This window comes from Sesamum indicum, linkage group LG11 (genome assembly GCF_026168435.1).
Source record: "Sesamum indicum cultivar Baizhima isolate 11 linkage group LG11, ASM2616843v1, whole genome shotgun sequence".
Lineage (NCBI taxonomy): Eukaryota > Viridiplantae > Streptophyta > Magnoliopsida > Lamiales > Pedaliaceae > Sesamum > Sesamum indicum.
In genome coordinates this window covers 6,249,657-6,302,037 of record NC_142667.1, presented here as the reverse complement: position 1 = coordinate 6,302,037, position 52,381 = coordinate 6,249,657, and the positions used below count along the sequence as shown (strand labels likewise).

Sequence of the window (52,381 nt, the reverse complement as noted above, 5' to 3'; positions counted from 1 at the left end):
GCAAATTTCTTTATTTTTGTTTTAACAATACAAATTGAAATAATTTTCGGTATGCTAATGAATAGGAGAATCTAATGGCTCGATGCTATCAAAATGCGTACGAGCCAAAGTGGGAAGAGCTGTGCGAGCTCGCTCTTCGATGAGGATGAGAATCTCGACATTCCGGTACTCGACGAGGAGGAAGAAGATGACGATGATGTTCTTCTCCCGGAGATTCCAAGTATGGCAGCCCCCCCTCAACATGACGAGCCTGCTACCGTCATTTTTATCCAATTTGCATTGATCCGTCGTCGCGCTCGGACGACGAAAATGGCACGGACTTAAACGTCCCAAAGGTGCTAAAAGACGATAGTGCAAGCTCGTCCAATGCGGCGCCTCCGAAGGAACCCCCTAGTAAAGGAAAATGATTGTAAAGTTTTTTTTAATTTGAAGATTGTTTTTTATGTAAGCCATTGATGCTTAATCCATGAAAGCTTTGCACGTAATAGTCTTCATATTTGCTATTGTCCTCTCCCATTCACAAGCAATATAAATATATTCTCAAACATTGTTGAATTAACTGTTGAATTAATAATATAACAATGCAAAGTTATGTTATAATCTCTATTTCTTACTCACTGTCTAATAATAAAATTTGTTTGTCTTTTACATGAATCTTCTAATTATGAAAAATATATTTAGTCCCATTCACGTCTTTTTTCTATTAATATAAAAAATATATTTATTATAATAATATACATCTTCAACTTAATCCCGTTCACATTTTTTTTAGATTTATAAAAAATATATTTTATTATAATAATATACATCTTCTACTTTTACATGCATTCTATTTTTTATATATTTTGTTTATTTGCTTTAAAACATGGAATATTCAAAACTCAGACAAATATTGTGATATTCTTTCTTGAGACGTAATTACGTTTGGCTTTATTATTAAATTTTCTTTTCACGCTCATATTTCCATGTTGGTCTCTTTTTCTTTTTGGATCATCAAGGATGATGATGTCATGAAAATTCATGTTCCTTTTTCTAAATTAAAAAGAAAATTAGCATAATATATACAAGTATTTACCTTAATATGGTGAAATGTGTTTTGCTAATTTACTTAATATTTTTTTTTTAGTGATTGATTATTATTACATTATAAATTTCAATAATCAACAATCAATATACGCAATTATTAATATCAAATATGGATAACTAACCAACAACTATAATTTTTTTTATTACTAATTAATAGAACTAAATAAATTATAATATAACTCATCTTGACACTGAACAATACTTTCAATTCTCTAAAGTTTGTCATATTGTAATTATATCCCTTTCAATTTTTTTCGTTTCACAGTTAATCACTCCTATGATTTAAATATCTAATAAAATATTGTTACAATTGTTGATTTATTTTTTGTTCAATTGATTCTTTTGTTTTTCATCTTCATTTTCGGATTTATTTGCACCAATGAAAGTGGTCTATTCTTTCATGACTATTAAATTATTTTAATTTATTTTATAATTATTTAGTTCATTATTCATGATAATTAATTTATTCTTTATTTTTCTGTTCAAATTGATGAAATAATAGTCAGAATTTAAAATAATATAAATAGAATTAAAATAATATAAAAAAGAGACAAATATTCAATCAATTAGGTCAACCCTCATAACTAATTTCTGTCACATCAAAAGTACATATACCTATTTTCAATATTCTCACACCTATATACCTACATTTCGAAACAACTAAACCAAACATATTCTCAGTTTTCGCACAAAAACCAATAAAGCATTTTCACCCATTTCCAAGAGTTGGAAACTGAAAATGAAAATGAAAACACAACCAAACGGGCCCTAACTTTCCACAAAAACTGATCATCTGACTGCATTCCTACCACTACAAACTATCTACAAAAACTAATCTACAAAAACTGATCACCAAAAGCATTCCTACCACTACAAGTCTGAAACATACTACTTATACACGCAATTATCCCAGGTTTATTGTGCAAGAAGAATGAAATAGAAGCTGAAATTTTGAAACTAAATTTCAGGCATGAAATACTTTGGAGACTGACACTTATTTTGTTGATTGTTTGCATAATATACATTTGGGTGAGTCTTGGATTGTGTTCGAAGAAGCAAGAAAACTGTAGGGTGTAGAAGATGAAGAAGATGGTTGCTAACAAGATTGATTAATGTTGTGGTATTAGTCTTAGTTCATATTGTACTATTTTTAGTTTGCAAGTGTTTCAATGTATTGTATTTAGTCTTAGCTTTCAAGTACTTGTATTACAAATCCATATGTAATCACTTGGTTATGTGTAATAAAATGTTCACTGAACACAAGTTTACTTTGAACTCATAATTTCTGCCAAAAAAAAAATAAAAAGTGAAGACTGAACTCAAAATTTTTGCAAACAAAAAAAGGAACGATGCCATTAACCCAAGTATTCAAATTCTTACATTGCAATTTGTTTAAGTGGGTGACATTTCACTTACACTACCAATAAACACTAACTTTCCACAAAAATTGATCATCTAACTGCATTCCTACCACTACAAACTATCTACAAAAACTGATCACCAAAAGCATTCCTACCACTACAAGTCTGAAACAGACTACTTATACACGTGATCCTCAGAACCTTGGGAAAGTCATTTAGAGATGTCAACCCACTTTCTGCCATGCTCTTTCACTATTGTCTTGAAAATAGGAACTGTTGGATTGCTTGAAAAACAGGACATAAAACTTGTACCAGTCATTGGAGGAGGTGCCTTGATGTTGAGTCTTGGTTGCAATGTCACTTGAGGCTGGAATGACATGTTTGTGTTGGCCATCTGCAATTGTTCATACATCGTAGGCCCTTTTACACGTGGTGGAGTGGGTGTAGGGCCATGTTCAGTCAGTATGTGTGGGGTAACGTCATGCTCATTGTCTCATGTTCTTCCACAATTTGAGGTAAAATTGGTGGTTGATCATTTACTCCACTATCTATAGCAGGCATAGTCACCTAATTCAATAGCATTAAACACATTGTCAACCAATTTGTACAATAGCATTAAACACTGTCAACCCATAAAAAGTGGCATACTTACCCTGTTTGGATCTTGATAGATACAATATTTCTTCTTTCTTGTAGTGCTTGTGAATGATGTACCTCCCTGACTCTAAAAATTAATATACAAAAGAATACATTAGTTTAAATATTAACAACAGATTATGTATAGAAATATAGTATGTATATTGAGGTACCTTTCTTGTTTGATCTGAAAACATTGTATCCATTATTATCTCATCAAGTCATGATTCTTGCATGTCCTTATATAATGCACATAAAGGTGTATTCACTCTCCCTGTGAATACACTTTGAAAAGCTTGTATGAGTCCTTTCTGTTTGTCTGACATAAAGGTGTATTCATTGTCCCTGTGAATACAAACATACTGTTTTAGCACTGTTAAGAATCATTCTCATGTGTCTGTAGACTCCCTCTGGACCACAGCATATGCAATGGGGTACAAGTTATTATTAGGGTCCACTCCCACAGCAGTAAGCAAGATTTCCTTATGGGGTCCCTTCAAATGACAACCATCAATACATATAATAGGCCTACAACCTCCCAAAAACCCCTACTTCAAAGCACTGAAACAAACATAGAATTTTTTCAAATCTGTTTTGCCCATTTTCATCATTAATCCCCAAGATCACAGTTGAACCAAGGTTTGTTCTCCTCACTTCCTCTGCATAATCCCACAATTTAGTGAATTGATACTCAAGGCTTCTTCCAGTTTCTTTAAAGCTTCTCTCTTGGCTCTGTATACTTGATCTCTAGACACATAATATCTAAACTCATTCATGATGTCTACCCTCTACCCCTTTACACATCTTTTTGGGTTAGACTTGAAATCCTGAAGATATCTTTCACTTAGCTAACTAGTTTTCACATTTCTGACTTTGAATACTTGTGGGCATGTGTGTTCATCCTTGTACAGATTTATCTGAAAAGTTTGTTCATTCTTCAGCTTAGTTGCATGTATCTTCCTTTCACAACCCTCCCCAGAACACACTGCATAGACCTTAAGGAAATCATTCTTAGTGAATTTGGCACTTCTCTTATTTTTTATTGCATGTGATTGCACTGCTTTCTTGAACTCTTTCTTAGAAATAAAAATCACTCCCAACTCGAGTGAAGGATCATACACTTGACCTGGGTTGAATGCAACATAATTAGGCCCATTCTCCTCATCATCTGACTATCTATGTTCATCCAGATCATTCTTACTAGGCACCATATCAACTGACTCACATTCAGAGTTTGATTCCTCACCATCATTCGACCCACTGGCAATACCTACATCATATTCATTTATCTAAAACTCTGCATCTTATTCAGATATACCCACACCCCCTGTCTCAGTCTAATTGTTAATTGCAGCATCCTCCAAACCCTCTTTTTCATGATTGATTGCATTTCCTTCCCCCACTTCTCCCAAAAACACTATGTCATCATCCTCCACTACTTTAGTCTTCCCCTTCCCCTTTCCCTTCCCTACTTTAATCTATTTTCCCTCCAAGATCCAATCTCGTTGGCAAGCTGCCGTGGCTTTTTTTCCACGTCAGCAATGCCATGTGATGTGGGTCCTTTTTTTTTTTTTTTTACACATTAGCCATGTTGCCGGCCATGTCAGCCTTCCCCCAATTTCAGTCAATCACGTGCCCCCCACGTGAACAATCAGGCTAAATTAGGATTTTTTTTGTCCTAAAATTGCCATAATTTTTAAATTATTGTTCTACTCTTCTATTTTGGAAAAGACATGGACCACAAATGCCATCGCCCCTAAGAAAGTGGACGAAAATTGTATTTTTTCCTATTTTCTTATTAAATTGTTATAATTTAAAGTATATTTTTTTAAGCATACATGTATTTCACAAGTAATGAAAAAGTCAGAGTGATTCTCATGAAGAAGTGAAAAGTAATCAACCTATTTAATATGAGTGAATATATGGACCCATCAAATACTCGTAGTTGTTGCTTATATTTTGTTGGAAGAGAAAAATACCCATTGAGTCTTACTTATTCGACACCCAAAATAATTGGATTTGATAGGAGTCTTATCCATTATGTCTTACGCATATTAAAATGAACAAAATAATTATACATATTTTTTTATAATTATATCATAAAAGTATATTACTTAATTAATTTATCAAAAATATTTTATAAATTTTCAATTGATAAAATAAATTAAAAGCTATTTGAATTCTTAACAAGTGTAAAATTGAATATCGTTGAAATGCATATAATAATTTTGACTTTGTTTAAATAATGGATCATTATTAATCTATTAAACAATCAGTGTAACTTTGAGATAGAAACAAAAATTAAAGAACTTATGGGAAAAAATATAAAAATCATATCTTAACTTTAAAAACTTTCATTTCATGAGTTTTTTATAATTTAAATTTGAATAAATTTTATTAGTTCCATATATTAGTGGAGCTTGACTTTATCACTTACGTTCAAATTAATTTTATCAAACACTTAATTCAAAGTTGTCACTATGAAAATAAAAATAAAAAAATTCTAACAATTTTCTCAAAATATCAATACATAAAAAAGTATAATAAACTTTGTACAAGATTTAAGAATTTTATATAACCAGTAAATCTAGTAGATATTTGTAAAAACTTTTAGACTAAAATGCATAAAACCTTATGTATTTTACAAGTCCACTAAAATCCCCCTCTATTTTAAAAATAGGCAAAAAGAACCCTCGTTATTTTCTAAATATATATTAATTTTTATTTTAATACCGTTGGATCTATATTGATTATAACAGAGGCTTTATATCTAATCTATTAAATTTACCCATTAGATTTTAAATTTATAAAAAAAATAAGAGTTCAGATTTTACTGATAAAAAATATATATTATAAAAGATATTATTTTAAACAAACAAAATTAACACCCCCAGCCCCACCCTGCCGCCTCCCCCCGGACCCCACCCCCGTCCCCCACCGACGTCGTCCAAATTTGACGATATCACCCAAATCAACAAAGAGGGCGACGACATCTGGGCAATAGCGCTCATGGTCTAGGCAATGGCATCGCAGTCGCCTTTCTGTAAGTGGACACCGTCGCCCGCATTTTTTTTTATTTTTTTAATTATATTAATTAAATTTATTTTAGTTAATTAAGAATAATTTCAGATAATTATAATATTTATTGTACTTAAATATATACTTTAATTAATTAAAAATAGTTTTAGATTTAGCAATTGTAGTTTCTTAATTTAAATTTAAATATAATTTAATTTAATATTTAATATTAATTAAATTAAATATAATTCAATTTAATATTTCAATTTAAATTATAAAAAATTATAAAAATTATATAATTATTTTTATATTTTTAAGTAAATATATTTAGAAATAGTTTATTTTTTAGATAGATGAGAATACAAAAAGTCACTCAAAATAAGTAAAAAAAATGTACATGTGAAATATATAAATACTATAAGTACATTTTAATAAAAAAAACACATGCAAAAATAATGTAAAAAACAGTTAAAAAAACATCTCACGCACAAAGAGCGCATGTAATGCACCTTTCATTAATTATTAAAGAAAAAGATATTTTTTTGCTAAGTTTTACAAAATACAGAGAGAGAATTTAGCCTATTTCAATAACACAGAGGGGTTTTTAGCTTTTTATATAACACACAAGGGGGTAAAATGCATTTTAGCCAAAATTTTATAAATTCAATGATTTCAAGTTAATAGTTATTAATGAATTCTTAGAGTACTAAATTTTACCCATACCCGTAGGTAGGGTCTAAATCTAAACCCAAACCTATTAAGTATCTTAAATATGGGTCCAAGTTTGGGTCTAATATAAAAAAAACTAATGGGTTTAAAATGAGTATTGACTAGTATAATGGTCGGTATGGAAAACGTCCACTAACGGGGTCTAATACTTATATTGAACGCTGATAATATAAAACAAACTTGTAGTTATGCATAATAAATAATTTTATCATGTCTAATCACATGAATCAAACAGAGCCTAAATATATATAAAACAGGGTTAATTACATTTTATCATCCGAACTATAACTATTTTTACACTTTGATATTTAACTTTTATTAGTGTCAACTTACCATCTGAATTTTACAAAATTTTGCAGTTTGTCATTTATAACTGATTTTCAACCAATTTTTTTGTCAAAAAACATCAAATGCAGTTACATGTGATACTTACAAGTTGTGATGTAACATTTTTCACATATTGTATTTTTTTCGGTAAAAAAATCAACAATAAAACGATCGTACATGGCAAAGTGCAAATTTTATAAAATTAAGATGGTAATAAAAATTTCAATAGCAAAGTGTAAAAACGAACATATTTTGAATGACAAAATATAATTTACTCGAAAAAACAAAAGATTTTTCTATAAAACGATCGTATATGGCAAAGTACAAATTTCGCAGATGAATAAAAATTTCAATAATAAAATGTAAAAATATATATAATTCAAATGACATAATATAATTTACCCAAAATAATTTAGCAGCTAGACCTCCTAAACTTTTAACAAAAGGACAATCCACGCCCTCACGTCGGAGAGATAATGATCTGCTTTCTAAAAAGTAAAGAGAATCACATTTTCCTTTATTTTGTTTTAGGGAATTTTTGTTGATTAGTATTTTCACGTAAAGAAAAATGCTGGACCAATATTCACTTTCCATCAGAAACATGTCATGTAAGATACTCATGGTAGCTTGGCTCGAACCTAAGATGACTACTTAATCATCGGAGAGTTTTTTAACGCCTCGTAAACTAAAGAACTTCATTTAACAGGTTATCACAGCTCCGAAGCGAAACTCTTGGACACAAGTATCACAAAGATAGCATCTCTCCAACAATTACTCTGGGTTTTACCAACTTCAGAGGCCACAGCAAATTTAACTTGTAAACGAACATAAACAAACCAAAAAAGGTGATCAGCCTCCATTGAACAAATTTCTGAAACAACTATCACTTCATTAACCAAGGGAACATTACTAGTAGATGTACAAGTCGGGAACACACAAAAAGTTCCATGGCGTAGCTCTATTTCCGTCCTACTAAGGTTTCTCCTTCAAGCAAAATACGATAGTCATGAACCAAATAAGACACAGATTAGGTTTTCTTCCCATCATATGTCATGCCCATCACACTCTTCAGAGCAAGTCCAAAATTAATCTTAGAACAAATTGCTTAAACAGCTTTTGCCTCAGCAAAACCTGAAACAAAAGTCAAAATCACACAGATTACATTCAAGTAATCATAGATCAACAATTATCTTGTTGCATAATTCTCTGCAAGTTCCAGGAGTAGAAGACACAGCAAACTCAGAAAATAGAAATTACCAAACAGTGATCGGATCATGATGCTTGTCACAGAGTTTTCTGCAAACAGAAAGGATGCACATACTAGAATGTGGGGAAAGATAGATTATAGTGTGCATGCTATGAACTTAAGGCTTGCACAAAAAAAGAATGATGTCAGAGTGGCACAAGGCGAACTTGGCAAGTCCATCTCTGGATCTAACAGGGTCTCACAGGAGTGGAGATTGCAGGCAAACAGCACTAATTCTCATTCTGTGAATGAAACCCAAGGCTGGAAAGAAAAGTAACATCACCATCTCTCCCCAAAACGAGAAAACAGTTAGAGGTACAAAATGGTTGTTCTGCCATCATTACTCTAGTTGGCTGTTATGTTCTGCAGACAAAAGGAGAACCCATGACAGTAAGCCATATGGTTGACACTTCAAAATCTGAGGATGCATGACAAAAGACAAGAAAGGGCAGTAACACAGGAAAACTTAGCATCAAGTACATCCATATCTGGAACTAATGGGGTTTCCGATATGGTGCCTATCCTGGAACAGAAACCACTAATGTGGCACCACCTCTTTGATTAACACATTCTGCAACTAATAGGATAACCATGACTTACCCCAGCCAATATTCCTGAGCAAAAAAAGTCTGCAATCAAAAGCCAAACTCAAGAAGAGCATAACTAGATAAGTGTAACTCCTCAAAAACCATAAAGCAGAAGGTACCAAAATGGTTGGCCGCATCACCATTCCTTGCATAGTTTTCTGTGGACAAAAGTAAGGATATGATGACTGATAAGAAAGATGGCAGTGCATATCAGGGAATTCACATGCACATTAAAAGACGAGCAGAGAGTAGAGTGACACTGGCAAACTTAGTGTAGGCTGCTTCCATATGTGCAACTAATAGGTCAGATCACGAGTGCCTCTTTCATTACTCTGGCGCCACCTCGCGATTAGAACATTCTGCAACCAAGAGCTAAAACCACATGAGTACAATATGGTGACCCTGACGCCACCAAAACTGAGAACTAAAAGGTAGCTATCTTAAGCTGCCATCATCATATGGTGCATAATTATCTGCATAACAGGAACTAATGGCGGTTACACTGAGAATAGGGACCCAACTGAAAAAGAAAAGATGAAAACAAAGGTATGATACAAGGGAAACCTAGCTCATAAGGTACATTCATCTCTGGAACTAATAGCGCCGCATGGTAAGGTGCCTACAATCAAGCTCTAGTACCACGTGCTGCAATCCAAAGCCAAAATCCATAAAAGCATAATATGATAATCATGACACCGCTGGATTAGAAAATAAAAGGTACCAAATGGTAGGACATCAGCATCCACGATTGTTGAAGCCACAATTACTGCAAATAGGAAAACGAAGTGCACAGCAGGGATTCAAGGACACATAAGCAAGATCACAGTGCAAACTAAGAATCAAAGATGCTTGAAGTAAGATGTTCACAAAGAAAAACACAAAGGCAGACTTAGCATCAGGTGAACAGTGAACCAATGTCTGGGCCTAACCGCATAGCCTAACAGAGTGCATCTCTTGAACCAAACTATAGTCCTTGATCAAGCCATGCCTTCTGCAGATAGGAAGACAAAGTGCACAGCAGGTATCCAGGATGCAGGAGCAAGATAGCTGTGCAGACTAAGAATCTAAAATGCTTGAGGAAAGATGTTGGCAAACAAAAACCCAAAGACAGACTTAGCAACAGGTGAATTGAACTTAATGTTTTATTTCAAATTCTATTCAATTGTCTGTTTCATTAATATTTACACACTTACAGGTACAAAATCTTTCGTCAAATAAGATAGCTGACGTTATCTTTGTATACATAACATATATATGTTAAATAGAATAGAAGACGTGATAAGATTTAAAATACAAAATTGAATCTGCATCAAACTTATTTTTTTTGTTTTTTCACGACTATTTTGCAATTTCCCTTTTGGTGCTCATCGTATAACTACGACAATTCTTTTGAAACAGGAATAACTTCAATTACAAGCAAATCTGTGATGAGGTTATGGTTATCTATGAACTTGGCCAGACGTAATCGGACAGATGGGGCTAAATTTATTCCCTTGATATCATCTAATTTGTCTTGTGGATAACAATGTATAGTTCTCGGACCTCCTCTTCCTCCAACTTCACAACAAAGGAAAAAGTCGGTCACCTGTGTACTGTAAGAACACATGGCTGGCACGCTTTATTTATGGTTTCATGCTAAAAAATTGGACAATTGTAAGAATGCTCTTCAGAATTTGAATTGGCATTTATCCTAGTACATGAGAAGAGTTTGGTGCTTGTCTTTGAGAATCACTTTCAGCTCTCTTAGAACTCTGGGATTCACTGACTTGGGTTGCTTTAAACTCCAAACCCATTTGAAATGCTGCATTTCTCATATATCTTAAGAAGATTCTTGGTGCTTGTCTTCAACAATCCATGACGTTTTCTACAAACTCTTGCTGCCCAAAAGAATCTCGTAGGCATCAATTATGATTTTATTTCAAGGTAGAATACTTGTACTTTTCAGAAGTAGTTTTTATTTATCTCAGTCATAATTGTCCCTGAGAAATCAGTTCTCCAGATTCCAGAAGAAGTGTTAAAACACCCTATATCATATCAAGGTACATTTCTTAAAATCAAATAGTTAACATAAAGGTAGTCCTTGTTGTCAGAAGCTACTACCTCAGGTGGAGAAATCAAGATTCACCTCAAGTTTTTCTGGGATAACCGTTTATCCAAACAATCCTAAAAAAAGAGATGTCTCTGCCATTCACTACCTAAGCAATTGTTGAAGGCTATCTCCACACAGAAGATAGCAAGTGTATTATTTGTCAGCCTTTGATGCATCAAATAGTTAAGAGCATAACATAATTTCCACCCAAGCTACCCAACTTTTATCCATTCTAATCCTTCTGAGAGAGCCGTTACAAAGAACTGGATTGACTAAATCATGCCAAATAAGTGAGGAGAAAGATCATCTTTATCCTTCTAAGAGGGTTGTTGAACAGAACTGGGCTAACAAAATCATGCCAGAAAAGTGAGGGGAGAAAGAAACTATTTTCGTAATTGGTCTCTCATCTCCACACATAAAATCAATCATATGGAAATCCTTGCATAGACCAAAGCAAGATCATACATATCAGTCAAGAAGCTATGTCAGGCACATCTGGTTTAATAGAATGGTCCATGCTTTAGTTCGGTAGTGGCAAACCTTCCAACTTTCCCAGAGGTGTCTTACAGAACACACACGCTATGGTTCCACATGCTCCCTTTAGACCCAAACTAAACAAGAATTCTCTTAAAAATTTCAAGACTGCTATGTTATAAAATTTAGCAAGACCCCTGAAAGTCCAAAATCTCCACATTGCAGATTTCAGCTTCACCGGTTCAACCAGCACGACTTCACCCAAAAAATTCTTTTCACTACACAAATACAGATCAAGAATGGTCATCGTGCCTGTAAACTATCTTCAATATATCTCATCTGATGACTTATTAGATTAAACCTTGCGCTTATTCAATTTGACCTTTTGAGCACCACCTGTCATTCTTTGAAATATCATATGCATGAAAAAAAAATTGAACATCCTAAAGCATATTGAATTAGTAATAGTTAGTTCTGAATAAATAACAACAAATAACCAACAACCAAAAAACTAAATAAAAAAAGATCAATTGACTGACAGTAGGTAACTTGAGAAATAAAGAAGTCAATGGTATATTCAACAACATATCCCTCAGAAATGCCTATTCTCTACCTGGCACAACCACATGGTCCCTCCACCTCCCGCAACATGCTTGCAGAAGGGAGCACCAAATATGCACAGTTTCAGATTACTAAATATTTCATCCATGGGATATGTTCTATATTGAACAAAAAATAACGGCAAAAGTCTTAAATAACAGTAACAATATTAAAAACAATAAATTAGAAATAAAAGCTGCGAAGAAAAACAAAGGGTTGCCATACATATTCTCGCCTGCGCCCGAGGGAACACAAATGACCAGAATATATATATATATATAGAGAGAGAGAGAGAGTACCTTTCCATGGCAGTGACTGAAGAATGGGGTGAAGAGTGAAAAACGCTTGCAATGGCCGCATTTAGGGTTCTTTTTTTTGTTTTTTTGATAGCATAGATGCTTCAGATATATCAAGTGGTTCAAACCATGGCAATGTAAATTCACTCTGAAAGATATGGTTATAAAAGCTCAATATGAAGTCGAAATCTTTAACATACGGCTACAGATAGCATGGCCAATGACCACATATATATAATTATATTTCTAAAATCAAGTTCACTCGTAAATTCATGGGTGAAGGCTGCTGCTCCATTCAGCAATTCCTTCTGGGAACCAAAGAGCAATTTCCTTTCTTGCGCTCTCGACCGCTTCACTGCCATGAATGACATTCCTGCCAATATTAATGGCATAATCACGACGGATGGTTCCAGGAGCAGACTCAGCGGGGTTGGTGGCTCCAATGATTTTTCTTCCAGTAGTTACAACATTCTTGCCCTCCCAAACCATTGCAACAACAGGACCAGAGATAATGTACTCAACAAGCCCGTTGAAGAAGCGCTTTGCAGACAAATCAGCATAGTGCTTCTCAGCAAAAGGACAGTCGCTTCAAACCTTTCAAAGTGAAACCTTAACCTGCAAAAATTCTCGCCCACCAGGCCTCTCTGGACGCCATCAGGCTTGATCATAATGAAAGTCTGCTCCATTTTCACTGAGGCGGCCAAGTGCAAAATAGAGTAAGGGTGGATGGCCGCATTTAGGGTTTAGGGCTTTTGTTTCTGAAATGTTGGGGGCCTAGTGGTTAAAATTTTGGGTAAATTGCATAGCACCCCTGTTTTTGTGAAAAAGCGTGAATTTGTTTTATTCTTTTTATATGTAAAAAATTCTTTATGTTTTTTAAAATATAGCAAAAAACGCTTTTCTTCCTTACAAACAAATAGAGAGTGGCCGACATTCGCTGAGTAGATTTCATTTTTTATCTTTTTAAGAATTACTTTAAATATGTATATATATATGTTCATTTATTCCTTTTTTATATTTAAATATATTTTAATTTAATTAAATTAAATTATTATTAATTTAAATATAGTTCAATAAATTTTAATTGTTTGTAAAATATACTAAATAAATATCAAAATACTAAAAAATATATAATTATTTTAAGTTATATTATATACTCTAAATAATATCTAAATCATTTAAAATTAAAAAAAATAAATTATTTTAATTTAATTTTATAAAGTAGGTTCTTTCTTTTCTTCTTCATCGACAGCCACAACATGCCAATAATGGGGCGACGTTGCCCTGGATCTTACCGCCACCCCTTCCATAAGGATAGAACGACTAGGTCGCCCCATCAGAAGGGGGCGACAATGAGGTTGCCGCCTTCTTATGAGGCTGACTGAATGAGGCGACCTTGTCGTCGCCTTTTGTGTGCGGGGTGACTTCTCTATCATCCACTTTGTGCGCAGGCGGACGGCAATAGCGATATTTATATATAATATACTGTATATATAATTATATATATAAATATATTTTAAATTACTTAAGATTTTAATCGTTCACTTTTAATAATTGAAGATTAATGGCTGCTTTGAAAAACATATAACGGACAATTTACAATAAAATTTAACGTAGTTAAATTTACATAATGGAAGGGGATAATATGCAATATTTTAATTTTTTGCCTATTTTTTAACATGTGGGAGTTTTTAACTAAATCTGAAAACACAAGAGTGTTTTATGCAATTTATCCTAAAATTTTAGGTAAATTATCTACGGCAAAATATCATTTTTTGTCCTGTTAGATAAGGCCATTATCACTTTTAGTCCCACGCTTTTCATGGTCGACAGTTATGATCCCTTGGTTTTCAAATTTTAAAACTATTGGTCCTATAATCAACTCTCTTTGTAATTTTTAGTGAAACTACACCTTATGCTTAGAAATAGGCCCAACATGCTTTCGAAATAAATTAAGACCCCATAAATTCATATCTTGCTTTGACCGCTTTGTTTCTAGGTATTCGAAGTCCTTGGTTTTATGGACTTCTTCCAACAACACTACCACAACAGATGGTTCACAGGAATTTGGCTCCTTCAGCAACAAACAGTACAGCCCTATTACGTTTCCTACCTTAGGGCGTAAAAATATATTTTAATTATAAAAAATATTACAATTTACTAAGTTGTTGATTAAATTTATTTTTGTATAAAGATTAAATATATAAATAAAAGTACCATAATTTATTATTATTGAAAATAAAATATATGATATTGATTAATAATTATAATATATGGTCAATTTTGAGTATAAAATTGATAAAGTATTGAATATGAAATTAAATATACAAAAATTTTATAAATAAAAATATATAAAAAAATAAAAAGAAAATAAAAAAGCTCACGAGTTGATGAATAGAGAGAAAAGAGCTGGAGCTCAAAATCGAGCCGGCTCGCGAGCTCGTCTGCCAGCCCTAATTGAGCATATTTGGATTCATGTATATTTAATTGGATTAAATGTTCACATAATTTTTTATTGGGTATTTTATTTAATTGAATTAAATAATAAACCTAATAGATTATTATTGACCTTGATTTAATTTGTTGGACAAACTAAAATAAGTTTGATCCAAATATTAGATGTGTGGAAGTTTAAAAGGTTATATCTTTTAAACACACAATATAACACAATCTCCACATCAAGCATCTCTTTTGTTTTTTCTCACAAAGAAAAATCCGAAAATGTTTCTCTCTATGGGTTCTTTATGTTCTCCTTGAATTAGATTCAAGTTGAAAACAAGGATAATCCAGATACATTAATTAATAGTATGTTTCAGAATCAGTTTCTTCACTGGATTTAATCTTTTTTAACAAAAGGATTAGATCCATCTTCCCATAATATGGTGTGGACTAGTTTTAAAATGATTTTATATTTGAACCTTCTAAGTGAACGGATCCGGAGAAAAATTTAGAGTCAATAGGAGTAACCAAACAAGAAAAGGAAGTATATTTCCGTGGTTATTTTTTCTGTTCGTTTTCATTCATCGTTTCCCACCTATTTAATGCATACTTAATTTTATGTATCTCTGAATTTTATTTACACCGAACATCCAAAGATGACACCTTTTTTATTTGGTTTTTATTCCGTTTAATGTTTTAATTATTATTTTTTCACACAATGCCTTCTCAGTCTGATCCAGTCCCTTTCAGTTAATATATTTTTAACTTCAATTATACGAAAACATTCGAAATGCCAAAATGGGTTTGCGTGTTGGTAATATAATTTTTCACATCATGTAACATGAAAAATTGATCCATAATCAGCATGTTAATTTACTTTGTAGGATATTGAGGAAAAGAAATCAATATGAAATACATAATTAATTTTGGAATAATAGCAACCCTTATTTGCAGGAATATTTTTCCAATTTAATCTCAATTTTATTCTGGACAGATCAAATTGTAGCAAGCCACCCAAATTTGTAGTGAAGGGTGGATTAGGTTGGCCTGAGCCATTTATCCATACCAATCCAACCACGTAAACAGGGCTTTAAATTTATTTAATTCCCATTTAATTTGTTTTTAGGTCAAAATTTAATAAACACTCCTTCCATTTGGATAAGTGGACTATTATTTTTATGTAGATTATGAATTATAATTTTATTTAAATTGCTCAGGTAGACTATGAATTATAATTTTATTTATAATTTTTTAATTTTCTTTTATGGATAAGCGGACTATTATTTTTATAATTTTTAAAAAATTTTCATTTACCTTGTCTTATTTATTTATAATTTTTTATTTTTTTAAAAATAAAATAAGGGTATCGTTGACAATTTCAGGGCTCTATCCAATGATTATATAATTTCATCCAATATTAGAGCATATTGGCAGTGTTTCAAATACGAGGGGACACTCGTTATTGACCAAATTGCATCTTATCCCCCTATATTTTCAAAAGTTAGCTAAAAATCCCCTGTATTATAGAAATAGGCAAAAAAATCTCTTTATTTTCTAAAACCCCGTGCAAAATCCCCAGTATGTCAAAAACTAATGGAAGGTGAAGTGCACTCGTAAGTGGTGCGGGTGGACATAATTTTTTTGTGAATTTTGATATTTGTTTTTGGCTATAAATTAATAAAATACCCCTATATTGTGTTTAAAATTACCATAATCAAATACACTTCGTATAAGTTTATTTTTAATTATAGTTTTTGGTATTTTCTTCCCTCCTAAAAAGCAATCAATTTTGTTTTTTAAATATATTTATTTAAACTTCAAAATACAAAAATATATGTTTTATAAATTTATAGTTTAAATATAAAATTAAATTAAGATGACAATACAAAAAATAGTATACTAAGTTTATTTTTTAAAATGTGAATATTATATCAATGTAATTAACAATATATTTTATTAACTAATTTAAATTAATAATTAATTTAAATATATTTAATAAATTATTTACCATCAATAATTTAAATTTGAATTACTCGTCTATGAAATTTAAATTTAAATATATTTTTATTTTTCATAAATATATTTTTAATTTATTAAAAGAAAATTTGGGCCACTATCGCTGTCACCTAAAGTCCCCTGAATGATCGTGATGCGACAGTCGCCCGGGTGACTTGGTTGGCCGCTACATCGCGATCGCCCAGATCACCTATGGGTGATCACAACGTTATGATCGTCGACCTCCACGTTGCAGTCGCCAAGGTTGGGGGCGACGCCACCATCACCCCCCTTTGTGTTGGGTGGCGTGAGGTAGGGATGGGGTAGGCGGCGAGTGGAGGGGACCTGGTAGCGGGCGTGGGGTTAATTTTAATATTTTTTATTTTTAAGAAATAATATTTTATATTTTATATTTTATAATTATAGATATATTATATATACAAATTTTAAATCATGACCCTTAATAATTTAAATCTAACGGTTGAGATGTATTTATTAAATTCGATGATTGTTATACAATGAAAAAAATTCAATGGTCATGAAAATAAGCAATAAAATATAATTATTAAGGGCATAGCGGTCTTTTGACAAAAAAATTAACGTCATTAGCTTCAATTAACAGTGAAGGGCAAATATGCTATATTTAAAACAACAAAGGAGTTTTTTGCCTATTTCTAAAATACAGGAAGGCTTTAGCAGACTTTTGAAAATACAGGGAGGTAATATTCAATTTGGCCCTCGTAATTATATCAAACTTTAGGAGCTTCTTGTAATTTACCCTATCATGCATTTGGTCTTAATTTTATCACATTTGGTATAGAGTGTCACACATTTGGTTCTGGGCCTTGCACATTTGATGTTGGGTTGTTAAATTTGGTCCTCTATAAAAATTTTTCGACCAAAATGTGTTGCCGGAAAGATGTGGTAATGATTCTCACCTCACGTGGCATATAGAAATGACGTGGCAATGACATCTTTCTGGAGGAAATATAAGTGTAATTTTAAATTTTTTTTGAGAAAAATTATAATTTTATATTTTTAGAGGGGATTTACGTATAATTAACCATTTTTTTTTTACTATATGGACAAAATGGTTGTGTTCAATTAAACTTCATTTACAAGTATATTTTCTCAAAAATTCTCTAATGTAATAATGGTGCAAAAATTAGTTGCAGGGTGCAATTTATTACAATTACACTACAATATAATACAATTCTCTCTTTTTTCTTTTTCTCCTCCTCTTTTTTAATGAGGAATGAGGGGTAATTATACTAATAAAATCCTACACTAATTAAGGTAGGCAGTAGTAAAGTACTACTTTATCCTACACATGCCCCTATTACATGGCTATAATTGGCAAAGGCTATTTCAAAAATTTTTAGATTTGAATCGATTTGGTAAGTCAACCTTTCCTTTTTTCTTTAATTTCTTTCTATTTAGCACCTTCACAAATCATTGTCGAAGTGGTGGAATTAATCATGGAATAAATGAATTAATTTAATTGAATTAATTCTGAATCATTCCATGTGTAAATAATGCAATTATTTACATCTCCTGGAATTAATTCATAATTAATTCCTTTTCATCCTTAGTGATTTGTGTGACTTTTTAGGTTCATCCTCAACTAGATTTGGGCTAGTGTCTAACACATATAGTTAATTAAATCCAATTTAATTAATTATTTTTGATCAAGAAAGCTCGCTATCATGGGTGGCTGTCTAGCAACGGTCCATGGCACTAGAGACTAGGTGAATATATGTGTGAATGTATACGCTCCTGAATTTAAGTATGGTCCTTCCGTCTATCGTCTCCTGGCCTTAATCTAGGGCATGAAATTTGGTGTCGGTTCTCATTCTAGACTAGGCATATAGATTTTAATACTTGAGACCGCATTTTACTTAATTGCTCGACATAGAAACCTCTTTTCTATTCGACCAACTATTAGGGCCATAGGTTTATAAGGCGTGAACGTGTCTTCAAGTGCGTAGGAGATACCGCTGTCACATATAGATATGGGACAGATCTTCTTCTTGAAACCCACTGTACTAGCTACATATTCTGACTGTACTAGGCAAGGCTTATAATGATCATGTCTGTGACACAATCACCTCTCGCTAGATCCAAGGTACAATCATCGTATGCACGTGACTACCATTGTTCCTCAAGTTTGAGGACTAATTCTATACTATCAGAGTCGGAGATTCAAGTCATACCGATCAAACCTTCAAAGCTTCCAAATGATGATCCCGACTAGTCAGTTCAATCGATTTGAGGCCTAGTCAATTTACCCACTAAGATCGCATAGACGTCCAACATTTGTTGTTGATGAAATATGGTACTCATCAAATGAATGTGATGCTTCGTACAAGTCTCTATAGGACACTTGACGTCCAATCTCGAGGTCCTTGAATTCAAACATTTTAGAATGAACCCCTAAACAGTTGATTTCATAACCGCCATCCAATGCGTGGTCCAACTGCATGGACTGTCTAAATGGTCAACGGGCTCTGTTGCAATGTTAGCATAATTAAACATAGTAAATGAGCACAACAAAGATATTGTTAGAAAAGGTGACCAGAAAGCCAATTAAATTGGCCTGGATGTAATCTATTTTGACAATACTCGATATAATGTAATATTATTTAGTGAATAAAATGAGTGTTCACTATTGACCTTATCCTTGTTGTTCTCATTCATTATGTTTATATCTTCTTAACATCACAACAAAACCCACAAATCATTTAGACAACAATGCAGCTGGACTGCGCATTGGATAACGGTTATGAAATCAACTGCTAAGGGGTTGGGTCTGAAATGTTTCAAGTCGAGGACCGTGAGATTGGACGTCGAATCCTTAGAGACTTGCACTAAGAGTTGCATTCATTTTCGACCTCAGAATAAAAAAGGAGAACAGGGAAGCAAAGACCTCATCTCAGGTCTACAAGCCCAGGAGAGGGACAACCCGCCAAAGGGTGTTGCATTTAGCCCAAAAAGGAGGCCTGCTCCCTTAAGGTCCGCCCAAGAGGGAGGCTTGCTAGGCTCAACCCAGGGAGAAGCCTCCAACCCCACGATCTGTCCAGGGATGGAACTCGCAAGCTCGGTCTAAGAAGAAGGCCCAACACGAATGCCTATTGTTCCTTTCGAAGCCCCACCTGAGGGAGGAAGGTGCCCTCCAGAAGTCGGACTCCTTACTCTTTCGCAAGGAGTCCTCACAAAGGAAGAGTCTTCTTTCACCCAAAGACTTGCTGCTCAAGAAACGGATACAAAGACAACCTTATCCCGCCTTCCTCGCCAGATTCACCTCCTAGGGCTCTTGCCATAGAGGGATTCCTCCTCTATAAATACAAGGGACCCCTCTAAGCGGATCCCCCCTGCCACCTTCGAGGAATTCTTTCATTGCATTGCTATTTGAAGATTCGTGTTCTCACTTACAAAATTATTATGTCTCTCACGATTTCAAATTATAATTTATCTTTATATTTATCTATTTTTAAATTTGAAACTAACTTAAGCATCGGAGTTCTAATATTTTATTTTACAGGTTCTCTTTCTCAAGAGCTTTCACTCAATTAGCCCAAATCCAATATCAAAATCCAAGAACTTTGGTCTCGTGCTAAAATCGCACGCATCAATTTCTTATTTTCTTTTTTTTTATATTTTTTAATTAGATGTCGAGTACCCGATTAATTCGATCTGGTACTTATCTCTATCAATAACCAACCTGATCTATTTAAAATTTGGTAAGGATAATCTGAAATCCAAAAATTATAAAAAATCGTCGGACTCGATCTACCCGAACCTGTTGGAATCGAATTGGGACTCGAACAACTCAATTTAAATGCCCATCCCTATTTAACATGATATTCAAAGTCAAGCAAAATAACAGGTCTTTCATTTCGTTCGTATTTATATCAGAAAAGTTTCACGTGCACGGCATGAGAGAGCGGGGGTGTATGTTTTTAGACGAGGAGCTAGTTTAAGATTTAAATGTTGAAATATCCAAAGTTCCTATTTTTTTTCCAATATAAAATTAAAAATATAATAATGTTCACAAATTCTTGTTCTGCTGTAAGGTTTCTTAAATATTATGTCTTAACATTTTTATGTGTGTTTTACCATGAGTAGTTTGCCAAAAGTCACATAAATAAAAAAGTAGGTTCTTTTTTTTAAATAAAAAGATAATTATTTCATTTTCTCAAGATACCAATACACTATCAAATTAATTGAAATAAATCGAATATAATTGTTTCTATTCAATATCAATATCTAAAAACACCATTACAATGTCATAATCAAATCAACAAAATTGAATAAACTAAATCTAATCAAAACCTACTATTACAGTAGAAACAATATACCACGAATAATGTGGTTCAAGTCTACAACCTTTAAGGTCATGAGGCCTCACCTTCGCTAACTGAGATAGGCTTCATTACATTTTAATTTTATCACTCATTAAATATTGGCAAAATTATAGGTCATTAGCACTTTTGATTTTGTAACTTACTCTATACATTTTATCCCTTTTCTGATGAATTTCGTCTCTAACATCTCACATTTAGTCCTTTTTTGATAAATTTAATTTTGCATTGACAATTTTGCCCCCCCTTTGCATCAAAGTATATCTCATTTTTTGTGCTGTAATTGTAGGTCATTAAGATCAAAATTGTTAACACAATACTAAAAGGATGAAAAATATTTTCAAGACTAAATTTACCATAGAAAGGACGAAATATGTAAATGAAGTTACATGATCAAAAGTGCTAACGACCTATAGTTAAAGGACTGAAAATATAATATTTCCTTATATATTTTGTCATAATTATTCGTAATGTTAATAATTACTATTATTTTATAAAAATTGTTATTAGCAAGAATTAGTGATAAAAAGATATGCAAAAAATTATCATTAAATACAATTAGGCACATATTATAGTGACAACTATTATTTATTGTCACTAGATCGTCACTATGTATCTGTCACTAATAATTATATATGACAAAATAAATTTTCTAGTGACTTAGTATGTATTTTTAGTGATAATATTTAAAATTATTACACAATATTTTGTCGTAAATATCATATTTTCTAATAATGATCATAATATTGATATATATCTCAGTAATTCAAATCACAAAAAATAATAGAACAACCAATTATAACAAACCACATTGATTCAAAGTCAAGATCTCATATTTATTCACGAGACTTCAGCCTTGGGCATTTCGGCCAAGACCTAATTCCAATAAGTCAGTTTCCTAAGCATGAGGTTTTTCTAGGGATAAATACAATTTTCGACCTCAAACAAAGTTACTTATACAGTTTTTGTCTTCAAACAATTTGACATTGTAGTTTTAGTCCTCAAATTATTATTATTATTATTTTGGTATTTTTAGTATTTTTATTAATAAAATCATTAAAATTGACGAAAGTTTCATTTGATGGAAAAAAATTAACCATTTTTCTCCGATTTTGTCGTATTTTTCAAGCTTGGTCAAATGTATCCATTTCTTCCATCTTTTTTCAAGTTTCAAGAGAGACAAAAGAAAATCAAAAAATAAAGTTAAACCACAAACTTTCTATATGTATTCTTAAAAAAATATTGTCAACAATCTATTTGTGTATAATGCAATACCTGCAAAATATATGTAACGTAAAATATAAGCTTTATCGTATTTATTATTTATATTTATAATATTAACTTTATCATACTTTTCTAATCCATAGATTAGAAAAAAATTAGAAGAAAGACAAAATAAATAAAAAGTTAAAAGTTAAGATTATATAGAAAATTTATTAATTAAATTCTTCCCTTTTTGTTTTTCCTCATTTAAAACTTGAAGAAAAATGGCGGAAATGGGAAAAATGGGCCAAAACTTGAAAAATATTGCAAAATAGAAGGAAAATAGATATTTTTTTCCTAAACAAAATTTTCGTTAACTTTAATAATTTTATTAACGAACAAAAAAAGGTTATTTACCTATGCAAATATATTTCCTTTTGAGGCATTCATCATGAAATTCCTTTGTTTCGTTGACATGCATGTCTCGTAAGGTTTCTCCATCAGAATTGACAAAAATAATTAAAATTGTCAGATAGCTGACGATTGGAAGATCAAAATTGTAACGTGTGATTTTTTAAGAATTAAAATTGAATAAGTGGTCAAACTTCTAAATAGAAAATGTAATCTCTCGTAGTTAGACATATGGTGGTTTTGAACTTTTTGACTACTAAAAAAATTCATTGGTTAGAGACACTATGTATTTTAATATATTAAGTATTATTTTGTATTTATCGAAATCTTATTTCAAGATTATAATTATTATTTTTAATTGTAAAGAAAAAATCTTATTAACTAGAAAAATTAGCTATTTTGATTTATTAAATATTTTTTTCCAATATTATAATTGAATTATTAATTATCAAGAAAAAAAATTTATTGGTTGAAAAAATTATCTATTTTAATATAAAATATTTATTCCATATTTATTGAAAATTGTATCTCTAAGATTATGATACTGATTTAATTTGCATTTATCTTAAATAATTTTCCAATGATTATGGCCTCCATTATATTTGTATTTAAATAGAACAAAATATACTATGCATCACTTCATTTGTTAGATATGCTCATTTCTATCAATTTTCTATTCTCGACTAAATGATTTCAAAAATTTAACACTTAATATGCTTCTTTTAATTATTTTTCTATGGCTGCAATGACATCTTACAATTTTCTATGGTAATAATTTATTTGTCTTTCTCTATGATCTTTGAAGTTAATCATTACCAGTCACTCATATATATGTGTTTATTAAATTTTATCATTTATCATTTATTTATCTTTTACACTCGTCTGCTGCGACAAAATTGATGTTTTACTCTTAATCATGATATCATTTTATTGTTCTTATATATTATTTTTCATGATACTTATAACTTATTGAAATAATAATTTACCCTTGATGGGCATGGCCCAAAAGGAATTGGCCAGAAAAGAAATGCTAAGTTTAAGCCAAGCCCGCCAGTCCAGGAGAGAGTCAACCCGCCTAAAGGCGTTGGGCTTAACCCAAGAATGAAGCATCCTGCACAATTCGACCCAAGAAGGAGGTCCACTAGGTCCAACCTAAGAAGGAGCCCACCATGCCAGGACCTGTGCAACAAATAAGCCTACTCTATCGACGATTGAGCTGAGAAGGAGACCTAGTATGAAGGCCTGCTACATCTTTCCAAGGCCAGCCCGAAGGAAGGAAGGTGCCTTCTAGGGATTGGACTCTACAGCTTAAGAGGACTCCTTGCGAGGTAGGAGTCTTCATGAAGGAGGAATCCTTTCTCATTCGAAGACGTGCTGTAGAAGGAGTGGATAAAGGATGACCTTATCCACCAGAATCCCGCCTTCCTTCTCAGATTCACAGCTCTCTTCAGAGTCCTCACGAAGAAGGGCTCCTCCTCTATAAATATGGGAGGCACCCCTCAAGAGATCACTCCTTCACCATTCGATAAACTTTCTTGTCTGCTACTCTGCTATTCCAAAATTCGTTTTTTCGCTTATGAGATCCTTATTTCTCATTATAATTTACCTTTATATTTACTTGTTCTTAAATTCAGGACTAACTTAAGCATCAGAGTGCTAAAGTGTTATTTTGTAGGTTCTTTTTCTCAAAGACTTTAACTCAATTAGCCCAAATCGGACTCCAGATCCAAGAACTTTGGACTCATGCTAAAATTGCACATATCAATTGGCTTTGTCTGTGAAAAATTGAGCTAAAGGCGTGAGTTACTATGGAGAACCCCAGAAATCCCGCTAATAGGCAAAAGACCGTGGATTCGAGTCCATTCACATTGATATTACCACTTCCGCTTGCGTGTTCCCCGGTCGATCCACTCACATTTATTGTTGCTTTCACTATCAGAGTCGGGGATTCGAGTTATACCGACCAAGCCTCTAAGGCTTCCATACGACGATCCACGCGAGTCAGTTCAGTCAATTCAACACCTAGTCAATCGACCCACTAAAACCGCATAGACGTCCCACATTTGTTACCGATGAAACACAACAGTCATTAAATAAATGCGACTCTTAATACAAATCTCCATAGAACAGTTAATGCCCATTCTCGAGGTCCTCGACTTTGGAACATTTCAGAGCCAACCCTTGACAGTTTGTTTCATGACCGCCATCCAATGCGCATTCCAACTATTGTACGATGTTAAAGTGGTATGTGGGCTTTGTCGTGATGTTTGAAAAAATGCAAATATATATATAATGAGCACAACAAATAAAATTCCAATAGCGAATACTCATTTTATTCACTGAATAATATTACATAAAATCGAGTTACTTTCAGAATAGATTATTGATGGGGGTCGAATCCACCAAAAACAATTCCTACGAACACTTTTGTGGAAGTGTGAGTAGTCTCGAATCCACAGGGATTAGTTTTAAATTAATTTCTTCAAAAAAAAAAAAAATAATTAGGGGGATTTTTTTTATTGTGAAGAAGAATAAAAATAAAAATTAAATTAAACTAAAAAGTTAATAAAATTGGAATAGATAAATATAAGAAAAGAGTATTCCAGTTAAAAGACAGGATCATGATTAATTCCACGGTTGATCATAGATGCAAAGATAATAATCATTCATGATAGATAAATTGGTTATGGCCATTGGTACGACCTAATAACCTCACATTTCCTTATCTTGTGGATAGTCAAGGAACGTCCGTTGACTATATCCCTAATCAATAAACAACCTTGGGAACGTTCTCAAGCTTTAGTTTACCGATAATATTAAGAACTAAGAAGGCCCAATTCTAACCAATAAATACCTACGAGGATTTATTTAAGTTAGATTGTGCATTCCCCACAACATAATCGAAAAACTTCTACATAATCAATTATGTTATGTTACCACTAGTTATTGAACTAAACAAACAATTACGGATTTGCAAGTTCAATTGGCTAGGCAAATATTTTTGACAATAAATAAGATTATTTGTAATAAAAGCACAGAGAACAACACAAATATCAATATGAATGAAAGTAGAAAGCATAAATTAAATCTCACAACTCGTTCGATTTAAGCATTCACCAAGTCTTCAACCGGAATGAGAGAACTAGCTAGACATGCTCATGGAAGAACGCTTAAAAAACAAAGTAAGAAAATATCATAAAAACGTAGGGATCTCAAGAGTTCAAAAGCTATCTCTTAAAGTGAATTACATCATATATATATATAGTAACTAGATACTTAATTCTACTAGGATTAAAGATAGATTCCTAATTGAACTAAAAGACTAATGAAAATAAAATTATAATCCTAGTTAAACTCCCCATTCATCAAAAGGTAGTCCAAGCAGCTCAAAATTCTTGCCAAAAATCGAGTTTGAGTCTTGTCCGAATTTTTATTTTGGTTTTTTTCTTCATTTTTCATTTCATTTGTCCTAATGCTGTAAAATAATATTTAATCAGGAGCATTTTGATCACAGAATAGGTCAAAATATCACATAAAATAAGCACAAATGCGATCCTATCAAATATCCCCCCCCCCATTTAACCCTTTGCTCGTCCTCGATGCAAAGAAATAGAGATAAAATAGGTTCAAGAATTTATTCCAAACTTTATGGATCGCAAATGAAAGTACCCAAGCAAAAATCTAGTTAAGTGTTCAAAAATGGTACACCATATGATGAAAGACAACTCAACAAGCTTCAGAAAAGTTTTCACAAGATGATTTTTCATAAAAAACTAAGCATGGAAAACAAGTGGACTATGCTTTCATATCTCCCAATCTCCCAAGTGTTTTTGGTTGAGTGTTTCGCTCAAATGTTTGCTATGAAAATGCTTCACCATAGGCTTGATTATACACTAAAATCTCCACCACTTTTAAATATACAAACACTTGAATCAAGAGGTCTTATATTTTGGTTGTAATGGGGCTTTGGTTTAGGGGTAGGAAGAATTAGAAAAAAAATGAGGTGAAAATCCAAGGAACTAAATTAGAGCACCAAGTAATAGATGTTAGAATCCAAACTTTTCAAAATTGATCTGTCTCACACTCTAATTTCATGTCCCACTTTTCTCGACTTGAGCTATGCCTTTCTTTCAAACAGAGAGTATTTTTTTTTTCTTTTTTTTCCTTGCCTTCCTTGATTTTTTTCTTTTTCTTTTTTTTTTGTTTTTTTTGAAGGCATTTTTTTTTCTTTTCTTCTTTTTTGCTCTCTTTGTTTGTCTATTAAGGCATAGAACAAGATTGTCACGTGACATGTTAGCTCATAAACCTCTTTTACAATACTTGAGATATCCCCACACTTAATGTCAAAGCACATACTTAGAATATATTTTTGTTTCCTTGACGCTCTACTAGTCCTTGAAAGGCCAAACAAGGGTAATAAAAAGACGGTAGAGTTTGTTTATACTTGGGGTTTCATAACAAGGAATTAAGGCTTATAAGGCTCAAATGGGCTTACTAAGGGGAATTGTATGTGGGTGGTCTTTTAAGCTAAAGGAATTTTTATCCTAGTGCCTTTATCGTTTTCAAGTATATGCATAAAGATGTGGCCTCGATATGGTTCAAAGCAAGTTCTAGGAAGATAAAATCATAATGCATAGTCTCTCAAGATAAGAAAAATTGTAGATTTTCATGAGTGTATAAGCTCAAAATTCCTATTTAGGTAGGTTATATCCACAATTTTCCACATTCAATTTTTAAAATCACCATTTGAAAACAAGTTCTTAACCCTTAAGTTGTCAAGAGTCATTAGATGCACACCCTTATCATACATTACCAAATTATTACTTGATTAGCCTAAGTCTTTGATCATAAAGCTAGTATGAGGACAAGAAGAAAAATATCGGGTTCAACAAATATGGAAGGGGTCGCAAGCATCAATCAAAATAATTAATCCACCAAGACTCATTTTTCTATCAAAACAATCATCAAAACACCCTCCCCCCACTTAATTCCACATTGTACCCAATGTAGTAAACATGCATATCTAGGACGATAAAATAAGAGAAAGGAGAAAGAGAACGTCCCTTAGTGATTCGAGGGTAAGTGGTGGAACTGCGGGAGCTCAAGAATTGTGAGACCTTGAATGAGAGGAAGAGTCCCTTGTCGACGCTTATACCTTTTGACAAATTAGTTGGCCGAGTTAGGCGTGGGCACGCCTAACTGTAGGGTGATGCATGTTCACCATGACCTGCAAAAATCAATTGTAGTGGTATCACAACATTCACAAAGTTAGAGGAAAACAAAAATTGAGAAAAAGAGAAGGACATGGGTTGCCTCCCAAGAAACGCCTTTCTTTAACGTCTTTGGCTAGATGTTATTGTGCCTCAACTTAAATGAATTGGACACTCTAAATCCACTTCTTCTATATAATGCACCCGGTGATGGTGTGGATTTAGGAGAACTTGGCGGTCCATGAATGACTTCTTCCTTGAACTTATTTTGTCATTAAAGACTTTGTTCTTGTAAGCTCTTGGACTTGAAGTGAGGCTTTTGGTAATTGTTGTCTTAAAAGCTCCTCCACCATCGAGCATAACAATTTTTTTGCACCAAAGGATCAATAAAATCAATGAAAAAAATAGAAAACAAATCATTAGAATATTTCATGGCACATCCAATTCTAAAACTCATAACCTCCTTATCAAATTCCATAGAGAGAATTCCGGCATCAACATCAATTTTGATTTTTGAGGTTTCAAGGAATCGTCTTCCTAGAAAGATGGATGTAGAATTGGGAGAAATATGCCCCCTCATATCAAGCACATAAAAGTCAGTAGGAAAAACCAATTCATTAACTTGCACAAGTACATCCTCAAGAACTCCTTCAGGGTAAACTACGGAATGATTGGCAAGTTGAAGAACGACCCCCATTTCTTTCAATGGGCTAACATCCAAAGATTCATAAATGATAAGAGGCATAATATTGATAGAAGCACCCAAATTACATATTGCTTTTTCTATTATAATCTTTTCAATTTTTCAAGGAATAGAAAATGTACCTGGATCATTGCATTTAGGAGGTAGTTTTTTTTGAAGAATGGCAGATATATTTTCTCCCATACTTACTCTTTCATTATCTCTCAATTTGGATTTGTTGGTGCACAGTTCCTCGAGAAATTTTGCATAGCGAGTTATTTGTTTAATTGCATTGAGTAGGAAAATATTTACCTCAACTTTGAGTAAAGTTTCAAGAATCTCCTTTTCCTCTTCCTCCTCTTTGGACTTGGCAAATCTCTCCGGGAAGGGAGGTTTGGGCACAAACATCTTGGGACTTTCCTTGCTGACTTGGTTGGATTTTTTAGCTTTTTTCAGAAGAATTTCGAGTGCAGCCTTTATTTTGTCCTGCTGTTCATGCCCACGCCTAGTGCTATTTTCGAGTTGTAGCTCTTTCCCACTATACAAGGTAATAGCGTTACCGTTTTGTTTAGAATTAATAATAGTTTGGGAGGGAAACTCACCTTTAGACTCCAAGCTGCTGACGGAGGAGGCCAGTTGGCTCATTTGGGATTCCAAATTTTGTATGCTCAAGTGGGTTTCTTTTTGGAATTTGTGAGTTTCTTGTTGGAATTGTTGGGTGCTCAAGGCGAGTGTCTTCACGATATCCTCCAGGGGCATATCATCATTGGGATTGGTTTGAGGTGCTGGTGGTGGTTGTTGCTGTGGAACCCTTTAAAGGTTTTGAAATTGATTGCCATACCTCAAATTTGGGTGATCTCTCCATCCGAGGTTATAGATATTGGAAAATGGGTCATATCTCCTTTCTTGTTGCCCAAAAAATCCACCAACGGCGTCAGCATGTTTGGTTGATTTCTTTTCCGCATCTACGAGCGGTCTTCTCGATCTTTCAGTCAAATTCAAGTTCACTTGTACGAGAAGAACGTGGCATAAAACCAAGTAACAATATAAAAAAATTAATTTAAAGACACCAATCCCCAGCAACGGCGCCAAAATTTGATGGGCGTCGAATCCACCAAAAATAATTCCTACGAACACTTTTGTAGAAGTGTGAGTAGGGTCTAATCCACAGGGATTAATTTTAAGTTAATTCATTCATAAATAAAAATATATTAAGGGGATTTTTTTATTGTGAAGAAGAATAAAATAAAAATTAAATTAAACTAAATAGCTAATAAAATTGGAAGAGATAAATATAAGAAAAGAGTATTCTACTTAAAGACAGGATCATGATTAATTCCACAGTCGATCATAAATGGAAAGATACAATCATTCGTTAGAGATAAATTGGTTATGGCCATTGGTACGACCTAAAGACCTCACCTTTCCTTACCTTGTGGATAGTTAAGGAACGCCCGTTGACTAAATCCCTAATCAGTAAACAACCTTGGGAACGTTCTCAAGATTTAATTTACCGACAATATTAAGAACTTAAAAGGCCCAATTCTAACCAATAAATTCCTACGAGAATTTATTTAGGTACATAAGTATTGTCTTGACTGTGCTCCATTGTGCCTCTCAGGTGCGTGCCTGATATCTGCTTGTTACTGTCAAAGAGTACGCGACATCGGGCCTAGTGCACTGGACATACTGATTGCTTCCTACGGCTGAAGCATAGGGGATGTCCGACATCCTTTCTAGTTCCACATCAGTCTTGGAAGGCTGCCTCTTGAACATCTTAATCCCATGCCTCAAGGGAAGGATTCCTCATTTTAAGTTCTCCATCTTGAATCTCTTCAAGACTTTCTCAATATACAAGAGATTGGGTTAATCCTAATATCCTTCTAGATCTATCCCTATAGATCTTGATGCCAAGGATGTAAGAGGCCCCACCCATATGTTTTATGGGCAATTTTGTGGACAACCATATTTTAATGTCACCTAACATCTTGGTATCATTCCAAATGAGCAAGATGTCGTCTACATAAAGTAAAAGGGACGACAATCGCGCCCCCACTAACCTTATTGTATACACAAGGACCAAATTTATTTTTGATAAAATCATAACCTCGTATAACTTCATCAAAACATGTGTTCCAGCTTTCGGAAGCTTGTTTGAGGCCATCAATAGACCTTCGAAGACGACAAATCTTCTAATCCTCTTCGAAAGAAGTGAAACCCTTCGGTTGATCCATCTAGATCTCTTCCTCAATGAAACCGTCGAGAAATATCGTTTTTACATCCGTCTGCATATTTCATGGTTATATCATGCCGCTATGGCAAGCAGAATCCCAACTTAGCTGTGGCCATAGGAAAATAGGTTTTCCTCAAAATCAACTCTGGGTCATTCAGCGTATCTTTTTCCCACGAGCCTAGCCTCGACGGCTGTAACCTCCCCGTCAGCTGCATGCTTATATTTGTAGACCCATTTGCACCCAATAGGTTTAACATCTTTAGGTGGGTCTACGAGGAAAACTTAATTTGAACCCATCGAGTCCATTTCGGATTTCATGGCCTCAAGCCACTTATCCGAATCGATGACCGACATCGCTTCTCCATATGACTTTGGATCATTTTCCAATTGACCAGTTCGTCCCAAGAATCCATACCTATCAGGCAATCGCGATTCCTTGGTCGACCTACGGAGGACTGGAACACTCTCAATGGGAACTATAAGCTCAAATGATGTTCATTCTGCTAAGGTGTCTCATTGGTTCCCTCAAGTAGCACCTCATCGCGTCGGCTATCCGTAGGAAAATCCTTTTTCAAGAACACTGCATTTCTTGAGATAAAATTCTTTTGCGCAGATGGATCATAGAAGTATTATTCACACAGTTTCTTTTGGATTTCTGACAAACCTGCATAGAGTAGACCTTGAGTCTAGTTGGTTTCCCACTAACCTCTTGACGTATGTGGGACTACACCACACTCTCAAATACTTGTAGGATGCAGACTTGTCATGCCATATCTCATATGGTGTTTGGAGCACCATCTTAGATGGCGCCATGTTAAGTAATTTGACTGTCGTCTCAAGAGCATGAGCCTAGAAGGAAAGGGGCACTTTCATAAAAACTCATCATTGATCGAACAATGTTCAACAGGGTCTGATTCCTCCTTTCAGCCATGCCATTAAGTTGTGGCATTTCAGGAGGAGTCCATTGAGAGAGAATTCTATTCTCGTTTAAGTAATCAATGAATTCACCACTTAAATACTCTCCCCCTCGGTCTGACTGAAGGGTTTTACTTTTACAGCCAGTTTAATTCTCGACTTCAAATATATACTCCTTGAACCTTCCAAAGGCCTCAGACTTGTACCTCATTAGGTAAACATAACCATATCATGAGTGATCATCGGTAAAGATTATGAAGTACGAGTATCTTCCTCTAGTCGGAGTATTTAATGGTCTATAGACGTCTGTATGGATCAAATCAAAAGACCGTTGGAAAGCGTACTTTATCCAACAAAAGGCTTCTTGGTCATTTTTCCTTTCAGATAGGATTCGCAAGTTGGTAGGTTGTCCAAATCGTCTACCTCTAAACTCTTTTAGTCTACCAACTTCCTCATCCTATATTTTGAGATATGGCCTAGCCTTGCGTGACATAATTGTGCATTTTTATGATTATCTAATTTTTATTTGTGTTGGGCAGTCACAATCTAATTAGACTGTTGGAGAATATAAAGACCATTGACTAATGTACCAAGCAGATGAGAGTTATTATCAATCATCAAATAAAAATTATTTTTATTCATCGTAAATTTATAACCATCATTGTCTAAAAGAGGAATAGAAATAATATTCTTAATCATGTTCGGTACATAATAACAGTCTTTTAATTCTATCCAAATATGATCACTAATAACTGAGTTGAGAGATCCCACGGCTTCGGCAGTGACGGCCACCATCTCTTAGCTTTAGAATCATCTCATCCTTACTTAACTTTATGAAAGTTTCCAGCAGTAGCAAGTTATTGCAGATGTTGAAAGAATCGGTATGGCCCGGGAACGTGGCGGAAGCATAAAATTAAAATTTTGAAAATCAGTTCAAAGGGGTGTTCCCTTGAAATTTTCGGGCGTTCGATGTTTGTCAAAAGCATAATAATAAGCAAATAACAATGCTAGACAAGTGGCTAGAGGATGAAACAAAAATATAGAAACAAAATTGAAACCTTACCTTTTGTTACTATAGTTGAGTAGCAACGTGCGTTGTTCCCTTTACGTTCTCCCGTTTAGTTTAGGATTCAAATTAGAACTCCTCTAATTTGTTCACACCACACTAAGGAAGAGATATAGTTCTTGTTCTATTGCTAGATAGAACAATGAACTAGAAGAAAAAAATAATTCCAAACAAACGCTATTGATTAGTGCTTTTGGAATGTTTTATGTTCTAAATTGAATCCAATTGAATACAGAACAAAAAGGACAACATTATTGGAAAGAAAAAGGGAGCAAAATTTCGTGGCTAAGGTTATAGTTATGCATGATATGTGAGTGGTTATTGTATATTACATACAATTGAATTCAAAGTTCAATAACCACCAAGTTTGTCTCCAAGGCAATCTATACACATACATGCACATAATCTTCAACCATGATAAAAACAGCCACTCCATTATCTTCATCATGGTTAGGAGTTTCAACTTCTCCTTAACTGGCTCCAACCACCCTCAAAATGCGCTTGGATTTCAAATATGCACCGGGCTCGATTTAATCAAATTAAATCAGGCCCAACCAAAGTCCATTGAAAATAAATAATTAAATTAATTTTAGCTCAACTAAGTTGAAGATTTATTTAATTCAATTAAATAAATCTAAGCCCAAACTCTAAAGATTTATTTCATCTCTCGCCAGATCCAAGATATACCCATCATATGGATGCGACTGCCATGATTCCTCAAGTCCAAGGACTAATCCTGTACTATCAGAGTCGGGGAATTCAAGTCATACCGACCAACCCTTCAAGGCTTCCATATGACAAATCCCGCGAGTCAAATCAATCAGCTAACAACCTTGTCAGCTAATCCACTAAAATTGCATAGACATACCATGTCTATCGCCGATGAAACACGACATTCATCTAATGAATGCAATACTTAGTGCAAGTCTCTATAGGATTCTGGATGCTCAGTCTCGAGGTCCTTGACTTGGAACATTTTAGACCAACCATCAGAAGTTGGTTTCATAGCTGCCATCCAATGCGCAGCTCAACTACATGGGTTATTCAATTGATCTGTGGGCATTTACTGTGACGATAAAACACCGTTCAACAAAAATAGTAAGCACAACAAACACACGGTGCCACAGATGAATGCTTACTGAATTCATCAAGATAATATCACATTCATAAAGATTGCTAAATGGTTTTTAAAATTGCCAATCCAATTGGCTTTCTAGTCACCATTTCTAACAATCTCCTACTTGACCTAAAGTCAATTGCCCATACCCCTCAGACCTATCTGAGTGAGCAATCTGCGATACCTGCTCAGTCTCACGGGTCTACCATATTTTTCTGCTGAAATGACGCAGTCCAACCGCACGTCACCTCTTCCTACCATCGTTCCAAACTAATGGCGGCGTCTAAGAATATTCCTTGGATCTATGATGAGATCTCGACCCTTTTGCTTGTGCCATTTTCTAGTTGTTATTCTCCAGGTAACTACTGGCTTGGCCATGGTAGGCTCGACATTCAACTATTGGATGTGATTTTTCATCTAAAAACACTTACTGAGCAACTATTAAAGTCATATACATTGGACTTCCATGGTGAAAGCCATTGTGGCATCCCGCTTGAAACCATTCCAAGCCACCACATCACCATTAAGTCTGAATGTACATTCAAATTGAGACTAGTCACTATTCACATATTACTGGAAGCTAGTATCACCATAGCCTTCCGAAATCAACTCTCCATTGACTTGCATCAAGAATGTTTCTTTAATCCTTATTCAGGTACTAAAGAGTTATCTTGACTGCTATGTTGTGCCTTATGGATACACTCTCAATATCTGTTGTTATGCTCAAAGCACACACTACATTCGGTCTAGTGTATCGGACCACATACCCATATTGTCAACGACAAAAGACATAGGGGATGTCAAAAATCTTTCTGATCTCCTCATTAGTCCACGAAGACCGAGTCTTGGAAATCGTAACCCTATGATAAGGGAAGGAATCCAATTCCTTCATGGAGAATTGCGCGAATAATATTTGTGCTTCAGTGTTTCCTAACATCTTCACATCATTCTAAATGAGTAAGATGTTCACACCTAAAATACTAGGAACACAACTAAGCTCCCACTGACCTTCTAACTCATTCTCGACCTTAGTCATACCCTGCATGACTTTGTCTAAACTAATATTCCAAATACAAGAAGGTTTCATAGCTGCCATCCAATACGCAACCCGACTACATGGGTTATTCAATTGGTCTATGGGTATTTTTTGTGACGTTAAAACACCGTTCAACGTAAATAGTAAGCACAACAAACACACGGTACCACTGATGAATGGTTACTACATTCATTAAAGATTGGTAAATGGTTTCCAAAACTGCCAATCCAATTAGCTTTTTGGTCACCATTTCTAACAGATATGAGCTCCACAATCGGTATCTAATACCCTAGAACCAGAATTAGTTATCATATTCACTTTAATCACAAACATACCTGGTTTGGAGAGGAGTTGTGGGCACTCCCTCTTGCAATACCCCTTTCCTTGGCAATGCTTGCAGACATCATTTGCCTTCGACTACGGAGAACTGCCAACCTTCTCTTTCCCTTTCCCCATTCCGATAGGAGCAGTAGGGGCACTCGGAGCACTACCAGTGGTTGTGATAGCTTTTCCCTCACCCTTCTTCCTCTTCCAGCGTCCGACCCTCTTGCATTTCGCTTTGGAGGTTGAAACTTCTACTACCAATACTGCCGGCATAGACTTGTAGGTCGTCACCTCGTATTGGACCAGCATATTAAATAACTTCTCAAGTCCGTTCATGTTGTAGTTAATAATAAATGGATCCTAGGACGGAGGAAGTGACTGAAGGATCACGCCAATGTGCGTGTCATTGTCAAGCCCAGCTTTAAGGTCTTCGAGCTTCTCCACTAGACTAACATGTTAACCCGTGACTTTGTACAGACAATCCTTCTGGCATCTTGGACCCGAAGAATGCTTTTGAGGAACCAAAACTTCCTTAATGCATAGCATTATCGAGGGAACATCATCCAACCCATGATATTGCTTTTGGATGTCATTGGACATTGAAGACAATATGATACTGCGGACCTTTTGGTTGTCCTCAAGCCATTTTTTGAATGTGACACGCTCTTCGGCCTAGGCCCTTCCAGTGAGGCCCTTGGGAGTGGCTTGTCCAAGACATAGTCCTGGTTCTTGAAATCTAGGACAATCCTCAGATTTTGCAGCCAGTCGTTGTAGTTCGTGTCATTAAATTTATTAGCCTCTATTATAATGGTTAAAGGGCTCTTAGACATTTTCTAGAAAATAGAAAATTAAACAGTAATCAGCGAATGATTGTAATATTATGAATTAAGCTTAAAAATTTGGTCTTTAGTCTTTAACTCTCCCACTATTTATATGAAAGCCCACCACTCGCAAGTAGGATTTTGGGAATAACATTTCCTAATGGGCTTGGGATGTACAAGCGAATTTGCCGTGCCTCGCTTTTAAGATTCGCATGGCAAAAGCCTCGTGGGAGGTATCTAATACCATTCTTATTCCATGAGGTTTTCAAGATCTTTTACCTCACCTCTTCACATGATTCCGAGGACTCCAAGCGTATCATGTTACTTGGTGTTAGGTCTGACCCATCAACCAAATTACATATCATTCGTCGCCCTCCACGACTTGTGAGACAAGAAAATGGTGAACATGGTCCTTTGTTCATAACAATGGTGCAGACTTCCTCTATCCCAAAGGTGCCACGACTCGTGAGAGTTATTATTGAGTTTAACACCGAGATCTCATCACATATTAACATTATGTTTAAATATCAAATATTTAAACTATTAAATAAATGCATTGCATGCAATGATACCCATCAAACCCCTGTTAGATGATCACGAGCCCAACCTATGACGCACTTAGCCCGTAGTGAGTCTAAGGGCTATCTAGAGTGGCCCTACGCTATTACAAATTTAATTTTTCCATCAACATATAGATGCGCCTTGTGATATATCCATCGGCCGCCTTCTCCGTTGCCCTCCTCCTTCGTGAACCTTCTTCTCCATGGGCCTTCTTCTCTATGGGCTTGCTTAAAATAAAACCTCATCAAAATGTCCTATACTACTCTCATTACAATTTAAAGAGAAATTCCAATCAGAAGTGAGGGAAAGTACATTAGGAAGGAGATAGCAAACCTACTATTCCAAGGCTAAAAACGAGGAGGGAAAAAATAAATCACAAGAACACCCGACCCACCTAATAAAAATTAAAAGACATACATGCGGTTTAGGGCTCCATGATCATCCATTCTTGATAATGCACTTCTAAATCTTGTAAATTGCAATCTGATAATGCACTTCTAAAATCTTGCAATTGCCATTATGGTGTGCCATACAAGCCCTCTTTCTCTCCCGCATGCAAGATCTCGTTGTAATCGCCTAAACAAACCCAAGAAATGTACACTTGTCATGCAACAAAGTAGAAGGTGTCAAAACGTTTTCCTCCAAGATGTATCAGGTTCTCCATAAACCCCCATTAGGCTCCAATTAGATGTGCTTTCTAGACTAAAAACAATAGCATCTACCATGGTGAATTTGAAAAACATTGAATAGAGACATCCAATTCCATCTTCCATAACAGGGCTAAAGCCTCACTCTTTCTAATTAAATCAATTCCAGTACTGTTCATATATAACCGCAGCTACAGTCGATTTATGAATCGATTATTACACCTAGTTTCTGAGAGAAAAGCTAGGGAGGGTTGATGTACTCGAACTAACATTTTTCCGCAACCCGTGGAAGTTCTATGCAAGGCAACTAATTAGCATCTGGAGGACTATAGGCAGCCTCTGCTACTGGTGTTGATGAGGGTCTTGTAGATGATCCTTTTTTCCCAGTCTCACATTGTTATCAAGTAAAGCTTAAATGGCAAAAGGATCTAGTGGTCTTCATTTACTTCCCACAGAGACAAACTTTCTCTTGCTATATTGGGTTCTTTGACTTTTTGCTTGCGAAGTTGTAAGAGGAAGATTTTTTTGCATGGCATTAGCAGGGTCTATCGTTTGTATGAGAGGTGTACGGATACGGTTTTAGGCCAAATTAGGGGTTGGGCTAAAGTTTGTATGGAATGGATTTACCTTTTTGTTATTGAATTTTTATGTTGGGTTTTCTATAGGTAAGGTTTTTCCATGATTACCTAATAGCATTGGTTGAGGGATTATTAGACTATAATTAGTGAGTGAGCTTGAAGTACTTGAAAGGTACCGCGAAGTGGGAGTGGATCGGTTTGGGAACGCGTAAGCGGAAGTGGTAATAACAAAATGCATAAATTAAAACGAAACGCAATAAAATCATAATTTCAAGAGGTATACACTTGGAGTTCCCGAGCGTTCGATGTAGTTAAATTATGAACAAGCAATAAAATTAACGAGGGTAATGCTTGGATGAAATACGAGAGGTACTAGAACGTAAATCAAGAATTGCCTCTTTCTTTGATTTACTTCGAACCACCTTCGTTTAATCCGTTCATGCTAGGCTTCAACTTAGAAGCCCTCTAAAGTTGCGTCCACACCACACCAAAATTCGGTATCCCACCATCCTCTTTGCTAGAAAAGAATTAGGAAGAAAAATACACACCAAGTGCGTATGCAAGAGAGGTGTTCGGCTGAGTGGTAGGGAATGTGTGGAAAATTATTTTGTGTATTCATTCATTAGTTATTCGAAATAACTAATACACATATATACCTTCTATGGATACATTAAAATATGTCTTTTATTTCAAATAAAGGATGACCAATTTCCAAAAGTGAATTTGTTAGTCATAATTTTCTTTTCTAATCATTTCCACCAACTTAATTAATGGGCTTTGGCCAATTTCATTAATTAAAATACAAGACCTAATAAATTTTAATTAAATCTAATTTAATTAAAGCTCACTTAATTAAGGCAATCATATATTTAATCCAATTTTATATAAACCTAAGAAGCCTTTATTAAATAATACGTGCAAGCCCAATAAAATTTAATCCAATTAATTTATCCTTGGGCTTATCCATCTAATTGATCCCTCTCATATATAAGTAATCTAATTACTTATGGAATTAATTTCTCGTTCCTTCTCGATGATTTGTGTGGCTCTTTAGGTTCACGTTTCAACTAGACTTGAGCTAGTGTCCAACGCTATTATAAATTAAATCTAATTTAATTAATAATTCTTTCTCAACCTTTGATTAAGAAAATCCATCACCATAGGTGGCCGTCTAGCAACGGTCCATAGCACTAGAGACTAGACAAAAATCTATGTGAACTTTTAGGCTCCCAAGTCCATATGGGTATGGTCCTTCTGTCTACCGTCTGTTGGCCTTAGTCTAGAGTATGGAATTAGGTGTCGGTTCCCATCCTAGACTAGACGTCTATGCTTAATACTTGAGATCTCATTACCCCAAATTGCTTGACATAGGAACCTCTTTTTCCTATTCGACCAATGACTGTTGCAACAGTTTTATAGAGCGTAGACGCATCTGCAAGTGCATAGGAGATACATCTATCATGTCTTGACAAGGGATGAATCCTCTTCTTGGAACTCACCGTACTAGATACATACTTTGACTGTATTAGACAAGGCTTATGATGACCATGTATGAGACACGGTCACCTCTCACACAAATCTAAGATACAATCATCACATGCATGTAACTGCCGTGATTCCTCAAGTCTGAGTACTACTCTCGTATTATGGGAGCCGGGGACTCAATTCATACCTACCAAGTCTCCAAGAATTCTGTATGACGATCCCCGTGAGTCAATTCAGTCGATTCGACACCTAGCCAATCGATCCATTAAGATTGCATAGACGTCCCACGTTTTTCATCGATGAAACACGACACTCATCAAATGAATACGACTCTTAATGCAAGTATTAGTAGGACTCTTGATGCCCAGTCTCGAGGTCCTCGACTTAGAACATTTCAGACCCAATCCTAAACAATTGGTTTCATGACCGCCATCCAATGCACAGTCCAATTATTGCACGATTGTTAAAGTGGTTGATAACTCTGCAATTGTCACGATTTTATAGCGATTTAATATTTCTTTTTAAGCCAAAACATCCCTAATTATGTGATTTTATTGCATATTCAGCAAAAAGGGAAGATATGAGGCAAAGATGGCAAAAATCAAGCCAAAATCGAAATTGAATGCATCAAAAAGAAAAATTTCTGTAGAATTGACTAAGCGTACTCACGCTTAGTGGAGTGGTCAACTCGGGATAAGGATGAATACGAGCAATTTCCGCAAAAGATAAAGGAATGAAGTGTTTAGGTTTAGAAAGAATTCTTTAAAGCTTATCTCTTGTAATTTATTTACCTTTTTAGAGTTTATCACGTATTTATCCCTCCCCTACGTCTAGATTCATAGGAGGCTTTTATTATAAATAGGGGGGGTCTCTTCATTTGAAGACGTTCAGTTATTGATTAGAACTCTATAGAATTCTTTGTTCATCCTTTCTCTTTTATTTTTATTTTATAATCGGAATTAATAGAATTTCACTTTTTAGTGTGTTCTTCCATTAACATGTTCGGCTAAATTCCTTATTTTCTGGTTAAGGTATGGTGTCGCGAAAATTTTTGCTTTTTCCTTTTCAAGAGAAACTTTTTGACAAGTTTTGGTGGAAAAACTTGGGCATGATAAAACCCTTTCAATTTTGGACTAATCTTGGCTTGATGATGTTATGTTTAAAAAGAATACATATTTTATATTTGAGGATAATTCACTAGTTGAAAGCTTGATTTTACCAAAATGACTTGAGTTAAAATCTTCTCATGTAGGATTAGTGGACTAAAACATACCTCGTGAGATTTTGAGCTTGATATGTCCATAAAAAAAAATCTTCATTCTTTCTTGAGAGAATAACACTTCTATGGCTTTGTCTTCCTAGAACTTGGCTTGAACCACATCGAGGCCACACAAATGTGCATTTATCTGGATATGATAAAGGCATTAGAAACCACTTTCGGCCTTCTTAACCACCCAACACACTTTAACTTTAGAGAACCCCTTTGAGCCTTTTGACCTATTTTGTTGAATAACCCATCATATACGAACCTATCCCGTCATTTGTTTAAAACCTTGATTTTGATCCCTCTAAAAACTATTAGAGCATCAAGGAAAATGGGTTTATGTTCAAAAGAACAAGTTCTCAAAATAAGGGATTTTCAAAATCTTTGTGATTTACATGCTTAAAAGATGTATCTCAAAATGAGTGTGGGGGTTCCAAAAATTGTGGTCCTCTTTATTTTGTGGAAGCCGACATCAATTTTCTTGTTCTATGCCTATCACAAAAAAAAAATGGAGAAGAGAAAAAGAAAAAGGGAAAACCCAAGTGGCAAAAAATAAAAAAAAAGAAAGCAATTTTTGTGCCACCAAAAAAGAAGAGAAAAAAAAAAGAGAAGAAAAAAGTATATGAACTCTCCAAAAGAAAAAAGAAAGGCATAGTTCAAGATATTGTCGAAAAAAATCTTGAAGGTAGATGAGTAAACTTTGAGAGCTTCGAATTATTATTCACTCAAATTTTTTGGTGCTCAAATTAATTTCTTGGAATTTAACCTCATTGTCCTTTTATCCTACCCCAAACCAAAGCCCCATTACAACCAAAATTAAAGACCTTTTGATCCATATATGTGCATATTTCAAAAGTAGTGGAGATGTGGTGTATAGGCAAGCCTATAGTGAAGCATTGTCGTAGTAAGTGTCGAGAGATACACTTAAGCCATATATACACTTGAGAGAATGGAGAGCGGAGAGAAAATAGTCCACTAGTTTTATGCGATTGGTTTTGATAATGGTCATCATGTGAAAACTTGTTTGATACATGTTGAATTATCTCCTTCATAAAATATGTCATTTAGTTTGCACATGATTACAAATTTCCTTGAGTAGTTCAAGATTTGGAGGGAATTTTTTAACGCATCTTGATTTTGCTTGAGGACAAGCAAATAGCTAACTGTGGGGGTATTTGATAACTCTGCAATTGTCACAATTTTATAGCGATTTAATATTTCTTTTTAAGCCAAAACATCCCTAATTATGTGATTTTATTGCATATTCAGCAAAAAGGGAAGATATGAGGCAAAGATGGCAAAAATCAAGCCAAAATCGAAATTGAAGGCATCAAAAAGAAAAATTTCTGTAGAATTGACTAAGCGTACTCACGCTTAGTGGAGTGGTCAACTCGGGATAAGGATGAATACGAGCAATTTCCGCAAAAGATAAAGGAATGAAGTGTTTAGGTTTAGAAAGAATTCTTTAAAGCTTATCTCTTGTAATTTATTTACCTTTTTAGAGTTTATCACGTATTTATCCCTCCCCTACGTCTAGATTCATAGGAGGCTTTTATTATAAATAGGGGGGGTCTCTTCATTTGAAGACGTTCAGTTATTGATTAGAACTCTATAGAATTCTTTGTTCATCCTTTCTCTTTTATTTTTATTTTATAATCGGAATTAATAGAATTTCACTTTTTAGTGTGTTCTTCCATTAATATGTTCGGCTAAATTCCTTATTTTCTGATTAAGGTATGGTGATTGCTTGATTCCCATTATGTTGTGAGATCTAATCTGCATTCTACACTTGTCAAATGAATATTCATGCTATTCTCTGTGCTTTAATTACAAACGTCTGATTTATAAATGATTCGGCCGATTGTTCATTATCAAGAAGGTTTGCTTAGCTAATTGGACTTTATAAATCCGTGTAATTATTTATTTAGTTCAATGCTTAGAGCAACGTAGCATGATTAATTATGTCATAGTAATTAGTTATATTATGGGGAATGCATGATCTAGTTTAAACGAATTATCCTCGTAGGAGTTTGTTGATTAGAATCAGGCCTTTCTAATTCTTAATGTTGTTAATAGATTAAATCTTGTGGACGTTTCCAGGGTTGTCTGTTAATTAGGGATCTAGCCAACGGTCGTACCTTGGCTGACGAAAAGGTAAGGAAAGGTGAGGTTGTTAGGTCGTACCAACAACCATAACTGGTTTATTTGTCTATACATGTGTTATTCTTGCATCAATGATCAACCCATAAGAATCAAGCATGATCCTAGCCTTAATCGAAAAATCTCTCTCTTGTATCTTCGTCAGGTAATTTCAATTATTTTCTAGCTTATTTAGTTTTTAATTATTTCTTTTTATCATCAAATCTACCCCCATTATTTTCTATTTCTATTAAAGAAATCAACTTAAAGCCAGTCTCTGTGGATTCGACCTTACTCCCACTTTTACAAGTGTTGTAGGAATTATTTTTTGTGGTCTCGATACTCATCAATTGTCTGTGGACATCTGTTGTGACATTAAAATAGTGCTTGATGTAATTTGGTAAGCACAAGAGATATGTGTGCCAACGATTAATTCTTAGCATATTTATTAGGACAACATTGCTTAAATAAAGATTGCTTGAATGATTCTCAAAACGCTTTTGCTCACCCATTCCAACAATCTCCCGCTTGACCTTAAAGCCAATTACTCATGTTTTCAATTTAAACTGATTATGAGCAATTTGCAATATTGGCTAAGTCTTACAGGTCTACTTTTTGTTTGTGCCAATGTCCTATGGTCCAACAACATGTTACATCTTCCTATCATCACTCTATGCAGATGATGCTGTTTAAGATTATTCCTTGAACCTATGATGAGATCTCAGGCCTTTTACCTCGTGCCATAGCCTAGGTGTCATCCTCCAAGGTGACTACTGGCACGGTTATGCTAGGTAGCAAACCCAACAATTGAGCGTTATTTTTCGGTCCTAACCGTTTTTCAATATAACTTTAAAATTGCTATACATTCAATTTTCTGTGATAAGGTTTCTTGTGGTATTCCATTTGAAATCTTTTCAATGTTACCACAATATCATAAATCTCGAATGTACTTTTGTTTTGAGATTGAATGTTATTAATATGATCCTGAAAACTACTATCGCTATAGCCTTCCAAAATCAACTCTCATTAATTAGAGTTAAGAGCTCTTCTTTAATCCTTATTCAGGTATCAAAGATAGCCCTTCAACAACTATCTGTTGCCTCATCGGTGTACACTCGATACCAGTTGTTATGCTCAATCCGAAACCCATGTATGTTTGATTTAATGTTTTTGAATATGTATAAAAATTAAAAGTCATCTGTAATGTTCTAAACGTAATATATGGAATTGAACTAAGGTATTCATGAAAGAATCACTTGCACTCAAAATCATTTCATAAAATTTCGACATTTCATTCAGAGTAATTCTACTAATGTTTTGAAAAATACTGGAACTTTTTGATAGAATTTTCTAAATATAATAAAAAGTATGGAGTTATTATTTTCTCATATATATATATATATATATATATTATTCCTATTGATTCTCTATATTATGTGTAATACATATGTCTACCAAATTTATGTTTAAAATCTTATAGAGATGTATTGATGCACTTTATTTTTTGCTATTAATGTTTTTATATCTTCTACTAATATAATATTATGTGTACATTTACTTTACTATATTCTTGACAATGCTTACCAGAAAATTAATATAATTATATAATTGTGGTGTTTTTTTAAATTTTTTTACCTTATATCTTATTAATTAATTAGCATTACTTAAAAAGAATACAACAAGATGTAACAATATAACATAAAAACTTATCTTATATATTTCTATTTTATCCCTGAATATTATGATTCCAAAATAAAATTTAGAAAAATCTTTTTTATTCCAAAATTATTAGTTTACTCCATTCTGATCCATTTATTTTTTAGATTTTTTAACTATAAATATTTTTAGTATTTTAAAATATAATATCTATCATTAAAAATTTAATTTATATTAAAATAATTATTTAATTAAATAATTATATCATGAATAGTGAAATAGATAATAGAATTCAAAAAGAGTATATGAATAAATTGGTGAATTTGCATAAACACCATCTCTACGATTGAAAAGGACCTATAAGTTATAATTTATTTAATGACCTAATTAATAACTATCTATACAGAGGATAAGGGATTTAATAGCTAGGAAATTTCTCAATGCAATAACTCCTTTCAATTTTCATGAACTTATTTAGTTATTCCGTGTTATATCATTAGGGTATTTTAGTCTACCTTACTATAGAAGGTGTCTTGTATAGGGGATAATTAGTGATTTAACTATTTTTTTTAACCTATTTACTCTTCAACATATTTATTTTACATGATAATTTATTTAATTAATTTCATGTGCATTCTAACATATTTCAATGTGATGAGTGATCTATTTCTCAATGAATTAAATCCTTTTTTTTTTTTTTCTATTTCTTATTGTACTTTCAAATAGTCTCAACTTTCACCAAACCTAATTTTATAATTTTTTCTATAATTTATTTCAACCATAAAAATAGTTCATTGATTTGAGAAATTGGATCATACCAAAATGTGAGTTGAAGTAATAGCATCCGAATTATATATATATATATATATATATTTATAATATATGATTTATTATATTATTTAATGCATTTAAATTTACAGATTATTGCAAATATATTATCTGACCTGCAAATGAGGAAAACCTTACTTTTTAGATGAGACAAACTATACACATATAGATTTCATACATTATAAAAATCTCAACCGCGTCGGGTTGGACTTTTTATTTTAAATCCTATTTTATTTTATACTTCAATTAACATAAAAACATTGTGTGTACAAAATTTACGTACGTTATTTATTTTATTTAAAAAAAAGTTGAAATAGAAATTGTGAAGAGTACGTAAATAAAATATGTAATCTGAGACTTTTAGTGATTTGAATCAGGGAAATTAGTTTCCGACGTGGTGCATATATAATAAAACATAAATATTAAGTTGAATCAAAGAAACGTAATGTATGTGCACATACAAATGCCCTTATCACATTTTATTTTTTAAAATAAGAAATAATATTTTTTTATTTATTCAGATGAATAAAAATTTATCCCTGTGATCTTACAAATAAAAAAATATTCTTTTATGAAAATAAAATAATAATTATTTTTTTTAAAATAAAGCAATTTACCTCCCTGTGTAAGGACGTAAATTGCTTCAAACACAGGGAAGTAAATTGTTGTATTTTAGAATATATAGGGAGATAAATTACTATTTTTCCTTTCATAAAATGGTAATTTATTCATTTGCAATATCACAAGGGATTATTTGCATTTTTTCCATTAATATATCATCGTCCAAAAGATTGATCAATTTTTTTTAATTATTTCTTACTTTTTATTTAATAGAAAAGCGTATAATTAATCATCCTTATTCCAAGAAAATGATTAAAGTTGTTCTTGAAAGACATCCAAACGCGCAACAAAACACATCCAAACGGGTAAAAGATAAGAGATCACCAAACACGGTGCCATTAAGAGACGAGTGCAACTGTGGAAGCTTCTCTGAAACACCACATAACATTGGGTGAGATCCCTGCTCCACCTGCAAACCTCTTTCTTGCCCTACAATTAAAATATACGTAAACTTTAAGGATTATTTCTGCAAGAAGATGATGCATGATTACTTGATGAGGTAAATAACTCCTTTCAATTTCATCAACTTTTTTAGTCATTAGGCTACTTTAGTCTACCTTACTATAAAAGGTGTCTTTGTAGTATTGATTATTAGAATATTAAGTTTTAAATTATTTATAAGGGATCACAACTACGGTCTATAAACGGTACCATCACAGAAAAACCATCATCAGATTATGAGACTTAGTTTCCAGCTCCACCTATAAACCTCTTTCTTGCCCTACACTTAGAATATACATAAACTTTAAGGACTATTTCTGCAAGGAGAAGATCATGGATGATTACGATAATGATTTACAAAAGAAACTTGATGATGTAATGCCATGGATAGGCTTGTATATCGCGTCAGCTTCTGCAATTTGCACACTTGCAATGGTAGCTGATATTCTCAACCGATTCGGATCCGGTAAGCTCTGGTTCCCTAGCAAATACTTTTCTCTGAACGCTACTTGCTTAACTTTATTAGGCGTGGCAATGAAGCTACCAATGGATGTCAACACCCTTTTGTTGCATGAATCAGATCGCTTTGCAAGGATAAGTAGTTTATTTTTTATGGCAACCGCGATGGCTAATTTCATGTCATCCTTGGGTTCCATGGAAGATAAAGAGATTCTAATGAATGTTGTTGCGCTTGGGATCCTTGTAATCACAATCCTGATTAACGTCTTGATACAAGGCTTTCAGTTGCAGGGCTCTCTTGGTACTAATTTTTTGCATAATGACGTGATTCCTACATTTTTTATGCTTCTTTTGTTTGCTACATTAGTTTCTTCAGCAATCACGCTCCCATCCAGCAAAAGGAGTTTGGAGTCGAAGTACCAAGAGATGCACAAGGTAGCTATAGAGGAAGAAGGGATGGCGAAAAGGGGGCAAGTCTTCAAAATCGACGAACGAATGATTGATGGGATGAAGAAATACTGGGTGATGGCAGAGACTAGCTACCCTCAATTTGTGATGGCACGTTCCGTCTTTTGCACTACTTCAAGTGTTTTTTGCTTACTATCTGCCCTCTTTTTGCTATATGATCTTATTTCATGGTTCATCGGTATGGGGAAAGTCAGGCTCGGAGCATCCCACTCTGTATATGGACATTACACGAGATGGATTCTAATAGTTCAAACAATTGGGGTGGTGGTGGGCACAATTGCACCTTTTTTCAGATGGTTCACTGCTGTCAAATTCAAATGCCTAATGGCATGTCATAAAATTAGCATCAGAGAGGAACTCAAGATTGAGATGCACTGGACCCAAAGTCTTGTTAACTGGAGAGACAGCTTCTCAGATTTACAAATTAGAACAACAAGTTTAGGAAGTATCTTCATGATGCAAAATGGTTTTCTCTAAACATTCTCATTGGAATTCAGATTATGATGGTTCTAGTTAGCAAGTTACTTGTCCTCATTCCTGCTTTACTCGTAGCTCAGTTTCTCTTGTGTTTCAATAAATTCAAGATGCAATGTTTATCCAAACTTACAACCTCAAATATTGATATGGAATCCGAATCAGGAGGTGACACAGAGCTGAATCTCAACCGTTTTGCTCTTCTACTTGATGGAGAATCAGAGCTACCCAAAAGGACCCTGAAGTACATCTTCCGCCAGGCGGATAAGGTTATTGAAATGGGTGAAAAGCAGCAACCGCAATATCTAATACATCTTCTAAATATATTCAGTAACTTTAGAGGGGTAAGAGATTTTGACAGCTCTCAAGTTCCAAGTCTACATTCGCAAGAACCTCCAAATTGCTGGTCTCTACCATTAGTAACTCTTACAAGCATTGCAATTTCACTTCCAAATGTTGCAAATAACAAGAAGGCCACACAACTAATGAGCAGTGTGAGCGAAGGGTTGTCCCTCGTCAAGCTTATAGAGAATGCACTCTATGAAAGTGATGAACTCGTGAACATCAGAAATGCTGCAGACGTTTCTTGGGCTAGAGTCTCACTGTACATGAAGTGGCAAGGGATGGATCTTAGGAAGATATCTCTTAAATGCAAACAGTCCAAGAATGTATTACAAGAGCTCTCCAACAATGCTGAAAAAACGATTGAGAAGTTCAAGAGAACAACAAATGATTTGGAAAATCCACTCAACTGGTCAGCTAACATTATAGCAGCCAATTCAATGTATCGGATCAGTCAAACTATTTTGCTATCTTGCCAAGAGGAAAATGAGCAAAACGATGAGGACTTGTTTCAGCGGTTATCTGTAATGATTGCAGATATTCTGGCAGCTTGTTTTACAAATTTAACACGCGTGATAATTACCAAGTGTCACCAAAATGCCATTGAAAGACGGGAGAAGAGTGTTGGCGAAGCGTTTCTCCTTCTTGGTAAAACAAAGCAAATTCTTGAACTTCTCCAACAGTATGAATGGCCATCTCTAGATCTTGACAATGTTGGATACATTGAAAAATGGCGTGATTTCTTTAAGGAGAATAATCAGACTCCAATGGCCTCCCCTTCAACTTCAAGTGATGAAGCAGTGAAAAGTCTAGTTTCTAATGAAGAGCAAGTAACTGCTATAAAAATCATAAACTGATATTCTATTTCTTCCTACTTAATTGCTTGGTAATATTTGTGTTTTTAACACATCCGATTGTTGTAAAATTTCCTCTTGATTGTTGGAGAAATTTACAAAGTTAGCTTACTGCTTAAGCCTTTATATATTTGCTTCTGATTCAATTTTTATATATAAGGAAATGTAAATGAGCCCTAATTGAAATAGCAAATCTCAGACCTGAAAAAGAAAAACAAAAATTTGAACTCTTAAAAATATTGATCGTTTGATTTTGATTAATATAATTTTTTTATTTAATTTTATTTAATCATGGTAGAAAAAATTAATTTTACCATAATATTTTAATACAAAGATATATGTATAATATTTTAAAAAATAGAAGTTGTTTGTGTAAATAATAGATGTTGATGCTTCTAACGGTTCATGTATAAAAATAGTGTATGTAAATAAAAAACAAATCAAGTGATATAAATATAATTATCCTGCGACTTAATGATCTTATCTCTACTCAAATAATAATGTTTTCTTGTCCTACAAATTAATGTCTTGTGTACTTGAAAAATGATTTTTCATTTAATCCAAAAATATCTAACCTTATTTAGATGATAATATGATATCATCAATACTTAAAATTTTATATTTAATAATAAGATATTAAAATCAAATGATTTTTCTTTTTAACTGAACTTTTAGATGGAATTCTCATTTAACAGGGGTGGGCGAGCATGGGGTATTATAAATTTCGAGTTTTTCGGATCGGGTACCCGACAAGTATATTTGACTATCCAACACAAACTCGATAAAATTGGGTACCCAACTAATCGGGTAGCTATTATAGTCACGTTCTTGAAATTGGATACTTATTGTTTTCATTAATTTACATGCTAAGAAAAGTAGAAGCACCAAATATATATTTAAAAGCCTGTATTTTTTATAAATTTTATACTTATAAATTGTAATTTATATGCATGGAGAGACTTAAAAAAATAATATAAATTATGATATCGATTTATTAAGCTAAAAAATAGTATAACATCGTTAATTCAAATTAATAAATAAAATAATCCAATTCGAATATTAATAACTTGATAGGTAGATCGATCAACTCATATATCATTCCGATTTTTACTTTATTATTTTATTGGTAACAACAAATAATTTTATTTTCTATTTTCTATTTTTTTTTATTATATCTTAATTAGATGTCAAATACCCGATTAACACGATCGGGTACTTATCTCTACCGATAACCATTCAGATCTATTCAAAATTGGATTCGAATAATCTGAAATTAATCCGAAAATTATAAAAATTGTCCGGCCCAATCTACCCGAACTTGTTAGGATCGAATCGAAACTCGAACAACTCAATTTGAACATCCATCCCTATTTAAGATGATATTCAAAATTGGACAAAATAACTGGTCTTGGGTTCGGATTTCATTCCCTTCATTTAAATAAGAAAAGTTTCACGTGCACGTCATGAAAGAGGGGGTGTGTGTTTTTAGATGAGGAGCTATTGTTAGTTTAAGATTTAAATGTTGAAATATTCAAAGTTCCTATTTTTTTTATATAAAAAAAACATAACAATGCTCACAAATTTTTGTTCTGCTGTAAGGGTTCTTAAATTTTATGTCTCTAACATTTGTGTTTTTATTTATTTATTTATTTTTTTAAAAAAAGAAAATTCAGAACACGCATATATAATGACAATGACTTTATGATAATATATAATAAAATAAAATACAATACAATATATAATTTCTAAATGATTACTTAGTAAAATAATTTATAACTACTAATTAATGAAAATAGACAAAATTTTCCACTTACCTATATATGAAATTCACACTTAATGTCTTATAATTTTAGAGTTTTAATTTATTATCAGATATTAAATTATTAATATTTGGCACAATTTATTAAGTTCAAGGATTTATAAAACATAAACCAAGGTAAAAAAAATTTTTTTTGCGTTTATCCTTTTTTTAACGAAGGCAAACATTCTCGCTAAAAATCTAGAATAATGAGTAGTTTGCCAAAAGTCACATAAATAAAGAAGTAGGTTCTTTTTTTAAACAAAAAAAATAATCATTTCATTTTGTCAAGTTACCAATACACTATAAAAAATAAAAAAATTTACTGACAAAAGAAATCAAGTGACAATTGATTGGAATAAACTGATTATAATTATTTCTATTTAATATCAATATCTAAAAAGACCATTACAATATCATACTCAAATTAAGGGTAAATTATATTTTTGGTCCCATAAGTGGACCTGTTTCTATTTTTGGTCTCACACTCAGGTCAATTTGCACATTGAGTCCCATATGTGGTTTTTTTTTTTTTTTTTTATTTGAGGACCATTGAGGGATTTTTGTCCAATGATAATGGCAGCTGCTCTCTCCGTTAGTCAAAACAATCAAAATGAGGGTAAATTATATTTTTGGTCAAATAAGAGGACCTGTTTTCAATTTTGGTTCCACACATAAATGGGCGAATTGGCCTGAGTGTGGAACCAAAGTTGGAAACAGGTCCACTTATGGGACCAAAAATATAATTTACCCTTATTTTGATTGTATTAACTAACGGAGAGAGTAGCTGCCATTATCAATTAGACGGAAATCCCTCAATGGTCCTCAAATTGAAAAAGAATATCACATATGGGACTCAATGTACGAATGGTACCCTGAGTGTGAGACCAAAATTGGAAACAGGTCCACTTATGGGACCAAAAATATAAACCCCTAAAATTAATAATATCGAATAAACTAAATTTAATTAAGTCTTACTATTACAGTAAAAACAACATACCATGGATAATGTAGTTCAAGCCTACGAGCTTTAAGGTCATGAGGCCGAGCTAGACTTCATTACATTTTAATATTATCACTCATTAAATATTGGCAAAATTACATTTTTGATCTTGTAATTATAGGTCATTTGCACTTTTGATCTTGTAACTTACTCTACATATTTTATTTCTTTTCTGATAAATTTAGTCTCGAACATCTCACATTTAGTCCTTTTTTGATAAACTTAATTTTGCATTGACAATTTTGCCCCCCTTTGCGCTGAAGTATATCTCATTTTTTGTGTTGTAATTGTAGGTCATTAGGATCAAAATTGTTAACACAAAACTAAGTTTGTCAAAAAAGGACTAAATGTGATATTTTCAAAACTAAAGTCATCATAAAAAGGATGAAATATGTAAACGAAGTTACATTATGAAAAGTGCTAACGACCTATAGTTAAATGACTAAAAATATAATTTTTTCTTATATATTTAGTGAAAATAAAATATATTTTGTCATAATT

At 33.5% G+C, this 52,381-nt stretch overlaps 2 protein-coding genes, 1 non-coding gene and 1 pseudogene across 4 annotated transcripts; 1 reads left to right on the top strand and 3 right to left on the bottom strand.

The window, feature by feature from the left end:
* Positions 1–7,985: 7,985 nt before the first annotated feature.
* LOC105173342 (nucleoside diphosphate kinase B pseudogene) lies at positions 7,986–13,248 on the bottom strand (annotated as a pseudogene). Its single transcript, XR_016062848.1, has 2 exons — positions 8,415–13,248; positions 7,986–8,288 (listed from the first exon to the last, which is right to left on the bottom strand). The product of XR_016062848.1 is annotated as a nucleoside diphosphate kinase B pseudogene (transcript).
* Positions 12,141–12,266, bottom strand: LOC148785044 (small nucleolar RNA snoR130). The gene has a single exon (XR_016062957.1). It is a non-coding gene; the product is annotated as a small nucleolar RNA snoR130 (small nucleolar RNA).
* A 14,789-nt stretch (positions 13,249–28,037) lies between the features above and the next one.
* On the bottom strand, positions 28,038–29,395 carry LOC105173347 (uncharacterized). The gene is made up of 3 exons (XM_011095052.1): positions 29,063–29,395; positions 28,529–28,861; positions 28,038–28,085 (listed from the first exon to the last, which is right to left on the bottom strand). Exons 1-3 carry the CDS (start codon positions 29,393–29,395, stop codon positions 28,038–28,040), a joined length of 714 nt encoding a protein of 237 aa, XP_011093354.1.
* A 17,021-nt stretch (positions 29,396–46,416) lies between these two features.
* On the top strand, positions 46,417–49,223 carry LOC105173345 (uncharacterized). The gene is made up of 2 exons (XM_088875265.1): positions 46,417–46,948; positions 48,049–49,223. The coding sequence occupies exons 1-2, from the start codon at positions 46,816–46,818 to the stop codon at positions 49,080–49,082; spliced, it is 1,167 nt and encodes a 388-aa protein (XP_088731391.1). The 5' UTR covers positions 46,417–46,815; the 3' UTR covers positions 49,083–49,223.
* Positions 49,224–52,381: the final 3,158 nt, after the last annotated feature.

Coding starts and splice junctions, on each gene's coding strand:
- LOC105173347 (XM_011095052.1), bottom strand. CDS start 29,395: ATGAGCCAACTGGCCTCCTCCGTCAGCAGCTTGGAGTCTAAAGGTGAG. Junction 28,862..29,062: donor AAACTTTACTCAAAGTTGAG/GTAAATATTTTC, acceptor AAAATTGAAAAG/ATTATAATAGAAAAAGCAAT. Junction 28,086..28,528: donor CTATGGAATTTGATAAGGAG/GTTATGAGTTTT, acceptor TGATTTTTGCAG/GTCATGGTGAACATGCATCA.
- LOC105173345 (XM_088875265.1), top strand. CDS start 46,816: ATGGATGATTACGATAATGATTTACAAAAGAAACTTGATGATGTAATG. Junction 46,949..48,048: donor TCTCAACCGATTCGGATCCG/GTAAGCTCTGGT, acceptor AATCCGAATCAG/GAGGTGACACAGAGCTGAAT.